General features: G+C 42.3%; 2 protein-coding genes and 1 long non-coding RNA gene across 9 annotated transcripts; 1 reads left to right on the top strand and 2 right to left on the bottom strand.

The window, feature by feature from the left end:
* Positions 1–46,222: 46,222 nt before the first annotated feature.
* Positions 46,223–54,281, top strand: CCN6 (cellular communication network factor 6). The gene is made up of 5 exons (XM_062632494.1): positions 46,223–46,833; positions 50,020–50,296; positions 50,706–50,948; positions 53,269–53,462; positions 53,798–54,281. The coding sequence occupies exons 1-5, from the start codon at positions 46,771–46,773 to the stop codon at positions 54,077–54,079; spliced, it is 1,059 nt and encodes a 352-aa protein (XP_062488478.1). The 5' UTR covers positions 46,223–46,770; the 3' UTR covers positions 54,080–54,281.
* LOC134170772 (uncharacterized) lies at positions 47,712–53,349 on the bottom strand. The gene is made up of 3 exons (XR_009967362.1): positions 53,284–53,349; positions 50,080–50,204; positions 47,712–47,879 (listed from the first exon to the last, which is right to left on the bottom strand). It is a non-coding gene; the product is annotated as an uncharacterized LOC134170772 (long non-coding RNA).
* A 445-nt stretch (positions 54,282–54,726) lies between the features above and the next one.
* Positions 54,727–68,985, bottom strand: TUBE1 (tubulin epsilon 1). 7 transcript variants are annotated; one of them, XM_062632486.1, is made up of 12 exons: positions 68,853–68,985; positions 68,702–68,775; positions 67,460–67,512; positions 65,066–65,123; positions 64,395–64,510; positions 63,253–63,374; positions 61,789–61,976; positions 60,810–60,985; positions 60,023–60,163; positions 58,577–58,717; positions 56,995–57,169; positions 54,727–55,911 (listed from the first exon to the last, which is right to left on the bottom strand). In XM_062632486.1, the coding sequence occupies exons 1-12, from the start codon at positions 68,875–68,877 to the stop codon at positions 55,753–55,755; spliced, it is 1,428 nt and encodes a 475-aa protein (XP_062488470.1). In that variant the 5' UTR covers positions 68,878–68,985; the 3' UTR covers positions 54,727–55,752. The 7 variants fall into 7 exon arrangements, with proteins under 7 accessions (XP_062488470.1, XP_062488471.1, XP_062488475.1 ...); XM_062632487.1 differs by having other exon boundaries at positions 65,066–65,120; XM_062632491.1 differs by lacking the exon at positions 67,460–67,512 and having other exon boundaries at positions 68,853–68,885.
* Between the last annotated feature and the right edge of the window lie 2,513 nt (positions 68,986–71,498).

The following is a 71,498-nucleotide window of genomic DNA, read 5'->3' as shown; positions in this document are numbered from 1 at the left end:
ATCACATACCCCAGCTGGCACACTGTTCAGCTATTCTCTCTTTGCCATCCTTCTCACAGCATAATTTCTCTTATGAATGAGATCATTTAGGTATAAATCCCACATTTAGGAAAAGCCACTTATGTTTATTTGAAAGCATCACCAGAGAAGTGAAGGGCTTTGATATGAAATGTAGGAAGTCAGATGGGGAGGCTGATAAACTCTTGGTTTTCTGTAGATTACATGTCTGAAGAAAAGTATTTTACTGTTTACTACGTACTGTGTACTACTATGGTGAAAACTAATCAGCTGAAATTGTCTGTTTAGGTGAGATTTCCAAACAGGTGTAATAAAACTACACATTTTACAAATCATGCCACAACGTCTTGCCAAAAAGGCAGGCAGATACTAGATGTAAACAAATCCACAACAAGAACTGTTTATTTGCTTGTTTGAGTAAATCCAGCACTGGAAGTCTCCAGATCACCACTCTGAGGGGGCTCCAAAATCCAACAGTGCTAGAATTGTTCAGTCAGAATAAGTTTAAACCATTAAGGTCAACCTCTGAAATTGCAGTGGAAGATGGTATAGGTCTGGTGACAGCTTTATTTTACATTGTGCTGTGATGCTGCTAAACCATGACTGCAAACCAAAGGTCTGCTTTCTGGTGTGATCTTGCCAACTTAGAATGAAATGAATTTAGATGGACACCAACAAAAGGATTCAATTTAGAGATCACTGTTTCTTAAGGATGAATTGCTTTCCTGGTCTGCACGCATACTTCGGACTAAGCCTGTGTAATCCCAAGAGTCCAATGTTTATCAGATTTCTTCTGCTATCTTTTGGTTTTGGAAATGAAGAGGTTTACTTTTGGAAACTTTTATACCATGAAGTCTATGTTCTTGCTTTCGGTACTGAAAATTTCTATTTATTTTAAATGCATACTTCTTTACTAGCACTACCAGCAATACCTGAAATTATTGGACTTGAGATGAGTTAAAAAAAAAATCTCCCTTTACATTCTGTGTTTGTTTCTCAGCTGGGGACTGAAATGCAGTTTTTTAGTTTGGGTGGTTCTGATTTAGGTTCCTAGTGCTGCCTTGTTTGTGCTGTGGCTATTGCATGGTAACATAATATTTATTCACCTAAACCCAGCTGCTTTTACTGGAACAGACCCCCCCCTCTCCAACAAACCTTTCAAAACATTCTTATTTATTTCAAGTTCTGGTTAAAAAAAAAAAAAGAAAAAGAAAAGAAAAAAAAGCTGACAGTAGCTTTTTAAATGTAATGGTAACGGTCCAGCTAATTGCTAAAAGTACTTTACTGATGAGAGGAAAACTTGTACTGCAGGCAGACACTTAGAGACTAACCCACATGAGGGCTGTGGGTCCATGAACTTTGCCCTCCTGCTGTGAATTGGCAGCAGGGCTGGGAGCATGATGGACTGGCTGTGCCTGTGCCCAGCACCCCCTGCACACTGGGGACATGCTGATGGAGCAGAAGGGGTGTGTAGTCCCCCATCAGGGCAGTACATTGGCCTCCCTCAGACTGGTGGCAGAGTCCTGGGCTGCTGGTACATTAGGATCTCCTCCCCTGTCATATGCCACATTTACGACCTTCTTTGCCATCCTTCATGGTGGAGCTTTCCCTCTTCCCTCTTCCGCTTTTCTGCTCTGTTCTGAGGAGAGCAATGTGGAACATATTGAAGCCAGATAATTCAGTGTTCAAGTGGAAAAACTTTGTCCAGCTGTGTACTGAGAGTTTCTGTACACCAGAAGTGAATAAGTACACTATAGTACTTCCCTGAGTCTTTTTAATATTTATTTAATTTTTAGTATTTATTTCAATGTCACTGCTGCTGGCAGCTTCCTCGTGGGGATGCCCCATCCCCTGGTTTGCTATCTGGGCTCTCCAATCAAGGTATTTGGGAAAGCTTTACTCAATGTGCAGCTGTTCTGCATGGACCTGAGACGCTGATGCTGCTGGAGAGGCATATGGGACCAGGGTGACAGTGTGTACCACTGGCTCTGTGCCGGGAACTTTGGTGTCCCCAGCATGCAGATGGATGCTGCCCTCAGCCCTCATCCTCCTGGGAGCGCAGAGGTGCCCAAACACACCTTGGCAAAGCCTGCAGGCTTTGAATCACTTCTCACACCCATCCTTTGCATCATGGCACATTCAAGCCCACCCACTGCTCCCGCTGGACCAGGACAAAGCCAGACTTTGCCTGGTGAGGCAGCCACTGTTGCCAAACCAGGGACAGCACAGCCTATCCCCTCTGCAGGCTGAGGCTTTGCCTGCATTCATCCCTGGCTGCTTCACAGCCATTTGTTCTTCTTGTGAAATCTCTTTTAGCTGAAATAGCTCTCCCCACTCTCTGACAGTTACCCCCACCCAGTGTGTATTTATAGAGAGCAGTCACAATCCTGCTGAGCTAGACAGAGGCTGTACAAACCTTGCTACTCTACTGTCATCTACACTTTGATAGACTGTGTCTAATAAAAATTCAGTCCCTCGGCTCCAAGTCTAGAGCTCATATCAATATGCAAAACCAAATGCAAACATGGGAGAGGTCTTGCTGGCTGACACAGGTGATCAGAGGATGGTGTTGCCCTTCTGCTCATCTATTTCCTGTCTTGGATTTCATTTTTGACCTTATTGCAAGTCTTGACTCTGGACTTACGACTTTCTTTTTCTGTGGCATCCATTGTATAGGGACAGAATATGTTATTAACCAAATTCAGCAATTTTTTCCACTCTGTCTGGACTCTGCAGCTCTGGGGTGTCACCTCTCCTGCTGATTGCTTTGAAGCTACTTTTTACCATCTCAAAAGTGTTGCTAAATTTTGAGACATTGTCTTGTTAGGAAAGACAGAAAGATGTTGCTGTTCAATTTTCCTTCCATTCCTCCACTCAATTATTGCTCAGCACAACTCATTATAACATGCAATCATTCTCTTTCTGACCAGCATGGATTCCAGCCAGTTGATTTCCCATCAAGTGCAATTTTTGCTATTGCTTCACTTCTTTTTTTTTTTATTATTTGTTTAAAGAGTATTTAGCACATATAAAATCTGTAAAATAATCAGTACAATTTCCCAGCCTATTTCTGTAGCTTCTTTATTGGTATCTAGCAATATTTATGTAATGTTAACTTTGAATACATGTATTTTATAGCCTGAGATTTTGGCAGTTACTTTCCACATCTGGTTCATCAGCTCATTGTTAATTTTTGGACAGCTGCTTCTCTGTCACATTTTAAACACTGATTTTGGTTAGGGATGCACCAGCCAATTTATTTAAAGTTAAGAACAGATCAGAGCCACCATTCCTCACACAGACTCAAGAGTGGAACAGCCAAAACCATGGGAACAGGATAGATCTTTTGCCCTGTGGCTGCAGAGAAAGTTTCATTTAGGGGATTCACTCTGTTTCTCTTCAGATCTCAGTCAGATAAATGATTCCTTCAATCTGGCTGGCATCTTTTTCTTGGCTGAAAGCAGACAGACAGCTCAATTTAATTGGACAGAGAGGTTAGCCTGCTTTCCCCTTTCAAGTAAAACAGGTTTATATGTTTTTGTGGGGCTGGCTGAACAAACAACAGGTGTATCTAAAAAAAGACCTCTGGAAAATCCCTACAATTGATGCAGTGGGAAATGAAAGGGTGAGTGTGCTCGAGCCACCCCCCTTTTGCTGGGGTAGAGAGCAGGGAAGGGGAGGATGGGGACAGTGCCAGCAGACTGGGGGAAGCCTGGGGACAGAGAGTGGGTCCTGAAAGTTTAGGCAAACTTTACAGAAACTGGGACTTCATGTGCTTGTCCATATTCGGCCTCAACTCTCTGTCTTGTGGAAATTTCTAGGGTTCTGTGAAGAGCCCACTTTAAATATAGAAGGGCATTTGCATGCTTGTTATAAAGATCAGTGTGAACAGGGAGGTGGCCATCTAAAAATGGGATATGATGACTTTTCACGTAGTTGCTAAATGAAAATGTGACAACACAGTGCAAGGTGTTGAATTACTCAGTTGTCATTGAGGATAGTCCCATTTAAAAAATGCAGCCTATACCTCTTCACATTACTGCCCATACTAGGTCTGCTACTGGTGTAACGGTCCCAGCCACCAAAAAGTACTGAACTTTTCTCTTTTAATCTTTCAAGAGGAGCTTGAAATTGGATCAGATTTCATTCTCAGCCACTGATCTCTAAATGTACTACATCCTTTTTCCACTTGGGCTACTCAATGGGAGGAAGGGCAGACTGAGCATTCCCCACTCAGGGCTGTGGGGTGAGCAGCAAAGTGTGAGGAGGGAGACTGCCCTCCTCATCTGCTCCTTATGCATCCATGTAAAGAAACAGGATTGTCATGACTTTAAGGCAGCCAACTGGCCTGGTTTGTGGGTGAACCAAAATACCACAGGCTTTTTCGTATCAAGGAAAACCCCAACCCAACCTAAATCAAAAGCTCCTCTAGTCTTAGCTCTCCATAATGGGAAACTTACTTGGCAGCAGTTGCCCTGGTGGTGACTTGTACTGGTACACACTGGGAGAGACCCTTTAACAATGTGGTACTGGGCAGGGAACAGAATGGGCAGCTCTGGCCCTGCCTGTCTGCCTGCCTTTCTCCCTTGGTGACTCCTTGCCTCTTTTTGTGAGGTCTGTTAAATGATGCGAAGCTCTCTTCTGTGATGCTCTGAGATGTTTTCTATTCCATTGTAAACACGTCTGGAAAAAGCCCTATATGAACAACTGCTGTTCCAAAACATGTTGCACCAACTCAGCATGTGTGCTTCTCTTCTGGAAAGCAACTCACACTTTTATCAAAAAAAGTGCTGGGAATCCATAAATCTAGGCTGAGACCATGCTGCGTCTGGTCCCCTTGCCCCTGCTTTCTGCCCTGTTGCCTGAGGTGCCACCCCACTCCCACCTGCCCCACCGTTCCCCTCTGCCTAGGGTGGAGGGGGGTTGTCTGTCTCACACCCCTTTGCCTAGGCTCCTGACAGTGCCAAGTGAGCTGGTATCTAGTAAGTTTATTTAATGAGAACAGAAAACAACATATAATGAGCAATGAGACCAAGAGGCATCCCCACATGGCCAGGTGTGGCTGGTGACTTCCAGGGGCCGCAGGGAGCCGTGATGTGGGCTGACACCACTGAAAGGGCTGGTTCCTGCTGCTACCTAGTCTTACTCCTCTGCTGCGGGCTTCCTCCTCAAGAGCACAAAAAAGGGTTACCTTTTTTTTGTGATTGTTTTCAGGTGGATTTGATCCCTAAAAGATTTTTTCTCCTCCTAGTGACACAACAAAGTACCACCCAGCCAAGTGCATCTTCACAAAGGATTTTCTGCAATGGATGACCTTCTATCTTACAAGAGATGGCCTCTGTGAAATAACTAATTCACAGTCATTTTTGGTGTGCTCTGTGTGTGGTGTTTTTTTGCTTTAATTAGTTTTAACTTATGCTAACAGTTCTCTGGAAAGCGTCATTAAAGCTCACCAGGAAAGCTGTAGTAACCTTGTGTGATTCTCTCGATAGAGCTGCTCCTGGGAGGGATCCACAGTCCCATGGCTCAGCCCAGCCCATCTCTGGTTTCTCTCTCTCTGAGTCACAGGGCTGTGTCACTGGGAAGGTCATGGGACTGCAGAGCATACCAGTGGTTGGATTTGGGGTTTCCTTCTTCATAACCTCAGCTGACACCTATTCTCCCTCAGCAGCTTCCTGCAGGTTTTTATAAAATCCAAGCCATATGCAGCGTTGATGAACCATCCATTCAATACTGAGGTTCCTGGGAAGCATCCCTTCAGTGTGGATATCACCAAGTTTGGTACCCATAGATCTGTTTCCATAGTAACTGATGTGCTTCAATGAGATGGGGGAAATCAGAGGAATATGAAAGGCACAGACTAACACTGGAAGGGAATAAGTGGAACTAACAGCATGCACAGTGGCTTGGAGCACACCACAGATTTTATGATGTGTGTTTTAAGACTTGCATGGTTTGTGAACTGTTCCTTTCCTCATGAGACATGCAGTTATGCCAAAAGCTTGGCGGTGCAAAGTAAAATGGTACCTCACACCACTGCACACATACAAACCCAGTGTCAGCTTATATTTATTCACACACTCATGAGCACATGGAGGCAAGAGGAAAATGAGGTTTTATTGGCTATTTCAAAGACAATTGTCATACCAGTATTTTATGGCCTGTGGAGAAGCAAACGTGCATTCGTCTGACCCTCCTTCCTCATCCCTACTGTGACAATGGAAGCCTTCAAACAGTGGAAAGGAACAGGAGTCTGGCAGAGCATCTTTCCAGCTTCTCATCTATTCCATGCTGTCACAAATGCCACCATCAGTGGGTATAAAATAATGTTGCTGCTAACACATTCTTATATGTGCTGAATAGAGTCACTACTACTGATCCATTTCTGCTTGAACTGTGAGATCTCATGAACTGGACAGAAGTGTATATTTTCCTTCAGCCATGTGGTATAACTCAAGGAACATGCATGTTGGTTAAAAAATATATCTGAAGTCCATTTATGATGTGAATCTAAAATCTTGCACATCACAGATCGTATGGCATGACATATATTCCTCTGGAAAGCAAATGTTCAGAATGCTACTTCTGCACAAATAATCATTCGGAAATCAGGAATGATCAGTTCAAAAAGGCACAGGAAACTCTGCACTGGAATGTTTGTACCAGTGGTGTACTAGTTTGTCTGACAGCATGCATATTGAGATGTCTTGTCCTAGGACCCAGTAAACTCAGAGACAAAAACATGTAAAGCAAGATTCATATCACCCAAGTTTAGCTGGGTGAAGATAGTTGTCTGAGTTAGTCCTCTAGGCTCCATCTTTAATTAGTAGATAGTAACAGATGTCTCCTCTTGGTGACTCACTTCATCTATTTTAGGTTGCCCATTAGAGATTCCTGTTTCTGTCCCTTTATTAAGGAGGAAGGCTAATGAATGATTGCACTTTAAATTTAAAGAGCCAAAGGCTGGTGAGGTGAAGCCCTCCCTGAGATATACATCCAGTGAAGGTCAGAAGGCCAGAACTACAGAGAAAGAGGAAGTTTGGCTCTCTAGTTGTTCTCCCCATCCATAAAAAGGGGTAGCATGTGTTTATCATCCCTGAGGTGCAGCATGGGTGGTGTTCGGATAGTTACACATTTCACCCTCCAGATACACCCACTCTATTAGAGATGGCCCCTGCCCAGGGCTAGCCTATTCAGTCGGCTAGACTGGTTGTGGGCACTGGCCAGGACAGCTCTGTGGGGTGTGGGTCTGGATTGTGCTACCCCATTGATGGTTTGAGAGTGTGGAAAAACCCCGGGAGAGGAGCCATGACACAGCATTGCTTAGTTTACTGGTGGAGGTGTAGCCAGGGCGCAGAAAACAGGACCCTGTTACACTGAAAGGCACAGCGACTGGTGTGAGATTATGTCTGGTTGATAAGGAAATGACTAAGAAATTTGCTCTAAGTTGGGCAGCGTTCTGAGAGAGGGCTGTGACAGAGTTATAAAGGAAAACCCACATGGGCAGTGAGATCTGGGGCACACACAGAACACAGCTATTCTGGGCCTGCTGAGGCTAACAGCCAGACCCACCATTTCCTGGCAATATGCTCAGGAGCACTTCTTGCCTCCACAGCTAAAACAGGTAGGAGCAGCCGAGCTGGGAACATCACACAGCGCAGCCCCATCTGCATGGTCCTTCTCCTTCTGCCTGGAGCAATGTTCAGGAGGAAGAACCAAATCCCCCAGAGATTTGGCAAGACAAGGAGGAGCTAAACACCCTCTGGGGCTGTATATGAACTAAGTGCTTTCCACATGCTCCCTGTGGTCTTTTCCAGGCTGGTCCATGTTTACAGGGCATAAGGGTGAGCAGCCGAGCAGGAGTTATCATCTCTCAGCACCCTTGAGCCCTGCAGCACCGAAGGGAAAGAAAGAAGGTAGCTGCCAAGAGGTGAGTGCCTCGAGGATGCATGAGGTGCACAAGGAGGGGGCAGCCTGGCTGGTATTTTTTCCTGATGGTGAAGAAAACCAGAACGCAGCCCACAGAGTGCTGCTACCTTGCAGCAGCTTGGGCTTTAATGCATTTTGCCCTGTGATAAAGAAATTACACAGATTACAAGTGGGCATGGAACATATGATTCATCCAGCCGCCAGAGCACCGGTCTCTCCATTCATCAAGCCTGAAACATGCAGCTCATGCTGCTCCAGCAGTGGCTGAGGTGAAGCAAAGGTTGCAGGCCCCGCCATGTCTCTGGAGAGCTGTCTGACAGGCTCCATCTCCTCCCGACTTGTCTTCCTTCGACAGGATCCTGTACGTGCTAATACGACACGGGGGATAAAGTTTGGGAAAGCCAGGCGGTTGCGGGATACCTACAGGTGCTCCCGGTGCTGGCGAGCCGGCCTGCCGTGCTGTGTGAGCTCCCTCTGCTGCCTGCGGCCTCCCCAGTGCCCCTGGAAGCCATCAGCATCCTCCTCCTCCTCTCGTCTCGGCCTGCCATTTTCTCCCAGTGCTGTGGTGCAGCACGAGCACCTGCAGTAATGCCTAAACCCAGACTTGCTGCCTCTCTGACGAAAATAAGGTACTGTGGTTTATGTATTAAAGTGCTATGCAGAACAGATAAAGTGTAGCGGGCGTCCAAGGGAAACTATAACTTGCTTTATTTGTGTAAATGAAAGTAACACCCCATTTGCAAAGGTGTGAAAGTTTCCTCTAGTAACATGGCTGTGGTTAAGCTTGTATTCAAAAGAAGTATTCTCAAGTTACCTGATTTGCTTCTGAAATGTGCATAATTGAAAGTATTACTTGTTTTATTGAAGATGCAGGAGCCACATCCAGAGAATTTGTGTAACTCCACTTGTAGCTCAGGTATATCCACACACATCAGCTGATTGAGTGCTAGGCAAATGGACAGTTCTTACCCACAAGCACTTTTGCTTTACAATAGCCACATGAATTTGGAGACTGCAGCAAAAATGCCATGAGGTTTTGCATCCCTCTCAGAGTTTTAACTGGTGTGAGAGAGCCAGATAAGAGCTGAGAAACTGTAGTAGAAGCTCTAATATTTGACTGGCGATTTCATTCATATCTGATTCATTACTTGATTTTGTTGTCATAGAAGCATCAGGATCTATCAAGGACTCAGCTTTTAGGTTTCAATTAAAACACCATTATTTCACATGATACCATAAGAAATAAGTAGCTCCTTGTTCAGGTGTGAAGGAACAGACAGCACATAATCATGTTAGGGCAAATTAATTTTGTACCTGCTTGTCAGCCAAGATACCGATATTCACAGTGTTCCCCAGCACAATGTAACATTGCTGTACTAAGCTTCAGTGAGGGTGGATTAACCCAAGGCAGGTTTACCCTGACTTTGAACAAGTCTGAGAGCTTAATCTGCCCCCACACCTCAAATATTTGTCTAGCAAAACCATATGGAAATGTAAGTTTTTATTGCCATTTCCCTCCAACCGTCTCACCCAAGCCATGTGCTATCTACCCTTTGTTAGGAGCAATTAGCTCCACAAGTAGGCCAATGACCTCTGGGGCAGTCCTGACCTCTGTCAATGCCATGGCCAAGCGATGAAGCCTGAACTGCTGCAGATGGTGTGAACTAACACGGGAGCTGGGCACTGAAAGATGTGTGCCTATGTATGTCCTACTTTGCTTGTGTTGCAATGACAGGTGGTAGCCAGCATCAGAGAGGTGATGATAAACAGTGTGGAAACAGATGATAAACATTTTGATAAGCACATGTGCTTTGTGAATATTGCACACAGCAGGTGCAGCATCCCAGCAGATCTGCAGCAGCTCCTAAAGTCACTACTTCTGGATTCATGCTCAACCATGTGCCCATGCCCTGAGTCCCAGAAAAGTGAGTGAGTGATGCTGAAAAGCTGAAATCTGGTGGTTTATATGCCTGTCTTTAGAAGACAGAACTCTCATTTCTAGCTTTACCTCTGCCTCTTGTATGCTTTTGGAAGAATTCGTAAAAGCACATTTTTCAGAAAAATGCATTGCAAACTTCCTTTTTTTTACAGCTTCTATGAGTATCTGTGAATTAACTCCTAGAAGCTGGTCTGTGAGAAGGTATTTTAACTTGTGTTTGATGGTGAGACTTGGGAGAGCTTCCTAACCTAATCAGAGCAATGTCTGGACACTGGTAATTCCCTTTTTGTTCCCCATGATCTGTTTTTTATCAGAAGGAATCCTTCAGGTTGGAAGGGAGGGAGTGTTTGCTCCACTCAGTTCTCCATCATCTAGATCAACTCCAGCTTAGCCTCGCTGTGATAAAGATAAAATACAGAGCCCTGCCCAACACTATCCAATCCCCTCAACTAGCACAGGAAAACTGCTCATAAGAAAGGAGAGAAAGAGCCCTAGAGACATTAAATATTTTAGAGTTACACAGTCTGGTTGGGGTGTTTAAATGCATGCAGGGATTAACACTTTAACACTGTCCACCCAAACTCAAAATGCTAGCCTAATAAAGTCTGCAAAAGTTTATGCAAATAATGAAAGATTAAAGAAAGATTATGGGAAATAGAGACCTTGAATAAGTAAAAGACTTTATAACTTCTTACAGTTATTTTGACCTTTCAGTATGTTTTCGTAAGTTTTATTATGAGGCAATATTATGTTTGGAAAGGAGATATCTGACCTGTGAGGTAGTGTTCAGTGGGAAAGGTTGCATAAGAAATAAAGAACCAGCTAAGTCCCTCTTCTACACTGGGTATGGTAAATTTAATAATATTTAATTCATTTGGCTTCCAAACTCATGTTCCTCTCCATGGCCCAGCATATACACACATGCAGAGCAGCCATGAGGTTGTAAATTTGTGCAGTTGAGAAGGGAGAACAAATGATCAAATCCTTTTTTTTAAAGCAGACAAAGCAGAAGGTTTAGAATACAATGACTGACACTCTTGTCAGGCAAGACCACTAGGCCAGATGATGTTTTAGGCCTCTGAGCTTGAATCTTTTTCTGTGTTTGGTCAAAGTACTACCGTTGCCCTTGCAAGTAGCATCTGCTGACTGTGCTTCTTGGCTGTAGCTTTGTGTTTGGTTTTCTCCATGGTCGTGAGGCCCATTAGAAGAACATCTGGTGGTCTCTTCCCTCAATGGCAGCATCTCAGAAGGTGCCTTCAGTGTTACTCTACACTAGTAAGAGCAATCTTTAGGCCCTTGCTTGTAGGCTGGTGTTCTTCATGGGCACCCAACCTGCACTGCTCTGGGGGTATCCCTTTGAGCCCTTCTGTTGTGTTTCCTTTTGAACCAAAACTAAATGAAAAACTAAAATGGAATGCTGCCCTCCAACCTTCAAAATTTCTCAGACTTATGTTGCAGCTTGTTGTCCAGAAGTTCATTGTAAGTGTGATCTTGGGATGATAAGTCCCCTGATACTCACTGGCACTGCCTTAGTGGATACTCTGTGTCAGAAGGTAGCTGACTTCCTGTCTTCAAGCAGATCCCTTGCCTATTGCTGTTAGACCCTTTATGGGATATCATGAATCATCTTCAATTCATAGCAAGTCTGCACACAAATACTACTGCTATTTCCTCCTTTTGTACTTGGAGACAAGGGAGTTTAGGCATGGAAGTACACTTGTCTGTGTTTCGCAAGTCTTCATTGGAAATCTCTGGGCTTATTTTTTTTGAGCAGTCATTTCTCTTTTAGAATCATAGAATCAAAGAATAGTTAGGGTTGGAAAGGACCTTAAGATCATCCAGTTCCAACCCCCCTGCCATGGGCAGGGACATCTCACACTAAACCATGCCACCCAAGGCTCTGCCCAACCTGGCCTTGAACACCACCAGGGATGGAGTATTCACAACTTCTTTAGGCAACACATTCCAGTGCCTCACCACCCTTACAGTAAAAAACTTCCTCCTTATATCCAATCTAAACTTCCCCTGTTTAAGTTTTAACCCGTTACCCCTTGTTCTATCACTACAGTCCCTAATGAAGAGTCCCTCTCCAGCATCCATGTAGGCCCCCTTCAGATACTGGAAAGCTGCTATGAGGTTTTCACACATCCTTCTCTTCTCCAGACTGAACAGCCCCAATTTTCCCAGCCTCTCTTCATACAGGAGGTGCTCCAGTCCCCTGATCATCCTCATGACCCTCCTCTGGACTTGCTTCAACCGTTCCATGTCCTTTTTATGTTGAGGACACCAAAACTGTACTCAGTACTCCAGGTGAGGTCTCACAAGAGCAGAGTAGAGGGGCAGGATCACCTCCTTTGACCTGCTGGTCATGCTCCCTTTGATGTAGCCCAGGATATGGTTGGCTTTCTGGTCTGAGAGGGCACACTGCCGGCTCATGTTCATTTTCTCATTGACCAGCACCCCCAAGTCCTTCTCCACAGGGCTGTTCTGAATCTCTTCTCTGCCCAACCTGCAGCTGTGCCTGGGATTGCTGCGAACCAGGTGTAGGACCTTGCACTTGGCATGGTTAAACTTCATGAGGTTGGCATCAGCCCACCTCACAAGCGTGTCAAGGTCCCTCTGGATGGCATTCCTTCCCTCCAGCGTATCAACCGAACCACACAGCTTGGTGTCATCAGCAAACTTGCTGAGGGCGCACTCAATCCCACCGTCCATGTCAGCGACAAAGATGTTGAACAAGATCGGTCCCAACACCGATCCCTGAGGGACACCACTCGTTACTGGTCTCCAGCCAGACATTGAGCCATTGACCACAACTCTTTGTGTGCGGCCATCCAGCCAGTTCTTTATCCACCGAGTGGTCCATCCATCAAATTGATGTCTCTTCAATTTAGAGACAAGGATGTCGTGTGGGACAGTGTTGAACACTTTGCACAAGTCCAGGTAGATGACGTCAACTGCTCTACCCCTGTCCATCAGTTCTGTAGCCCCATCATAGAAGGCCACCAAATTGGTCAGGCAGGATTTCCCCTTAGTGAAGCCATGCTGGCTGTCACCAACCACCTTGTTGATTTTCATGTGCCTTAGCATGCCTTCCAGGAGAATCTGCTCCAAGATTTTGCCAGGCACAGAGGTGAGACTGACTGGTCTGTAATTCCCCGCGTCATCCATTTTCCCCTTCCTGAAAATGGGGGTTATATTTCCCTTTTTCCAGTCATCGGGAACTTCACCCGGCTGCCATGATTTTTCAAATATGATGGACAGTGGCTTAGCAACTTCATTTGCCAGCTCCTTCAGGACCTGCGGATGGATTTCATCAGGTCCCATGGACGTGTGCACATTCAGGTTCTTAAGATGGTCTCGAACCAGATCCTCTCCTACAGTGGGCACAAGGTCTTCGTTCTCACAGTCCCTGCATCTGCCTTCCAAGACTTGGGTGGTGTGGTCAGAGCCTTTGCCAGTGAAGACTGGGCCAAAGAAGTCATTAAGAACCTCAGCCTTCTCCAATAATATTTTATAATATTATTACTAGTCTTTGGAATCTAAATATTTTTTAGTTAAAGATTCTGTTATCAAAGGCATGGTACTTTATTGCATCTTCAAAAAAATGATTAATTTGCTTCTCTTATTGCTGTATTTATTTCCTAAGGGTCATGTTCCTTGACTGGTAGTAAATGGTTACATTACTTGTGGTTTCAGAACAGGTGCTGCTGGTTACCTAAAGGCTACTTCTTGTGGCCTAAAACTTAATGAAGAAAGAAGAAAGAAATACAAGCACTTTATGAGCAAATAGTGTAGCTGCTGGTGGACATGTTACTATCAACTGCATCAAGTTCTTCCAGTTATATTCCTCTTGCACTTTGTCAACCTCAAAATAATATTTGGTAGACAAATTTTTTGTCTGGGCATATGCTGAATTTTCAAATTGATCTTTAAGATCCTGCACTGGCACCTTGAAAATCTTCATTTTCGTCTTGGTTGCACACAGATTAGAGATAAACAGTATTCTTGCTAGGTGTGCAGTGTGCTTCTGCCAAACACTTTTATAGCCTGCAGCTATGGCAAATCTTTCTTTTTGTCCCGTTTGAGCACAGTTTTGTCTCTTTAGGTCCTTATTCAAACAGAGTGCTCTCCAGTAATACTGATGCTCCAATTGCCACTTGAGCAACCTCTTCTGGGAATACGGTGACATGGCAATATTACAGTTCATCTTTGAAAGTGATGGTGTCCCTTATGCATTGCAAGCTCTTACCCTGGTGTCCACCCCAGAGTCAGTCCTCATTCCCTTCTCTGCTCTTCTGAGCCGCTGTTATTTCTGATTATCGTGTTAAAATCTTTATAGGTGACCAACCTTATTATGTTTTTTAATAGTTTGTTGAGAGGGAAAGGATGCTTTAAAGTACTTTGTTTTATCTGGATTGTGTCTGGTGCCTCTGTGTCCCACAAATGTCCCTATGCTGCATATGTGCTTGCACAGTTTGTTGTGCCCTGGTTTTATGTTGCACTTCCTATTGCCTGTGAGTAGCACTAATAGCTTTCCTTGTACTTTTTTCTAAAGCCCTTTCTTTCTTAATCTTACCAGGGCTGATGATGTCACTCCCCTCTGTTCCTCTATTTTGGCATATACATTTTGCTTGCACAGCTGTTAGGACAACGAATATTCTTTAGAGATGACATCTTTCAAACCAAACTGGAAAACAGTTGTCTGTCAACTCCTTGGCCAGTCTGAATAGCAGTGGTGGGTACAGTAATATTCAGTATGCAGCTGCTGAGGAAAAGTTTTTCTGCAGAAGTGTTTTCCTGAGAAACAAATGAATCAAAGTAGTTCAAGCTCTGTGCTTCTCTGGACTTGTCAGGAGAGATCTGTACTTTGTGGGGGGTTTCTTCACCTTTTTACCCAAAGCATTTCAGAAAAAGAGTTTAGATTTAGATTAGTTTAATTTTAGATTGCAGACTGTTTATTTCCTTTAGGTGCTATAAAGATCAGCCCCATTAGCTCCTTCCATTGCGCTCATTTCTCTAGAGATTCCCATTTAAAGTCAGTAGGTAACATTTCTTAAATGGCTTGATCAACCAGTTGTCCTTAAGTCACATACACAGAGAATGGTGATACTGTTAGATTAGATACAGGCTTTGGAGCTATTGGGTTAACTCCCACCATCCTATTGGGAAACTTGGGTGACCCATTACATGTTGTTTTTCTTTATCCTCTGTACTTGGTACTTAGTACTCCCTTGTTGCCCCTAATACTTGCAATATACTCGTGGGCAAAGAACACATACCCTGCCAGTGCGTGCAGCCTGCTGCAGGAGGGGGAGGTAGTCCTGGGACACTGCTGTCAGGCTTCCCTTCTCTGTCCATACTGCCTGGAAGGGCAGAGGGCTCACTCCAAACATGTAATGTCATTTCCCTTCCTTGTGTCATACGTATTGTCAGACTTGAAATGGGGGGTATGCTTACCCTACCCAAGCCTCTGCGAATTTCTTGGTGATATTCTAATTATGATGAGAGCCCTTCTTTTCTTTCAAGAGGTGACTTTTTATATCTGAGTGTGACACCAGGCTTTAGTGCCAGCTAGACTTCTTCAAACACATTTACAATCTTAAGCACTTTATAATACAATAAAGAGTAACTCCAGTTATTGGTGCCAGCAGTGTCACAGTGCTGTGACAGAGCCCACAAAAGTGGGCAGCACAGGAGGGAGGAGGCACATGTGTGCCAGAGGGCTAAGGGTCTACCAGAGTGAGATGGGGCACAATGAAGCTCCTCTGTGGCATGAATGTCTGGCTGTGGACAGAGGGTGAGGCAATGTCCTGCCAGCGTGGTATGGCACAGCGGGTGCTGTCCCCATAAATCCTGCATCACTATGGCCATGGAGTGGCAGTTTATGTCTTCCTTATGTCTGTGAAACGTGATCTGGGTACTGAAAGCCTTAGCAAAAAAACCAAATCTCTGTTTGCATCACATCTCCTGTGAGTGGAAGAGTCCATCATGTCTTATTATAAATTGAGTACCTTTGCATATTTATGTTTTCCTTTGTTTTCTACTATGAGCACATAAAGGCATTGAGAATGCCAAAGTAGAAGCTAATTACAAGATCGTTACTCCAGTCAGAACATCTTGCAAATAAATTAAAAAACTTCTCTGCTATCCTCTGAGGCAGAGAGACTTCATTAATATCACCCTTTGCAAATAGCTTGTGGTTGTTTTGACATGTTTTCCATATGCGAAATACAGCAATATGCTTACAATCAATACACTTTCATTTAGTCAGGGACAAATAGGACGAGAAAGGAGGAATAGCAGGTGAGATCCAGATTAAAAGCTTTAGGAGGATGAGTGATGTTTCCTGTGTAATGTGGGTCATCTCCATACCTCCAATTCTTCACAAATAGTTGGGAAACCTTCCCTTTGCAGTCTCAGAGGCTTGGGAGCTTCCACAGCCTCAGTGTGTGATAACTACCAGTCATTGAATATAAAGAGATTTGAAAATGGTTTATATACGTCCCTCTGAGAAAACTTAATGCTCAAAGGACCTCTTTAGTCATCTCAGATCTTTCCAAGGGCTTTGTACTAGCCATCTTTTCCATATCCTGTGAAGATGTCTCATTAGAATGGTGGTCGGCACATACTGCTTAAAGGGGCAGCACATTGGGAGCACATGAACCTCTTGGATATTTTTATACCATGGAGACAGATCAGCCCCCTGAACAGCCCTATATCATGGTGGAATCAAAAGTGGGTTAGAGCTTCCTGTCCCAAAAGCATAAGAATGCTCCAAATGACTGAGAATTAGCTCTGTGGTTTCTGGATCTGTCTGTGCAGTCTGGTATTAGTCTCCAAGAACTTTCCAAAATTACCCTTGGAAAACAACTAGGAAAGGGTTATAAGGAGGCTTTAACTTTCTCAAAAGTCTTCCTGGGAAAAAAAAAAAGCCCAAACCATTCAAAAATGGAGTTCTGCACACAAACCTCCACAATCACCAATACATCATGCTAAATGTTTATAGTGATCCGTTTAGCATCCAAAAATTCATCATACGCCTCCACCCCAGCCCCAAGGAGCATTCAGCCAAGTGACATGATGAAATTTCATGTGTACAGTTCTGATCCTACTCCTTGACATCACTTGAAAGCAACAAAAACCTTCATCCATACAAATACCATGTGAGAGCATGACCTCTCCTGGGGAGAAATGCAGCATGATCAGACTTCACTGCTGGAGAACTTGGATAAAGCAGAAATCCTGGCCTGAAAAGGACCTCAGGGATTGTTAAGGTCAGGCCTGTATGCTTGCAGGAAGCCATGGCACAAGTTTCATCCCAGCTCTATCTTAAAGCTAACTAGGAGGTTTGTACTTCCTCCATTCCGGTTTAAATCTGACATTAAAATTATTGCTTACATTCACACCCACGTATCTTCATGCAATACTGGTAAATTCAGGATGAAGCAACACGTTATGACTCATTTATTCTTTCATACATAAGCTTAAAATTTCTGTAAATGCAAATGGCAGATAGGTGCCCAACAAAAGTATAATATAAAATGCAGAGTTGAAGTACAGTGTATCTGGCTTTGGGGCTTCCAAACCATTCCTGTGCAGGGTGAATTTTTATGAATTAGAAGAATGAATGAAGGTACCAACTACTTAGCCTGCCTTTGTTTTATGATTAAACTTAACAAACATTCCTATTGTGGTCTTCTGACAAATGCTCTGCCCTCCCCAGGTGTCACGTGCATGTTGCCAAAAAGCTTTCCAGAGAACAGTATGCAAAATCTGCTTCAGATCTCAGGGTCCTGGGTACCTTCCAATAAAGAACAGGAATAGGGGCATATGCTGAATATGTGTATGCACACAAGTTTAGACCGCAGAAGGAAGAATGAGTAGCGTGTGTAGATTTGGAGCATGTATAGCAGCCCAGCTTAGAAATTGAGTCAGTTTCTGGACTTATTGCATGTAACAGCATCAATACCCAACCTTAATCTTGTCTTCACTATTTCTTATGATGTCACATTAGAAAGGTCAGTGTAAGCCATAATTTATAAAAGCACTTGAAAGAAAGCCCCTTTTGAAAATAATTTACAGTCTGAAACACTGATTTTGAAACTTCTCCTTGTGACCTTGTTTTCTCATGGCCCCAAGTGGAGGTGCCACTGGCATGAGTGCTTCCAAGCCCGTTCCCTCCCAAAGAGAGGGAACCACTGACCTAGAAATACCGTCTGGCCAGCAGCTCTGAGGCAACCCCTTTGCTTATTATTTATTTGTATCATGGGGAGGCCTGGAGGGATGCTGGAGGATTAGGTACCAGCAGGGTGCCTGGCAGTCGATGACAAAGTGGGAGGGATGTGGCACACTGGCTGCAACAGGCCAGCTGGCTCACAATCACGAGGTTTGGGTAGAGAGTGCTGCAGGGGGGTAGAGAGTGCTGAGGGAACATCAGAGAGGGCAATGCTGGCTTACTGATGGGACTGTTGTGAAGACTTCCTTTCACAGAAGATATACAGCAGGGCAGGAAGCACTTATGTATTTGCTAGAAAATCTTTGCAATTATTGTGCAACACTGGGGGAACTATGCTATGACAGGTATTCCTCCGAATTAGCAACATATTACAGTCTGCTTACTTTGTGCAAGGCCTGGAAAAAGGTTGGTCGACTTTTCTTTTGCACCTCTCTGCGTTTTAATGGCATCACAACAAGGTTGTTTTCAATTACAAAAAAGTGTCAGGAAGGTGATGGATATGACCAGAGACATTTTGGTAGTAATCAATCTTACTACTACACAGAAAACACTCCCAGAACTCATAGTTCCAGATTGCTTCTTCCCCAAATTTGCCCTAGCACACTGCAGACTTTATATAACAAATGCTGTTTTAAATAAAAATTATTAGACTGAAAGAAAATACAATATTTTCAAATTAAGTTTTCTTGGGCAGAGAGAGACTCATAGCAACAAGATTAATGTTGGAAACAGTCTTGACTTACAGTTTCTGGTGTATAAAAATTGGAAATGGATACTCAAGTAGAGGTAGGAAACCCAGGAAATGAAATGCTGAAAAAGCTGTGGGAGAAATAACACTCAGGCAAAGGTTGAACGGAACCCGAAACTGTAATGTGAAGTAGCTTTGAAAAGTTGACCATAAGTTTCAGTTACAAATGTAAAGCCTAAAAGGTCTAAAAGCCAACTGAATATCAGAAGGAAAAAATCGTTTTGAACAGTGTTGCCACTGGAGATGTAAAGAAATTCTCTTAGCTGGGGGAAATAGGCAAAAAAAAATAAAAATGGAAGACTACTTAGGGGTAAGAAAGATAGAAGCTACAAAAGAAATATATAAAGCTGGGTGTCATGGAGAATGTTTTGACAGAAATCTGTACTGGGATGAGGTGATCTTTGTGGAAACTGATTAGACATTAAGTGGCTTCGGTAGTGGTGATGGACTGGTCTCTTACTGTGTGATATCTGACCAAGATGAAACATGGGAGAACATATAAGAAGTTAGCATGGAGATGGGCCAGGATTGTGACATGGGGTGAGCTGATGTCATACCTGCGCACCACAAAAATACCTTCCCCTATCATGTCGCTGCTTGGTGTGCATTTGACACAAGAAAATGAAAGAAATTGTGAAAATGAAGTAAATGGGATAAAATAATGCCAGAAGGGCATGAAATACTGGAAATAAGGCTGAATAAGGAGAAACAGCTGACAAAATATATTGTTGACCGCTGTGACAAAAAAATTCCCTGGACAGGATATGCCACATGAAGATGTGCAAAATCATCAGGAATCATGATTCTGATAAAGGAAAGAAAACAGGAAACATGTCACGAATCATCAGCAAGCAGGCCCTGGACAGATTACATGGCTTGATCCTGAATGAAATTAATAATTTACCGGGGTTGGGAAGAAGATATTTAAATAGCATCATCACATTGTGACACAAGCTTAGAGAAGACAGGCTGAAAATTCAGGTTTATCACGTCTGCTCAGCAGTAACATGCGAGAGAGAGAAGTTAGCACAGCCAGAGCGTGGGATGCCTCATTAAATAAAGAGTCCCAGACACTAATTAAGAGTATACAGAAACAGATACAAAATGTGAGCATGCTTGGAGACTTAGGAAGCCTCAGGATAAGTTGCTTGGCATACGGTTAGCAGTGACGAATTCTCTACAGGCAGCTATTTCATCGGCATCACACCTGTAATCCTCAACTAATTACACACTGATTTGCATCTCTGATTTGTATTGGAGTGACCTGTGTCCATTTATTACTGGCACTGTTCAGCAGAACTTGGATGTGGGAGACAAAGGCAGCATGGGATCTTGGTCAAGATGAGCCAACTCCGTAGTACCTCCTGCAGAAAAAAAAACAAAAGGGAAAAAAAGGAGAGTGGGATGTGTGGTTGGCAAGAGGACCAGTGTGTCAGGAATGCCACAGGCTGACATAATTTTCCAGTTGCAATTAAGCTAACTGAAACTAATGAAAGTGAACTGGTGTTTCAAAATAAAGGGTCCCTCACCTCTGCCTCTCCAAACATCTGAAGATCTCTCAATTTTTATCTATAGCTGAACAGTCTTTATTCAGTGATTCTTTACACTTGATGAAGTACAGTATAATTCAGTTAGCTGTGTTTTTCATTATGAGTCACCTTATAATAAGGCGGCGAACAAACCCTGCCTTACCTGCTAGCGAGCTCTCTCCTTTATTATAGCAGTGACCTCTAGTGTACAGCTCTCAATATCCAGACCTGGCATTTCCAGTTTACAGAGCAAGGCCATGTTCCATCTTATGGGAAGGAAGTAGCCTTACAAAATGACCTTTATGTTTATCTTGGATTCCTTTCAAAGAAAATTAAAATGCTCTCTTAAGACTTTGATAGTCAATAGGAGAGCAGCAGCAATGTGTTGGACCTGTGGCCAACAGCCTTTGTGCTGCTCTAAAGCATTCTCATTTTGGTGGGGCACACGGAGGAATTTTGCAGCCTGTAGCACTGCCTGCACTGTCATTTTATATTTTGACAAGGTTTATTATTTTCAAATGAATAAATCTTTGTTAGAAAGCTAAATGTCAGGCACATTTTAGTGCAGGACATACTAATCTAGTGCCTAGTAGGTAAAGTCAACTGGGATTTCTTCAAATGAAATGTGCTAATTACTTGTAAGATGAGCTATGTTTAATTTGTTTCTGCTGTAGATATTCCAGGGGAATTACTAGGAGACACAGTAACTATCCTTCTGTAGCTCTGAGCTCTCTTTGATAGAGGCCAATACAGGACATTTCACTACTTGTATTCCTGTAGGAATATTGTGGTTTCATCATGTGATGCTTCTTCTTGATACTACTTTCCAAGTCAGTGAGGATGGAGGTTGTCCTATCCTACAGTAGCTGCCTGAAGGGAGGTGTCACACGCAGTAGCTGCCTGAAGGGAGGCTAGTTACCTGCCAGTGCAGAGGGGCAGTTCAGAGATTTGGCTCTGAGGTCTCCTTCTATGGACCACTGAGGGCTCCCAGACAGCAGGATCTTTACCCCCTCTACCTAGATCACCCAGAAGACCTGTAGCCATCATATTGTAATCTCCCCTGCTGGCAGAACTGGATGGTGCTTGGAGAGGAGCTTGCCAATGGCAAGTGATAGGCCTCAGAGATCTCTCCAGGCCTCTCTCTTAGCCATAGCAGGGATGGAATACAGGGCTTTGGCCATGGGAGTAGGTGTGTAGCCATGTGGCTTTCATGCCCACAAAGCCAGCCAAGGATTTGCCCCTGAAAGTGGGGTCCCATCATCAAGGTGTGATGGTATATCACAGCTTCTGGTGATACAGCAGGACACCTCTGGCCTCCTACAGCTAAATTTCCCTGATTGCATTTCATATTCAAGGGCTGCTGATAATTACCACTAGTAATTTAGCTTAACAACATAAATGACCATGTCAAGAAAAATAAATAAAAAATAATTACTGTAGTACAGTCTGCCCGTGTTAACAGGTATTTCCATTCAATAGTCACACATGTTTCAACATAATTGGTAAAAAGAAACCATAATCCATCTGAGGAGGTGAATGGTGGCTGGTTGGGTCTATGCACTGTTATAAATAAGCTAACCTCGCTTGTAAATGGCTTTCTAGTAGGTGAAGTTACAGAAATTCATGGAGCAAAGGGTCAGGAGCTTGAAGGAAAGTGAAGTAAACACATTTCAATACAGTTGGCTTCCTGCTGCAAAACATCCAGCCTTACAGCTGAAGTGTTCCAAAAATAGACAAGCTTGCTCATTAGCCTTATGAGCATTTAAATAGGAGAGGGATCGTTACCCAAATTATATCCCTTAAAAGGGACTTCCACACTGGGGTAAACTTAAAAAAGAACATTTACGCAAAAAGCAATTTTCTTTGCCTGCCATCTTCTGTATTCCCCTAACTCTCATTGGAATAAAAAACTTCCTCTCTCTCCAGCCTGATTCTCTTTTTTTTCTTAATCCAGCTGTGAAATCATGAAGCTCAGTGTTTATGACAATAGTTTGCTACCATGGAAACAGTTATGTCGTCATAAATTTAGCCTTATGATATGACTTCCCTGGCTGCAGGAGCAAGTCTAAGAGGAATGATACGTTAGAAATGAGACCTTGTTTAACCAGAAATGTCTATTTTAAATCCTTTTGCATAACACACCCAGCAGCTCTGTAATAAGGGGACCTTCGATACGAACTGTGTACCTAATTACATGCTGCTTTATTATGCCGTTTGAATTGCATTGAATGTCACCTTTAAGTGCAAGCTCTCTTTTATTGTCGAACATTTTGAATTCCCAGCATCCTAACACGGCACTGTGGTGATTTCTTCAACTTCAGATCATTGCCCTTCTGTGCAGTTTAGTGTGCCCTGTGGCTTTGTTTTCTTCTTTTCAAATTGAAGAAAAATTTTTAAAAAGGAAAAGAAAAATCTGTTATTGTGCAGATGTTGAAGAGAATCCATTTGGGTTCTGAGACATCTCCTGCTGCCACAATGTACATGCAGTCCTCTCATTATCACTGTACAGATGAAGGGTCTTTTATGCATTGGTACAGCCAGACATTTAAAATCTGATGGGCGTTTGTCATGCCTTGCCACAGTATCCTCTGCCTTCAAGTGAGATAACCTAAACATGTACACATGTGCACGTCTGGTTTCTAATATGCAAGGTACTGTCTAAATATGAAATCTAAACAGAAAGATGAAAGACAAGAGCAGCATGACCCTCACTATAGAGAAGCAGATATAGAATTTGACAGCCAAAGCCATATACAGTCTAATCCTCCTGTGTCCTTGCTCACTGAGCCTGTAAGATGTTTCCCTGCAGACCTTTTGCTTTGCGATGAATGAACCCATCTGCTTTTGTCATGCAAGCCCAGCAGCTTCAGGGAGCTGCAGAGCATTGGGGGGTTCCAAGGGGCTTCCTGCTCCCCAGCCTTTGCAAAAGGGAGATGTGGGAGGAGGCTACTGAATAGCATAACCTTCCCTCTGAATAATTTTAAAGAAATTTACATAAAATTCACATTACAACATTTTTTGGGGGGAATAAATAAGCCTTGAAGTTAGGAAAAGGATTAAAAATTTCTCCTCAGCATTTTGAAACAGCAACCCACTGTTTCTGCAAGAAATGGGTTCTAGCTCCAACAGCAGGCAGAGGGGCCCACTGGGGGTGTCACATTATCAGAAAGTCCCTCTGCACCTCTTTGTGCTGACTGATGAACTGCTTTGGATCTCCACTCAAAAGAAATTCACATTATTTTCAGTATAATATTTGTGATATAAACCAAAGATAAAATTAAAGCTTCTGTAATCAAGATGAATAACATTTTAAAATGGCTATCAGAAATAAGTAAATCTCACTGAAGACAGCTGAGTTAAAAACCCTGGTTAAAATAATTACACTGAACATTATGTGGGAAGTGTTATCAGAGGGGCAATGGGGCTAGGCTCCAGCAGGTACAAGGGGATGGGAGCTGGCTAACACCAGCTGGTGACAGGCTCCCTGTGGCTGCAGGAGCTGGCAAGGCTGCACTACTGTATGTAACCAGCATGGATGTTTGCCCATGCTAGATTCAACCACTAGCACCAACCTGCTTCGACTACACAGTGTGTCCCCATCTATTTCCACCAATTATGGCAATTCTTCACATTTTCTTAAAAATACATATAGATTATCTGTGATTTCTCTTCTTTTCCCCTGCTTGTTCTTTTGTCCTCAATAAATGGATAGGGCAGTGGTTTGTGCTATTGTAGAAATACTCTCGCTGACCTCTTTGGACATCTTCCTACCCCTCTTTAATATTTTTAGTTTCAACTTTTTCAATTTCAGACTTAAAAAACCTTTTAATTTCTTTTTTCAATTTCCTCCACCATTTTTCTTGTCAGTTCTGACAGAAGGATGCCCCTAGATGAATGCTGTGTTCACACCAAGACCTACCATTGCCAGTCTAGCTCAGGAAAAGCTCCAACTTGGTTTCACTTCAGCAATGTTCTTGCTTGGAATGCACTTGCCTTTGTGCCAATCCATCCTGTACATCCCAAGATACATTTTCCTTTTAGGCTGTGCTGTGCAAAAGCAACATCTCTACTTTCTGTGTTAAGGCATCTGACGCTTCCCTTAGATAGGAAGCATTTCACATTTGTCTTTCTAAATCTTAGTTAGGATGCACTCTATTTCTGAAATTTTCTAGTCCATGCTGTATTTTAATTCCTTCAAATCACTACTCAATTTTCTATCACCAAGAGACTCCACTGTATACATTTTCATATGCTACTTTCAGATTGTATGAAGGATTGAGTAGAGATGAACTTGAGGCTTTTATAAGATCCATCTAGGCCCATCTCATCATCTCCACTCATTGCAATACTGTCTTGACTTCAAAAGTTGTCCTCTCTGATGATTGCAGTGGAATGTTTACCTCAAGAAGGGCTCTTAGCCCTACATAGTCTTCATGTGTCAGACTGCCCCAGTCTTCTGTGTCTAGAGTATTCCCACACCCCTCCTTCAGCCTCTCACACCCATTTTGGGGTGGCTTGTCAGCTGCTGGGGTCTCCTTTTAAAATGCCACTTTCTTCCCCTCCAGTGCTAAGCAAAACATGAAAAGCTCAGACCTTTTGGTTGCTGGCTGTGGCTTGCAGAATGCAGGGTGTTGAAAGGAAGCAGTGGTGGGAAACATTTCAGTTTAAGAAGTAATGTGGGTGTGGTCCATTACTGAAAGAAAACTGGTTAGAAAATGAAATTGGAAGTGAAAACCTGTTTTTAACAGGGATCTGAAAACCTGGCTCTGGACAGGCCCTCTCTGAAATGACTTAGAGCCTTAACTACTTCCTGGGGCTTGCATTTTCCATAAGGGAGAACATCTGATAGCAGAGCAAGAGGTTTGTTCTTTCTGAGTACGCACAGAGAAAGCCTTATTGTTGTTATGGGAGAAAACAGAGGACACTTGCTACTCTGCACATAGCACAGATGTCTGGCTATTCTCCATGTCATGCAAGATCTTTTGGGCATGCAGGGAAAAGGAGAACTCAGATGGTGAGAGATGCAGTACAGAAGAGACAGCATCTCACCCAGGCAGACATTGTATTTGATGAAGAACTGCCGGGAGAGAGATATGCATAAAGAGGCGATGCATGTAGTTACTATATACACTGAGTTTATCACAAAAATATTCATTTTTGGTTCTACAATCAGGATTCTCTGTGCTTGTTTTTTAGGTTGAATTGTTCACTCTGAAAATAGAGTAAAATAGAAAGTCTGCTTACTGTTGAGCGTTTTGAGCTTGGGAGACGAGTTGGGCAGGAGTTGAATGAAAACATAAACACAGAGAACAATGATACCGCTATGCCTACTGGCCCTCTGCTTCACCACTAGCAAGCTAAACTTTTGAAGTACATCACTAGCTCAACCTCCTCAATGGGGAGAGAGCCTGTCCTACAATAAGCTGAGGACTTCAGACTGGCAGGCTCATATTTATACCAAGTACTCATCATGTTTAGCTACGTATTTCCCTGCTCCTCCTACTGACCTTTGGATAAGTAATGTAAACAAGTGCATTTTACCACTTTCTATTTGATGAAATTTAAATTGCATAAGTAGGAGTATCTGTGCAGAGCCTCTGCTTTCTGTCTATAGTCTTTCTTGAAGAGTGTAAGTTAAGATGCTCATAGAGGTGACTGAAATGAGATAACTTTCTGTATGGGTTGAAAAAAATCTTGATGCTAATCTATCTAATCAGCCATCTGTCAGTAAGACATGTTAAAATAGGTGGTTGTCTCTGAGGTAGATGTATTTGGTGGACAGTTTGACAGACATTTTCACTTACCAGAAATCAATGACAATTTGATAGACAAGATTTTCTGGTCTCTAATGCAGCTTTGGGTGTTACCCTCCCAGAATATGATCTCAGTCCTTTAAAGAAATCTGTAATTTTCTGTAACAAAGGGTTATCAACAAGTTACATGAAGTCACAAGTGGCCTGTTGACTAATTTACTTATTAACATAGTTTGTTAATAAGCAATCTAAGGTCTTGGTGGTCAGTGGGTAGACTAAGATACTGCAACAGGTTGAGAAATAGCAGCAAAAAGCAAATTTATGACTAAGGAGATGTAAACCCAAGGAAATAAATTATCATGTGGTTAGGCTTTGTCTTTGGATGAGGTGTGACTGGTTTCATGTGTCTAACTTCTAGCACCTCACTAGGACCACAGCCCAAATATTTCAGCATTTGGGAAAAAAAAAAAAAAAGAAAGAAAAGGCAGACAGCATAGGATTTGCACACTTAAACCCATGACATTTCAAATGGCTATTCTGACCTGGCCTTGGTGAGGATGCTCACAAGAGGGAGATCTGCACCATGCTAAAAAGCAGATCTCTGTGCAGCTCCAAGGTGAGATCACTAAGAGGGGGATTGGGGAGCACCTGTGCTGTTTGCATTGGACCCCACAATGCTGGTGCCTACTGCTGCCCTAGGCACCTCATGTTCCTCTTCCAGCTGAAGGGCAGTAGACACTTCTTGTATGTGAGTCATCTGGCTTGCTTAGACTGCTATCCAAAAGGTACTTATTTTCCCCTGAGGACAAAGAGGGTAGATATCCTAGATGTGTTTTTGGAGCAGACATCTGCCTCGTTTGCAAATAAAAACCTGCAAACAGCTGCTTCTGATCCAGTAAATTACATCCCTGAGCCTTCCTGGTGAAGTAAAGCCATAGCAGGCAGCAGCTGGTGGTCACTGCAGTACATGCTGATAAAACCCCACAGCAGGGACAGAGGGAAGCGTTCAGCAGCTGCTGCTGTGGGTCACTGCTGCCACACAGACATCAGCAGAGCATTTAGCTACAAACCATTTCTCCCCATTACCAGACACTTAGCAGCTTGGCATCATTGCTGAGAGCATCACTAAGTCTTTGAGGAGCTTTGCTCTCAGGCCTCTGGGCAGTGGCTGGCTGCACTCAGCTGTGTGCTGGAGAGCTGGCTGTGGGGAGCTGCTTGACAAAAGCTGTGCCTGCAGCAGCCTATGCTGCTCCCAATCAACAGGTGATCCTCTGAAATGCACCAGACCTCACCCTGCCATGCTTTGGAGGGCCATTTCCAATGAAGCACAGCCATTGAGCCCTCTTTCTGCCTGGCATGAGAGACCTGGCTGCTGGCACCACAGGTACCTGAAACCCAGGGTTCCTGGCAGTGCTGATGCCTCTGTGAGAGGAGCCTAGCCTCTTGAAGGGACATTTTCAAGAGCTTCTTTAAGCGGTCTCCTCATAGCATTGTGAAGGACAGATGGTGATATCCCTGGGGCTAGGCTCTGGCTTCCTCTTCCACAGCCTCAGTGCACAGAGGGACCGGTTGCAGGTGGTGGTGGCTGCTGGTGCCATCCTCAGGGGACCTGGGTTGCTCTCACCAGCCCTGGACAGGTGGGATTTGGACAGCCCTGAGATCATTTGCTTTTTATGCTGAGGATGACTGGAGGGTCTGGTTTGCCCTGCAGTGAGAGAAATGCAAAAGTGGTCTGAAAGCTGGGTGCTGAGGATGGCCAGATAAGAGCAGCATCATTCAATTTTCACAGAGGCTATTGCATCAAGATTTTTAGTTTGAACAGGAAAACTTCATGTGGCAAAAATGCAACCTTCCTGACAGCCATTATCACTTTCTGCCTCTGGACAGGCACTGAGTTTGGCCTTGGGGCTGTAGAAGGAGACCCCAGCAACCAACTATGCAATTATTGTGTACATTTGTGATAGCATCCTCTTCTTTTCATTTTGGGGTTTGGTGTTTTGTTTTTTTTTTTTGTTTGTTCTTTTCTTCTTTCTTTTCTTTGTTCACCTGTGCAACACATCCATAGTTGTGCTGTGTATATGTATACACATGGAAATCTTCTCTTTCTGGTACAGTTACCTTCCTTTTGAAATGCATCTTTTACTGCTAACAGCTAGTTTTTAGCTGTGCATGAAAGCAATGACACTCAAACCTCTTTCTTTCCCTCTACATACACTGAATCTGTCAAGAGGCTCAACAGCAGGAGCATCTGCATTACTGGCAATCCAAGGTAAATTCAGGCAGGAGAAGGAGCCTCAAGTTGAAGCGCATTTCTTATCTCCACATCCCTGTGATTCAGGTTTCCATAATGCTGAAATGTCTGATATCAGTCACATTCAGGAGGGAAGCGTTGCCCTTTTGGCTGCTGCTGTATAAAATGTCCTGTGCTTGGGAAGGAGTGTGCTGCTGCTAGGGTGATACTAAAGCCAATGTACACATACTGTGGTGGCCCTGAGTGATAGATGCCTCTCAGGTGAGTGCTACTGCAGCACTCCTTATTTATTTTACCTCAATCTTCTTTATGAGGGGAGAATAATGTCCTTGTTTGTCAGCTGCTGGCTGTAAAATGGAGCTGTTGTAGTCTTTAACCTTCTAGCAGAGTTCATTTCTGGGGCAATTTCAGTATGTGTGCATGCAGTCTGTGCACAGCGTTCCTTACAACTCTCCCAGCAGAGCCTTGCAGATAGTACTCCAATATTGCTCATTTTTTACAAAGACAAAAGCTGTGACTGGGGAAACTCTCACTGCACCATCAGGAGAACTTCAGCAGAGAAATACCAGGGCATCTAAAATCCATTAAGGTGGGTAGCTATCAAGCATTATGCTGGAGAAATGCAATATCCTTCAGTCTTCAAGGAAATGTTTACCTTCAAAGACATTTTTCCTAAGCAAATATTTAATTTAGCCATCAGGGAATTCTTTTAAATTCACATATGGGCACCAGTAGGGGCACACACTGCAGCTATGGTAAGGGGGTTCTGCCTTGGTTTCTACAAAATACAAGCTAGCAAAGGGAGCTGTGGTCACTCAGAGCCTGCACCTTGCAGACTTCAGGTCCTTGGGCTCAACGTGGTTTGTAGACTGGTCACATGCAGCTTTCCAGTCAGCCTGCAATGTTAGTGGTGTACTGGAGGTAGGGAATGTTGGGAGGATTCGGCTCATCAGAAATAGTTTCTTGAGGGGAAGGGAGAAGATGGAGATATGCTGTAGAACTTCATTGTCTAAAATTGGATTTTCCCTTAGGTCTAACTAAAAATAAATTAGCTAATAGTATATTCAATTAATTTTGCCAAATTTGAGCAATTCTTTTAATTAGAAGGGAAGAACTTAATCTCACAGAAAACAGACAATTTCAAAAGGCTGGCACAAGAGTATGCCACCAGAGTATGTCCCTATGAATTGCTGTGAGATGCGGAACACACAGACTTACACAGAAAATATAATTACATGCAAGTAGCAGAGACAGCAGTGAAGTGTGAGCTATTTAACCTTGAGGAAGTGGCATGGGCTGTGGGGAGGACAGGTATTGTGAAGCTTTTCATTTCTTTTAATGAAAGAGATTGGCAAGCTAGAATATTATGATAAAATCAGAATTTCATTTTATTGCTAAGACTAGGCACATTAATCGAGTGTCCTTACACATGTCCTGGTGAATGGAAGAGGAATTGCAGCTTTCATGGTCATGTTTCTGAAAAGCATATTTGTCTGTAGCTTATCAAATGCAAGAAGTTTACTGACTAAACTGGGGGAGAACAGAAAGGGAGGGACCTGGTGTGAGCATGGCTTTACTGAAGGTACAGGACAATGGCACTAGTGGCAGTTGGAGATGTCAGGGCATGTAAAGGCAATTTCATGAAAGTTTTAACCTATTTTACAAACTCATTTTTCCTGTACTATGCATTTATTTCCATTTTCTGTCTTCTGTCCAGTTGCACAATAAAACAAGGCAACTTAGTATTTACTCTACTTTTATAAAGACAGGAGTCAAAGTTTCCCAGTTGACTCCAGCTGGATAGACAGAAAATTGCCTCATTGTGAGTGTTCCCTGATATAGTCAAATTCTGAAATGCTAAGTATATAAATACGTAAAGTACTTCAGACACCACACTAATGGGAAGGAGAGGAGAAGAGGAGAGGAGCAGAGGAGGAAAGGAATCCAGCACTTGGTTCTTCAGGAGTTTTCATAAAACCAGAGAGCATTTCCAAGGATTTTGAAACCATGTTTCTCCACAGGCTTGTATGAAAAATCATGTGTGATCCCAAGTCCAGAAAATTATCAGGAGTCTTGTGATCCTTGGTGGTTTTTTCTTAATGTCTGGGTTTGTATGACTAAATAATTCCTTGACAAGCTTGGCTTTCATTTTTGGAAAAAGTCTGTAGCCCTTTGGCTGCAGAGCCGACCTCAGGGACCAGAAGTCTAGAGACTGAGTAAACAGAAAAATAATAAAACATGCTCATTTTTTTTAAATCATGTGCTTTTCTAGACAACTTTATGAGTTTTGAGGTTTCTGGCATGATTGCTGAGGATGTTAATTTGGCAGTATTGATCTTAGGAGGATGCTGCATTTCCTTCACTGCCTGCCAATGTGGGACTGCTCCTTCTGCTGGGGGCGAATTGTGGAGGTGATACTCCAAAGAATCGTGGCCTTGTGGCCTAAACCTGTAGGTTTTCCAGGCAGGTTGTGGAATTTTATTGTCCTTTAGTGGTAGAGAGCTAGTGTGCTGCTACCCCAGATGAAAAGCTGGGTTGGGGCATCTAACCCGGCTGCCCCTTCATTTTGAACATGGGTCATCTCTTGGCCCAGTGTTGTCATGGACTGAATTTTGGCCAGTTTTTCAAATGTAAATTTATATATTTTTTTCTGTGTATTTTCCTGCAACATTTTGCTGTTTGGTGTAATTTCTGACATGCAGACACCCTTGCTGTCTGGCCCTTGGGGATAAGACTGACAGAGAGCCCTCCCTAAAACACCTGCAGAGATAACTAGGAACCAGTGCTGGAGCTGCTTTCAGGTCCAAGAGAAATCTGGGGGTTTGGGTTTTCCTGGGACTTCACCAGACACTGTGTCTTGGGTTCAGCAGTAGCAGTCATATTTCTCCTCCGTGGTAGCTGGTGCAGTGCTGTGTTTTGACTTCCAGCCTGGGAACAGTGCTGGTGATACCGATGTTTTCGGTTGTTGCTAAGTGATGTTTACCCTGACCAAGGACTTTGTGAGGCTCATGCTCTGCCAGGGAGGAGGGGAAGCTGTGAGGAAGTAGAGATGGGGCGCCTGACCCAGGCTAGCCAGGGAGGTATTCCATACCACGGCACGTCATGCCCGGGGTGGGGGGTAACTGGGAGTTACCGGGAAGGACACGGGCTTCGGGGTGGGTCTTGTTTCTTGGCCGGTGGTATTGTGTTCTCTTCCCTTGTTATTTTCCCTTATCATTGTTGTCATTGGTAGTAGCAGCAGTGATTTGTGTTGTACATTGGTTGCTGGACTGCTCTTGTCTCAACCCGTGGGAGTTGCACTCTTTCGATCCTCCTCCCCGTTCCCCCGGGAGCAGGGAAGGGGGGGGGGCTCGATTGCTGTCAGCCCGGCACCACTCACTGGGAGTGAGCGAACAAGCTGTCTGGCTAGGGTTTAAACCACGACACACTGCCCTGTCATCAGGCATGGAGGAGAGCCCTGTTCGCTCTGCCTGGCACGGGAGAGGGTAACACTGCTGGCAGTAGAGGTCTGATAAAGCCAGAGCATGGTCTTTACCTGCACCACCAAGTTTGAACATATACTAGATAAAAGAAGTTGTATTACTGGGGCTTTTCAGTATTTATAGGATCTGATATAAGAGTAAAGGCAGAGGGAGAAAAGGCAGAAAGCATGGCTAGGTATTGTATGTATACCAGAAATATCTCCTAAGACTTAAAACTGGTGTGTTGTTTTTTTTTTTGAAACCAGTGATAGTCACAGTATAGACAACTCTGTAGCTTCAGTGGCACTTTACAGCTGCATTTAGATTATATGCATTTCTATTCTTAGCCAGATTAACACATTGTTGTCTATACCTTTTCCCAGACTGCTATGGTCAGATGAACGGCCTGTTTTACTAACCTCTTTCCACTCTGAAAAGCATCCATTCATTACTAATATTTCTTATCTCCCAACAAATTTGGAGCTTATACCTTCTTCTTTACTTGCTCAGCCTCTGAAATATCTCTGGGGCAAATATCATAATAATTCCCTGCTTCCCTCTGACAGTACAAAGTAGGCTGATAAATCAAGGGCAGCATGTACTTCTCTTCTATAAATTGCCCAGTTGCTTGCTTCCCACTGGCTGCCTGAGGCCCTGGCTTGTGTCACAGGCATCCTCTGCATGGCCACCCCACCACATCCTGCCTGTCCCAGACTCTGCTCTCCTCTGTCACTGCATCTCTGCCTTTTCCCAGTGTGAGACACAGCTGTAGGCTGGCTGGAGACAGGCACAGAAAGGACAACCCATCATACAGTGGTAATAGTCTCTGTGCTGTTACACTCCCACCAATTACTCTTCAAAAAAGCACATTTTCACCCTTCATGCTTGACAGTATGAACTGACAGTTGCTTAGGCAGCAGCTAAACAGCTTAGGAACAAAGTATTCAAAAAAAAGATTTCTTCCACTGCAGGGAATGCAGGAGTGCACTGTCCATGTCAGCTGTCCTGTCCTTTGTGAGGCAAGGCAAGTAGCAGTCTGCCTGCAAATCCTACTGCAAACTTTCCTGGCCAAGCCATGGAAAATGGATTAATACTGCCCATGTGATGCACAACCCAGCCTTACGGGGCAATGGGAAACATGTCCCTCTGGGAGTTCTGAAAACCAAGCCATGATGTGTTACGGTGGGAAGGGCAGTGTTTACCCAGGTGCATCAGTGCTGCTTTTTAGTCTCCTGCCTGCTGATGGTCATTGTGCAGCACCATGCAGAGCAGAGTCAAAGTCTCTTCACAGAAAAGTCTCTTTGCAAAAGCTTTCCCTTGTCATGACCCAAATTCTCAGCCTCCATTAGGTGACACTATAAAAAAGAATCTTCAGTGGTTGCTTCTCTGAGCTGTAGCCATCCAAGAAGATCACAACAAAGCCACTTTCATGTTTCCTGTGGGTTTTTCCTGATCATCAGAATTTAATCTCCTCCACTGTGCCCTCTTTGGCACTTCCAAAATGGCATTGATAATCCAAGCAGTGAGAAATGTTGGAGCTGCTGGGCTTGCTGCTGAGTGTGGGGTAATGGCTCTCTCCTGTCTCCTGCCAGCTAGCCCACTTTCTGCAGAAGTAACAATTTCTGTAATGCGTAAGATCCTGGCAGGACACAAAGGGGACAGTGAAACATGCCCTCTGGTTTACCTTAAAAACAGTCATTCTGAAAAATCCTGATCTAGGAAGCAGTGACCAGCTCCTTTGCAAGTGCTGTCTCTGGCCTTGGCCAGCCCATGTCAGGGCTCACTGGGGTGACGATGGGTTCAGAGGCAGTTGGGCCATCCCCCAGGATGCAAGATAGTCAAGTGGTTGAACTTCATATTCAGGCAGGCAGGGGATATATGTTAGACTTGTTTACAGAGGGGAAAAGGATTATAGAATCATAGAATCATAGAATTGTTAGGGTTGTAAAGGACCTTAAGATCATCTAGTTCCAACCCCCTGCCGTGGGCAGGGACACCCTACGCTAAATCATATCACCCAAGGCCTCGTCCTCGTGAGCATTCACAACCTCCCTGGGCAACCTATTCCAGTGCCTCACCACCCTAACAGGAAAGAATTTCCTTCTTACATCCAACCTAAACTTCCCTTGTTTAAGTTTTAACCTGTTACCCCTTGTCCTGTTACTACAGTCTCTAATGAAGAGTCCCTCTCCAGCATCCCTATAGCCCCCCTTCAGATACTGGAAGGCTGCTATGAGGTCTCCACACAGCCTTCTCTTCTGCAGGCTGCACAGCTCCAACTTCCTCAGCCTGTCTTCATACGGGAGGTGCTCCAGTCCCCTGATCATCCTCGTGGCCCTCCTCTGGACTTGTTCCAACAGTTCCATGTCCTTTTTGTGTTGAGGACACCATAACTGCACACAATACTCCAGGTGAGGTCTCACAAGAGCAGAGTAGAGGGGCAGGATCACCTCCTTCGACCTGCTGGTCACGCTCCCTTTGATGCAGCGCAGGATATGGTTGGCTTTCTGGGCTGCGAGGGCACACTGCCGGCTCATGTTCATTTTCTCATTGACCAGCACCCCCAAGTCCTTCTCCACAGGGCTGCTCTGAATCTCTTCTCTGCCCAACCTGTAGCTGTGCCTGTGATTGCTCCGACCCAGGTGTAGGACCTTGCACTTGTCATGGTTAAACTTCATGAGGTTGGCATCAGCCCACCTCACAAGTGTGTCAAGGTCCCTCTGGATGGCATTCCTTCCCTCCAGGGTATCAACCGAACCACACAGCTTGGTGTCATCGGCAAACTTGCTGAGGGCGCACTCAATCCCACTGTCCATGTCAGCGACAAAGATGTTAAACAAGACCGGTCCCAACACCGATCCCTGAGGGACACCACTCGTTACTGGTCTCCAGCCGGACATTGAGCCATTGACCACAACTCTTTGTGTGCGGCCATCCAGCCAGTTCTTTATCCACCGAGTGGTTCATCCATCAAATTGATGTCTCTTCAATTTAGAGACAAGGATGTTGTGTGGGACAGTGTCGAACGCTTTGCACAAGTCCAGGTAGATGACATCAACTGCTCCACCCCTGTCCATCAGTTCTGTAGCCTCAAATCCAGACTGGACACTGCATGTAGAAATGCTGTAGGTCAACAGGAGGCTTCTGCACTCAGCTCTGTATCTATCTTGCTCAAAATAAAACTCTAGGTGAGGTTGAGCATAAGGATGTGGGAGTTTCAGAGATTTTAAGTTATGAGTCAAGCATCAGGTAATAAATTGAGAGGAATTCCCTTGATCCTTCCCTGTTTTCATCATTGTACAGCTGGATACATATAGCGTGAGCAACTTGATGGAGCCAAGGGTGTTTGCATCCCTCTGGATCATCAGGTCTTGATGGGACTTGGTCCGAGCATTTAAGAAGAGCTCCTGCATTCCTTTCCCATAGTGACAGAAGTTACTGGTCATAAATGGCTTTCAATGCTGCTGAGTGCCTCAGCTTTGATATTGTCTAATCAAGATTGAACTCCTCTGCTACTCTTACTATCTTTCTCTAATTTTCTGTGCTCACCAGGTCAGGCTCCAGCCCTGCAAATACTTAGGCACAATCCTTTATGGATGTCAAACAGCATCTCTTCACAACTGCTCTGGGCAGATGAAAGGATGTCCTGAAGTCTTTGAAGAACTGAGGTCAAAGGCCCTGGAGGGAAGACGCTCTCAGCTGTCTTTGTAATTCCAGTCAAACATTAGTCACTCCTATGGCATGATGAAAATACTAGCAACTTGTGTTCAGTATTGGCTTTTTGCCTGCATTGTGTGGTTTTTTCCTAAACTTTTTATAGCAGCGCTGATATTCAGGAGAACTGCAACAAAAGCTGTTTACTTCCAAAGTGCAGTAATTCCTCCTGTCAGAAGGAACATAATGAAGGAGCATAAAGGCAGGTAGTTTCAATAGCAGTGATTACTAGTTCAAAAGCCATCCATGGAAGGCAAGGTGAGAACTGCAGCACTGCTGTGCTGAGAACTGCTCCAGCCACTGGCAGCAGCACAACTGCGTCCTTATTTCTGGGGCTTGCTCTGATTTCATATCAGGCTTACACAGGTCTCTGATCCCAAGAGGCCTCTCATGCCACAGGCTCAGGCTGATTCTTTAAGAGAGAGTGAAAAGCCAGGTTTTCGAGCCCAGATGTTTTGAAGAAGTATCCATTAGATGCTCTGAATGGTTTGTCACCTTTGGAAAGACAAGCAAGAATGTCCTGCTGGGCCAAATTTCAGTGCTGCCATGGCAACTCTGCACGACCCCAGGTAAACATTTTAAAGGTGTACTTGGGATTTCCTTTTCATTTCAGTGTGCAGACCTGGTAACTGCCTGAAGATTGTAAAACATAGAATAAAGAGATTTTTAATGATAGCATTTTAACAATTTAATGCATAGTAGGAGACAGTCATGTAGGCAAACTTTTCACTTTCAGTGTGCACTAGAAGACAAAAGGAATAGTGACTGTGAAGGGTGCCAACCTCACTGCCTGTGTAAGACTATGTGGGTTGTGCACAGAGTTGAGGTGTTATGATCCATACATGACCTGTGTAACTCAGATGGTGTGGCCACCCTGCCTGAACTGGTGTGTCTTTTTATCCTCCCCTCCAGCCTCCTCTATGGCTCAGCAAAGTTCATGCTGCCCATACATGAGTATGAGCAATGTGGATGCTAATTGAGACTTTGCTGAGATTTTAATTGACAGTTGAGCTTTAACCCTCCATACTAGTGTGTTTACCTCCTCTGAGCTACATCTATGAGAGTGTATTTGCTCATGGCGAAGGTCTGGAGTGCATGGTCTGTGGTTCACTTAATGTCACCTTCTCACTACTGTTATAACTCAGGCTGGACATCAGGCAACATTGCTTATTCACACATGTTTCCCTCAGGCTGTCTCCTGGCACATTGCGACCTTGCCCTGAATCAGATACATGACTCAGGGAAACATTTTTTGCCTGGGTTCCCCATTATTTTTGTCAGGCTCCAGCTGCAGCTGGAACAGGATCAAGTTCTCTGAGAGGTTTTGAATGAGTCTGTTGTGGGGATAAACTTCTGGGGGGTGTGAAAACCTCTGAAGTGTAGACTAGGATATGAGCTTTTTCCTGTTGTTTTTCTTATAGTGTAGAAAACCCATAACATTATCTACCGTGATTTCCTTTAGCTGCTTGCTGGCTTTCAGAGAGGAAATTTGCCAGTGTTTTCATACAGCAATAGGAGCTGCAGCGTGAAACTGGACAAAACTCTTGGAAGAACACTGCAATCTCTCCTCTGTAAACGCACTGTTATAAAAATTCTACTTCCAACAGCATACTTCAGGGAGCATCTTCAGCCATTGTCTGCTGTCAAAACAGCATCTTGAATAAGCTGTTTCTAGATGCTGCCTTTCATATTTTCATAAGAAAAAAGATTCAGTTTAACTAAACTCACCTGGGTCCCTCAACAAAACCACTTGGGGCTTCCTTGTTAAATGTAGCTTAAGTATACAAAAACAGAAGCCAGAGTGCTTGTTTTTTTATTCAGAGTGAATGAGTCATGAGCATATACAAAATCACCAGAGGCTTGAATCAGAATGATGGCAATGAATACCCTCCATGCTCAGAGGCTCTCTGGTAAGCCCCTTCATTTCTTTACTGAAGCCTTCTTCATATTAAAAGGAAGGAGATGGTGGTGGGTGGTGTGCTGGGCACAGCTGTGGAGTGAGTGCTTGTTGGGGAGCTGTGGCTGGTTTCTCCTGTGAATTGACACTGAGCACTGCCAAAGGAGCATCTGCTCCCATTGCCCCTGACGTGGAGCAAGGATCCAAAAGGACTTCTCAATGTCACCCAGATCATGGGCTCACGCAACTGCCTATGCCAACCCCATGACAGTCTGCACCATGCCTATGGCTCTGCTGTGGCACCAGCCCCAGAAACAAAGGCCAGAAGGGACTGTGAAATCAACTGAGGATGTGTAAGCATGAAGTTTTACACTGCATCTGGTCACCTGAGCTTCGGACATCACTGTTTGTGTTTCATTCTTTCTGGTTCTGCCAGAGAGATGCCTATACACAAAAGGCATACTTCTCTGACCAGATGTCATCACAAACTCTCTCACTGGTCACCAGAGAGAAAAAGGTACAGAGGTACTCCAAGGATATGATTCATCTCCTCTTGAGAATGAAGTATCCATTTGAAGAAATAAACTGCACCATAGAAGCATCTGTTGCTCTCCAGAGACAGAAGGGGTTCCTGGCTGACATGTAGCTGTCCCAGTTGGAGGACATGTACCGGAATCTCACACCAAAAAGGCAGACTTGCCACTTCCCTCCATATATTGTGTTACAGTTCATCCTCTGTTAAATATTTGTGTCTAATAAGAATTTTTATGGCTTGAGATGCCCATTGCTGTGTCTTCTTATCTCTGTCTTTGTTAGGTTAAAGGGTCTTCCACTGCTGGTTTTCTAGTACTCCGGTCTTCTACTGAAAGATCTCTCTGCAGCCTGGACAAACATATGTGACAAATGATCTGTTAGCCTTAGACAAAAAAAAACCCAAAAACCATCTTTCTCCCTTAAAAAGCCTTTCCATATGGGAAGGTGGGATCCTTCCATCTAGAAGTGGTTTGCCATCACTGAATCTGGTTTACACATTTGGTGAGACAGGATCTGAAGCAGGAGAGCAACCATGGGCCCAGGCTGTCTGGATGGGGCCTCAGATTAACTGGACTCCCCAGATAGGAGGGTCACTGCTGGTTTCTGAGCTCCTTTAGGAAAGCAAACACATATTTGACTGAAAGAAAAACCCAAGCAACTGCTGTCAGGTTTGTTTTCTTCTTCTGATATTAAACAGGCATTAAATTTAAAAACGATCCAACAGATGGCAGGGCCATACCTAAAGCAAGACTGAGCACTTTGGTGAATTTAAGGTGGTCTGCATGAGAGTTTAAAGTATAAGGATTGAAGGGTCTCCTCATTATTGAGGTTATGTAAAAGACCCCCTAATATCTTTCTTGCTTTTAATGATATTGAAAAAGTTTTCTTCTCTTTTCCTAATTTCTTCTTAGCTTTGCAGTGTGGGACCATGACTCATTTATCCAGAGGCCTCCTGGGTATCTGCCCAGGTACCAGGTATTCTTGCTCTGACAAGTGGTCAGCAGCAGATTCAAGACAAGATGCCAGGTGCAGTGAATGTGCCCCTCAGCCCTAGCCAGGTGTTGTGGTATAAGCCCAACAGGTAACTCAGGACCATGCAGCCACCTGCTCACTCCAGGAAGGATGGGGAGGAGAATCCAAAGAATGTAACTCCCACGAGTTGAGATAATAACAGCCCAGTAACTAAGGTATAACACAAATCACTGCTGCTACCACCAATAATAATGACAAGGGAAATAACAAGGGGAGAGAATATAAAACTAAAAGGGGAAAAAAAAACAATAAACACAAATGTGCACAATACAATTGCTCACCATGCACAGACCAATACCTGGCCTGACCAAAGCAACGATCTGCCCTTAGGGGTAACTGACCCCAGTTTATACACTGGGCATGACGTGCTGTGGTATGGAATACCTCTTTGGCTAGTTTGGGTCAGGTGTCCTGTCTCTGCTTCCTCCCAGCTTCCCCTCCTCCCTGGCAGAGCATGAAACTCATAAAGTCCTTGGTCAGAGTAAACATTACTGAGCAGCAACTAAAAACATCAGTGTTATCAGTGTTGTTCCCAGGCTGAAAGTCAAAACCACAGCAGTGCACCAGCTGCTAAGAAGGGGAAAAATGACTGTTACAGCCAAACCCAGGACACCGGGGCAGGAGACCAGAGCAGTGATGAGAGTACACCAGCTCTAAAGCTAGTCCTGTGAATGGTCTGGCTCCATCAGCACTAAAAGTTTTGTTTGTCTCCCTTTCCCCATTGAAATTTCCCTGGTTTTGCTTTCTGCCACTGCATCGTCCCACCAGCAGTGAGCACCACGGCTCCCACTGTGTGGGGAGCCAGAATTCTAACATGGAAAAAAAAAAAATAGTGAGGGGACATCTCTGAGGCCGAATGTTCACAGAAACAATCCAGAAACTTCTGTAGCTGCCAATAGGTCATGATTCATGTATAGAAAATGCAAATGAAATAATCCTTTCTGCAAAACAGAACTGAGAGCCATGGATCTTGGACACGTTATTCACTTGTTTATGTTTGAGCTCTCCCGTGGGCTTTTCCGGATCAGAGATGACTGAGCCAGGCACATTCGTTCACTAGGAGACTTCTGCCTTAACCCCTTCCTGCTTTTTTTTTTTCCCTTCCCTTCCCTTCCCTTCCCTTCCCTTCCCTTCCCTTCCCTTCCCTTCCCTTCCCTTCCCTTCCCTTCCCTTCCCTTCCCTTCCCTTCCCTTCCCTTCCCTTCCCTTCCCTTCCCTTCCCTTCCCTTCCCTTCCCTTCCCTTCCCTTCCCTTCCCTTCCCTTCCCCCCACATGGCAAATGAGGTTTGGGCAGCCCACCAGCCAAGTTCTCCTCACTTTTGCCTGATGTTTGTGGATATGTGGCTTGGGCACAAGCGTTGGGATGAAATAGATGGATACAGTCATGCAGCGGAGGTGGTTGTTTTCCCCTGATGATTTACAGGAAATTCTGCTGTAGGCATGTCAAAGGAAGGGAACTATGCAACTGAATTGCTGGGGAGGTCAACCCAGCACAACCTGGCAACATTTTCTTGCGAGCCAGGCAACCTTGCAAGCCCTCTGGAGACTCTGAGTTGATGTGGGGACTTGCTTGGATGTTTTGTAGATTTTGATGCTTTTTCTACAGAGGAAACTGAACAGAAACCAAATATGACTGTTTAAACTGAAATGCCCATAGGTTTTGCACTCTTTTGTACACACATGCTGAGTTTACATTCCTAAGTAGAAAAATAAAGGCATTTCATGCTATTCTCCATACCCTTGCAACAAAAAGGTATGGATTTTTTTCTCCTGGGTACTTTATTACTTTTTAGAGCCTGAAAGACACAGGCTGAGGGCTTGTGCAAGAGCTCTTTTATGCCTTTTACAAAATCTACCTTTACAAAAGTCTGAAGACAGGTTGCCACCATCTTTTGAACCCTGAACCAGGTGGGCACACTAGAACAGATCTAATGTGCCCACCCAGTGTTTGTACTTTGGAGTCTCCACCACCAGTTCCCCAGCCTCCGCTATTTTTAATGGACCCATCCAATGAAAGATCAAATTGGTTTCAGTCCTGAAACTTGGAGAAGCTCCCTTGTACTTGGGAGGAGAGAGGTGGAGGTTACCTTCTTTGTACATGAGATGGAAGAAGTGGTGGTGACTGCACAAGTGGGAAGGAGAGGGGAAGGGACAGCCTCCCTTCTCATCACCTGCCATGCGAAATAAGCACCAGATCCATCCAGTGCCCTACAATTCACAGGTGTCTCTGGGTTTGTGGAGACTATCATACACTTTCCCTGTAGACCAAAGAACTGAGTTTGCCTTTTGGATGACTTTGTGCCAAAATAAATCTGGAGTTAGCAGTGGGAATACACAATATTTAGCTGGGATAACCTTTTAACTGTTATTAAGTCAGTCCTGAGAATAAAATAAAATAATAATAATAATAAAATAATCTCCAGATGATGGTTTGTGAAAAAAAATACAAACCTTTTTCTGTGTCTCTTCCATGCCCTCCCCTCAAGGGAGGTTTGGGTAGGACATTGGCTGGGACCTTATTTTCATTTCCATTGGGAATGTATTTTAGCTGGCACACAAACCACACGCAAATAGCCCAGGAGTTTGGGAAGCTGCTTTACTATTTCCTCCTATAACTAACAATGGAAACCCTTTGAGAACTGTACGAACCTCTGTGGAAGTTCACAAGTCTCCTGACATACGGGATTAGCCGCTGTGCCCAAATATTTATCCTGATGGCGCTTCTCCCTGAGGAGCAGCTGGCTGCCTGCTCTACAAAGTGCTGGCCAGCTGTGGGCAGAAAGGTAGTGGGGAGGCTGGAGCTGCTGGCTCCACCACAGAGCTGCGTGATGAGGAGAAAAGCTGCTTTGCAAATATGATTTAGGTTGATCTGAGTTTATTCTGTCACAGTGAATTCAGCATCAAATGAAAAAGAGAAAGCAGAGCAGCTGCCTTGTATGCAGAATTGGCCAGTTCCAGCGTGTAATAGGTTAGCTCAGTGCACTTACACTTCTTTGTCTGGCTTGGTGAGTCTCTGATTTGTCTTCATTTTTATTCCTGTCTCTGCCTTCACTCTTCCTGGCCAATATTTAATAGTCTGTTTCTCTCTGGATTGATTGCATGGAGTCTGCCTCACAGAGCTGGGCAGAGCACAGGCTGATCCTGTTCAGTGTGTACAGATATTTCGAAATTATCTGCTAATACGAAAAATGAAAGCTCAGCCTCTCTTGCTGACAGATATTGAACTTAAACAATTCTGAGAGTTAATTGTTTCACATGGTTGATGCTCACAGAAACATGAAAAATTTCAGAGATTCATCTTTAGGAATACAGGCACTTTATGGCATCTTTTCTCTGTTTAAAGCCCCTTAAAAGAAAATAGGATGTAGACAAACTACCTGCATAAGTCAGTTTTGAAAACAGGACCTAGACTTCTTAAATTGGCATGTAAATATCTTCATAAATCAGGTAGCAGGTTATGGCTCTGTGAAGCTTTGTAAATTATTTTGAATGTAGACAAGAGCTAAAATAGAAACAGCAGTATGCTCTAGGAAACATATTGTAGCTGCCCTGCACAAAGCATTTCTATCCCTCCAATAGTGATCTCAGTGTCACACATGGCTGTGCTGAAGTGGGTATGAGCGGCGAGTTTCTGTGCCCCTGGCAGTATCCCTGTCATCTTGGAGAGATTCCTTACTCAGATGCATTGCAGAATGTGGTGGTGCTCAAGGAAGAGAGGTATGGAGCCTTTTCAAATGCAACTCGTATCTGAAACTCAATTTGAAGAGAAGCAAAAGTGGCCCAAGTTTATCAAACATGAGCAGCTGACCAGCCAGGAAGGGAAGCACCTCACAAGAGCTCATCAGTGGTGGGCAGGCAGCTAGTCTGCAAAGACGATTGCAGTGCCTGGCCTCAGTGACCCAGCTGGGAACTTCATTGCACTTTAGAGCATGGCTAAACCCGGGACTTGGGGCACACTCTGCTGCTCAGGAGCAAACTCTGCTGCTCCCCGCAGGGAGATGTCTGTGCGGTGGTGTGGCAAAGCTGCTGTCAATAGCAAGCATACCTCCTAGTGAAGCACACTGGTATTTTTGGAGCATGGCTGTTTTGAAGGAGGCAGCTCCTTTCCAAAGCTCAAGTGAGCCAAGGGCAATACATTGCCATATAATGGGCCTATTTCTTTTTATTTGTCTGTTTATTTATTTTTGAGCAATGAGACACAGACAGAAGGTTCAGCTGACTGAATTAGAGGAATCTCTTTGTAATAGGACAAGGTGTTAAAACCTTCCTGCTGAAAGCCAGCTGAGGCCCCAGCTTTGGTCTATGCCTGGGGTTGACAGCAAGTTAATAGGAATGACTGAACCCAACACTGGCTTTGCTGGCTCTTGTTGCAATAACTCCACCAAGCCCAGTAGGGAGTACTGAAAATCTGGCCCATTACAAATTTCAATAATGAATATTCCTGTCATTTTGTCTAAGATAGGGTATCCTGTTAGAACGCATGGTTATATTAATTTTGGGGTTTATATCCCGCACTTTACCATCTCTTAAAATTTACGTTAGGATTTAAATGGCGTATTTCACAGACAGGAAGGTGATTTTTTGGCACCAAAGAAATGTGTGTGGTACATAGAGATCATTGAATATACAACCAAACTACATTTCTGTTCAGGGTAGTATTAGAACTGCACTAGATAACAGAACAGGTTTAGTCCAGGAAATGAACGGTGCTTTATGTAATCAAATCTGCAGGAGAGATTTGGCAAGAAGGATGCATACAGACAAATTATTGCTGAGTCTGGACATGGTATTAAGAGCATTAATTTTTAAGTTGTGGGGGATCACTAAAGATCTGCATGAGAGGAAAAGCGTACACAGCCTCCATTTATTTAAATCAGACCAAATACTAGCAGAGACACAGACTCTAAAACTAAGTCAAGGTATTAGTGCATTGTTTATGCGAAGGAGTTAGTGTTGCTGTTTTTGTGGTCTTACGGCTCTTTCTTAAATACACTCAGAGCTCAGTATTGCAGGTTCTGCAAGCTCGAGGTGGCCTCAGTTTATGTGTTTATTAGGGAGAGGCAATGAAGGCACGTTGTTACTTTGGAGAGCTGAGTCCTACTAGTGGGAGAGCTGCTTCTACCAGCAGGCCCTTCCTGGGCTGAAAAAACATGCTGGCTCCTTTGCACACATGAGCCACATAAAACCCCGTTTTAATGTGTTATATCAGCAGAATGTCTTCCTCAGGGAGGAGCCTTCCTTCTACCCCTTTCAAACCCAACAGTTTCTGTCAATCAGCTTAGTTATACTCAACCCCATTTCAAAGTCTCACTCTCCAGTACTGAAGATACCATGCTTTCCAGGTGATTCCAACAAAATACACCATATAAAATAAATGGATAATCCTACAGGGACACATCTTTCCTGTTTCCCAAGACTGGGGACCATTATCCGCAGCAGACCAGGCTTTGCCAGCTCACACAGAACATTCCCAGGCCTGCACTGGCCCCATGTTTTTTTCTGCAATGCAAAGAAGTACAATGTTATTTCAAATGAATGCTGTGTGTTCCCCTGCAGCTCCAGGGAGAGGAGGATGGATGTGCTAGTCCTCTGACCTTTCTCATCCAGGCTGGAGAGCAAAAAAGGTGTCTTTGTGTCTGCAAGAGAAAACGGTATGTAGGATCTCCTCAGACAGCCTGCATTGCTCATTACTATCACACTGAAAGGCTACAGAAGAGGTTTGGCATTCTCCATCCACCCTTGGAGGATTTCCAGACCCAAATAGACAGGGCCCTGAGTAACCTAGTCTGATCTCAGAGCTGTCCCTGCTTAGCAGGGGTTGGACTAGAGACCTCCTGGGTCTCTTCCAACCTCAACTACTCTCTGGTCCTATAAAACAAGCTGTGTTTTGAAAGTATACAGAAGAGATTTTTGAGAAACCTAGGTGCTATGTTCATAAGCTTTTAATGGGAACACAAAGCTTGAATCAGACCTCGTATGCACTGTTGCCCACTCAAGAGTAACATTACTGAAATGAACTGATATGTAGCATCCATTTAGTACCTAGGTACTGCTTGGACCTCATATTGAATTATGTGGCAAAATGGTTGTGCTAAAGAAGAACATTTTTTCGGTGATTTACAGCTGACTCCTTTTCCTGGTTTCAGCTGGGATAGAGTTCTTCCCAGTAGTGGGTACAGTGCTGTGTTTTGGTTTTAGTCTGAGAACAATGCTGATAGCACACCGGTGTTTTAGTTGTTGCTTAGTAATGCTTACCCTGATTAAGGACTTTTCAGTCGCTCATGCTCCTCATGCTGGTGAGGAGGGGCACAGAAGCTGGGAGGGAGCAGAGACAGGGCACCTGACCTGAACTAGCTGGAGGCATATTCTGTACCACAGAACATCATGCTCAGCATATAAACTGAGGGGACTTGGCTTGAAGGGATGGATTGCTCCCTGGGGATGGGCATCAGACAGTGCATGGTGAGCAGTTGTATTGTGCATCATTTCTCTGTCTTGGCATTTATTTCACACTGTCTCTCTTTTTGTTAGCTCCCTTGTCATTACAATTGTTATAATAATAATTATTATTATAATATTATATTTTAGTCGAATTATTCAACCGTTCCTATCTCAACAGATGGGTTTTACCTTTTTCCGATTCTCCTCCCCAACCCACATGGAGAGGTGTGAGCAAGTGGCTGCATGGTCCTTAGTTGCTCGCTGGTGTTAAACCATGACACTGCTCAAGAGTTTGGAAGGACAGTTCAGGATTCATTCATAACTGGAGAGGGTATATGGCAGTCTGAGTTGGGGAACAAAACAGAATTGCTCGGACTGGATTTGATTCCATACACCTATCAGAACATCTGTCCACACACAGCCGCTGTGTGAGCATGGTCATTAGAAGCCTCTCCTACGAACTCTGGACTTCATAGGAGGGGGCTGAGTGAGGACAAACATAAAGGAGGATCATTCACCAGGGCACTGCCAATGCCACTGTTGCAGGGATGGAGCTTTGGAGCTTTTATCTTATCCTGGAGACCCTCACCTGTAAACCTAAAAATCAGGCATGTCACCTTGATAGTATTAAGGAGGAGGTATTCTGGAGATATGAAAGCTCTTGTGTTTAGGTGGGGTAAACATACTTTTATAATTTGGGTTTTCTCATTAGGATTCCATGGAGAGAAGCAGTGCAGAGTATGTACTAGTGTTATTTCACACGGTAGCATCTCTTTCCATATTTAGAGAGCATGTTCTGATGGTGTTAATTTTTATGCTGTGCTTCTTCTAGGCACAATACACTAGAAATTTTGTGAAACTCACTCTTCCCAGCCTCAAAAAATACATGTATTTGCGGCTCTGCCCTTCAGATTTCAGAAATTCCTGCAATACGGACTTAAAGTCAAGTTAAAAATAACACTACATTTTCACCAGCAAGACTGAAAATCAGATGTCACCCCACCCGACCTCAATTAAGTCAGGCAGAATCTGCTGAAGCAGCTGGATGGGATCAAGCAGGGTGTGAAAATCTGTGTTCTAGCACTGGGGAGAGAAAAGATCAGTTGGAAATTTCAGTGTGAAGCTGGTTCCGTATGAAGTGGAGAATTTCAAGTGTGAATGCGTGTATGTGTTCATGCATGTGCTGGGGAAAGTAGGGTTGGCAAGGGAGACAGAGGAGAGCTTTGTGTTCAGTGCTTCCTCTGACACAGCTCAGCCTGTTCCCTATCTCCCAGTTTCACTTCTGAATGTGCAGGAACATGCGGTGGCTCCTTTTTCCCACCATCTTCATCATCCCTTGTACCCAGCAGGTAAGTTCATTAAAAAGAAGAAAAAGATTTCTCCCTTCTTCACTCTGTCCCAGTTTTAAGCTTTTGTTTGCTTAATGACAAAATAAATTTCAGAGAAGCAAAGTCCTCTTAAAGAATAAGGAGCCATTCGCTATGCCTGAGTACATTTCATTTGCAGCTTATTTACTGGATCAGTCCTGATTTTGGTATTTTTTTTTTTTTCTCTAATCTCTATGTTAATATGAGTCAGTGAAAAAAAAACGCGTTAGGGAAGCTTAAATTGCCAGCAACCTTGATTTTTATTTTTGTCCATGCTTATATTCCATAGAAATGTATATATACATGGATATATGTATATGTACATGTAAGGGGTGGTCTGACTTCAGGCTGGGTTTTAAAATGAGAAAGGCACCTGGACTCTGAAAGACCTGAGCTTTGTCTCTTATGAGAACCCGTTAAAGGATAGCTTGTGCTGAAGGTATTTGTGACAAAGGCCAATTTTGTTATTTACTTCATTTTGAAAACCCACTTTACTTGCTGGTGACTGTGTATTTTTCCTTTATGAACAAGATGAATGTCAAATGGAGAATTTTCAGATGAGTGTCTCCCTCCGCTAACTTTGCATATTTAAAGCCAGACTAAGATAACCAAACAATAGCAATAAAACATTGTCTGCCTTTGCTATTTGCTTATTTGTGCCATCCAGACCTTGTTCAATCTTTAAAATGTAAGAAAACAAACAACAACACCTGAAGGGTTCCCGCACAATGATCTCATTTTCCACTCTGCCATAGGGTCAGGAAAAGCTTGCAGTGTGCTTGTGGGGTGTGGATAGCTTTGGTATAGAAACTTTGGGAAGCAAGAATTAGAAAAATATTTGCTGTGAACTTGACAAACTTTAAATTTTCATTGTAACTTAATAGATTTGGGATTTTTTTTCAGGAAGATTTTCCTGGTAGGCTGAGCTCCTCAGTAATTCTACAGTTATAAGTGTCAGGTATTTGCCTGATGGTGATTTTCTCTCTGTGAAACTTTGTAGTCTCACACCTTTCAGTTGACATCTTTCCCTACGGAAAGGAGAGAAAAATCACCGGCTTAAGTAGAATCTTGTAGGTTTAAAGCATGTTTTAATTTGCAGTACAAATTAAACATATGGGTTGAAGCACACAGATTATTTCCTGCTACACATGCCTATTTTGAAAAGCAGTATCTGGTTTAAGCCACATAACCTCATATAGCTGGCACATGGCCAAATTCCTAACAATAATCCTCTGCTTAAAAAGAAGAAAAGCAGCAAGAAAGTGTTTCCTAAAACAACCATACAATTTTGAACACTGCTAAATATATAGGAATACCTGTGTGTCTTATTTCCGGAACAAGTCTTGGAGAAGCTTTACACTCCAACGCAAATGTTCATCAAATTAACGTTATGGTTTACAGAAAAAATCTTAGATGCCTAAAAAAAGTATACCTAAGTTAGTTGTTTCTTTATTATTGCTGCTTTCAGGTAAAAAATATTAGAAGAAATCTTCTGCATGCTGAATGGAATACCACATGACATTAATATTCATTTATTATATGAATTGCCTCTGTGAATTAATATCTATCTTAAAAATCATTCAGCCAAAAGAACTTGAAAGCTACTATTTTGGAGCTTCATTAGTAGCTGTGAATTAAGATATCGTAAGTATAGTTGTAAATGACCATGAAAAATGGAAATTAGGGGTAGAAAAAAGCCTTTTAAAAGGTCATTTACTGCTGCACACAATTAAGCGATATCAATTATGCTGTGAGAGCTTTCATGGGATGTGACATATGAAATGCTGAATTCTGCAGATACTTCCAGTTTCAAAGCTGAACTGAAAGAAAACCCAGCCAAAAGATCCCTTCCCCAGCTTTCCCTTAGCGTCTGTGCTGGAGGTGGTTTCTACATCAGTTGAACCCTGCAGTTCAGGGGAACAGAGAGAAACTGAGAGGTGGCCTTCATGTGCCCACAAAAAGTATAGGCTATATATGTATATATATTACTTGTTTTCTGCAAGCTCAATGGTGATACTGGCGCCTGATGAGGAGCTGGATCTTGTTTGTCACTCTTGCCCTGTGGACTGTCAGAGCTGCTTGTAGAGAGCAGCTCCCAAGCCTTACATTGTGCTGGCAGCCAAGTGCTGTGTGTGCCCCAACTTAACTATGGATCCAGTCATCCGTGATGAATAACTATATCACAATCTGCATTTCTGCTGAAATCAGCAGCATGGAAAGATTTAACGCTAACATCTGAACTGTTATGTTTTAGATGCTGCTTTTCAAAAAAGCAGATAGAATATAGCTATCTCAAAGAGAGCCTTTCACACTCTATGCTGACTTAATCTTCCCCCATGCCTCAAAAAAATAAAGCTATCAAGAATTACTTAGGCTTCCTTTTCTTAAAAAAGAAGAGGAATCTCCCCCATAAATTCTGAAACAGAATATGGAAAACAGTAAATTCAAGCTAGATCCCGGCTTCCTACTGCTGTTAAAACTCTTTTTTAGAGATACATCTTCACCCTTTAAGCCTTGGATTCAGTTTAACACTTACTCATGCAAATACTCTTAGAAAATGACCCATTAAGCTCAGTGTAACTACTAGCCTCCCTTATTGGGAGCCAATTTTTGGATCTAGCACAAGAGGATTTGTAAATCCCACCATGTTCTTTCCCAAACAGCTACTCAGATTTTGGAGTGAAAGGAACTCTCAAAAGAGGTTTACTATTTTATAAGGCTTTTGCCATCAGCAGTGGACACAGGGCAGTTGCTGGCTATCAGACAGTGGGAGGAATCAAAAGTTAATTAATTTGACAGGACATTTGTGGGAAAGAATATTTAAAGTAAATCCACCATCTACTTGAAAATACTTTTTTTCCCCTACTTTAGCTCTACTACGGGTTTTGCTCTCTTGGAGGCAAAGGAAAGGCTGATGAATTGTGTTTTACACCAGCAATAGGTAAGGCTCACTGGCAGAATGTCACCTCAATGAATGACAGACGATCAACGGAACTGGTCCTCTGTCTCCTACCTAAACCTCACAGCTTCTCACTTTTGGATCCTGTGAGATGAGAAACGTTAAGTGCCTTCATGCAGTGTCACAGTTTTATCCATCCCAACTTTGTTTTATGCCATCTCACCTATGTATAATGCATTGGCCTCTCAAAATATCCCACCGTGTGTAAGTTTTTCCACAGCTCACCAGTGAAGCCTGGAGAGAAACCTTCAGAAACTGGTGAAACCCACCAGCGCAAGGAAGTTTGCCACTGGCCATGCAGATGCCCTCCGGTGCCAACCTGCACTCCTGGAATAAGCTTGGTGAAGGACGGTTGTGGCTGCTGTAAGATCTGTGCCAAGCAGTCAGGAGAGACCTGCAATGAAGCAGATGTCTGTGATCCCCACAAAGGCCTCTACTGCAACTACTCGGAAGACAAGCCTAGGTATGAAACAGGCGTGTGTGCATGTAAGTTGTTCTTCCATGTTCCCTTCTTGAAATCCAGGAGGGTGGGACCACACAGGTGCTTTTGGAGGAAAACTGTACTTGCTGGCCCTGCACAGCTCTGTGCTAGGCAATTTATCCTCATTTAATCCTTTGACTGCTCAGTCAAGGGATCTGAGAGTAGGGCTGGGACTGTCTTTAGGCATACCGATATATGCATTAGTGAAATCAGTTCATTGTGCACAAGCCTGTTATTTGCAGTCATGTTGATGACTGATTCAAAGCTAGGTGTCTGTAAGTTATCACAGGGCACAAATAAAGAAATATGTGCTTGTGCTGGGAAGAACATGTGGGTGCAGTAAAGGCTTTCCCACTCTGTAATCAGGAACCACGTGCTCCTCCTGTGTTAGTAACTGTTGTTTACCATTTGCAGATCTGATAGCTGTGGGATGTGAGATCAATGGAGTTTATTATTTTAACGGCCAGACCTTCCAACCTAACCCACTTTATAAGTGCCTGTGCATCAGTGGTGCAATTGGATGTACACCTGTATTCATACCAAGATTAGCAGCAAGTCCCTGCGGCAGGGTCACGGGCAGAAAGAAGCCCGGACAACCCATCTGTGGCCCAGGACAGCACAAGCAGCTTCAAGCAACAAACTACAGACTGATGTCAGGTGTGCCTGGCTACACTGGTAAATGTTTCTGTCCATAAGCCTTGTTGCATTTAGTGTCCCTGGCTCAAGCAGCCAGGCGGGCAGCACACTGGCACTTCCCCAGTTCTTGCTGAAGGCCATTGCCAGGATGACTTGTCTGTCCCAATTACCCCTCTTACTCTTAGGTCACAGACTCTTTTCTCTAAACCCAATGAATATGCAAAGCAAAAAAGCCTTTTGGCTTCTGTCACCAGTGAATTGGCCAAAGCTACCTCCAGCCCATCTTTCTGCAGAAGTTTACTACTCATCAGATCAGACCAATTAGGGCTGCTGGTGGACAGCCATTTCACAGCCTAGGACCTGTCTCGCTTTCTCCTGCTTTGTCCCGGTTTTCACATACATACACTAATGTGTTGGAGGCCTCTTTCAATAGAAAGCAGAAAATTGTAAAAAGTGCCTTAGTGGCTTTCCTGAATTCACAAGATTTGAGGTTGCTGCAAGGACAATGCTCTCCTCAATTTCCTCTTGATTCAGTCTGACCAAAAGCTTACAAGAGCTTACTCATAAAGTTCTGCCAGGGTCAGCTGATACTCTCTTTAACCTCATTCTCACTCTTCTGCTAACACTGTAGCTCTCCTTTTCACTTTAAGGAAGCAGCATTGCCAGGAGCATCTATCCTGGCCCATGCCTGGCCACAGCTGCCTGTGCTTGCGCTGTCTCCTTCCCTGTGCATGTGCAAGTTTCCACAGTGAAACTCAGCTCTGTTACAACTGCTGTGGGTACCAGAAAGCTGAGCCATTTACTTGGTGGCAGCTTGAACTGTGGGGAAATTAGGCCTGAATCATCATCATGAATCAATAAAATAAAAGGATTGCAAAGCTGATCAGAAAACCTTCATAAAAGGCAGCTGAGTAAACAGGTAGAGGCATCTAAGTCAATCCGCAGATACACAGACCCACTTACAAAATCCAAAGTTCAGTTTTGAAAACTTCTGTTAGCAGTACTTATGCAAGTTAGCAAAAAACAAAAAGCAGCTCATCTTTACTTCAAAATTATGATACAACACCTATAATTCATATCAAAGCCTTTTTACAGAAATCTACTTAATGCTGTGTACAAACACACACTTCATGAGGCAACTGACTTCAAATGACTTCATTTCTAGAGAGCATCTCTAATCAGATCAAAGAGAAAACACAGAGCTTTGAAAACAATGGCAACCAAACCATCTGACCCCATGCAATATATTAATTGGGTTTGTGGGGAGCTGTATTTCAGATATCTGGAGAACAGGACTGAGGCATTTACTTTGTAGTGCTTCAAAAGCTGCATCCCAGCCTGTAGTAACTCCTTCATTGGCTGCAACACTGCACCACTGCACCTCACAGCGTTTGTTCTAGAATTTGAATGAGCTGTGCAACACAATCTTGAGAAAACCCATCCAGCTTGCAAAGCATACTTCCTATGTGCCTTGGCAACCCAACAACCTGTCACTGCGATGGCTGTACATGCTGAAGGATGCTATTCCTTAGGTGATATAAACCCTCTGAAGAAAATCATCTTGAAAGTTTTGTTTCAAAGTGAGGTCTGCCCCTTCCCAGTGCAGCAGAAGTATCATGTCAGCTATGAGTGGCTCAATAGGCTGATACAGATTTTGAAGAGTCTTTTCCTGTTAGTGTGGCTAACGAGTGCTAAGTTTTGCTTTACTGCTCTTGCTCTGTTTTCTGGCTTTCCTGGTGAATTTGATTTACCTCCTTCAGACACACAGGGATGTGCCAAGGTCATATTTAAAAAACATGTGACAAGTATAAACGACCACTGAACTTCCCTTTATTTGTTGCAGATCTCTGAGAGACTTTTAATCTGCTTGCTGCAATGAGATCTTTAAATTGCAGTCTACTTCCCAGGTAGCATTGTAATTCTGCCCATGCTCTTGACTAAATACACAGATTCCACAGTCAGGTGGGTTTTTCAGTTCCACCGTTAACTTTTCCACCACAGTTTTTTTAAGTATACTCCTCCTCCAGCCCTAATCCATCAGGAAATAGACTTTTTGGTGGTGTCTGTAAGCAACTAGAGAATTTTATCCCTCAATAAAAAAAAGCTAAAGCCCTCACAGTATCTACAAAGAAACCAACACTGATGTTTTCAGCACTCCTTTTCAAGCTATGCTTGGCTTTAATTTTCAATGTCTCTTCCATTCTGGACATTTCATAAAGATTCCACAAATAACTCTCTCCATGTAACATTTCTATCATGTTAAACTGAAGGGTCAAACAACATGTGCAATTTCACAATCCTGGGGTGGTTCTGCTACATATATAATGTATTGCTGTCTTAGCTTACAGAAGCTTACCATTAGTGTTGAAGAAAAAGTGCCTGGTGCAGGCAACTCCCTGGACACCGTGTTCCAGGACCTGTGGCATAGGCATATCCAGCAGAGTGACCAATGAAAACAGCAAGTGTGAAATGAAAAAAGAGAAGAGGTTATGCTTCATCCAGCCTTGTCTGACCAATACATTGAAGACAATAAAGGTATTTTCTAATATAAAATGGCTTCCTAATAGAACATGAAAATATTGGAAGTAATGGAGTCATGGATGTATTTGTAACTACTAATATAAAGTGACTTTTTTATTAAGGGTTTTGAAAGAACTCTTCTGTTTTCTGCCTTCAGTCTTCAGGTTTCAATAGTAAACTACAGATGTGTAATTTCAAACAAAGTGTTACATTGGCCTGAAATATAGGTGCTGCTAGTGCTGTCTTGGTGCTCAGAAAATATTTTCTATGTAAATGTTGCCATTTTTTTTCTTATGTTTTGTTTTTAATGTTTAAAACCTCACAGGCTTTTCTTTATTTTTATATTAAAGATTCCAAAAGGGAAAACATGTCAACCAACATTCCAGCTTCCTACAGCAGAGAAATTAGTTTTCTCTGGATGCTCAACTACTCAAAGCTACAAACTAACTTTCTGTGGGGTGTGCTTGGACAAGCGGTGCTGCATACCTAATAAGTCCAAAATGATCACTGTACAGTTTGAGTGTCCCAGCGAAGGCTTCTTTAGGTGGAAGATGATGTGGATAACATCATGTGTATGTCAGAGGATTTGCAGTGCTCCAGGAGATATATTTTCTGAACTCAAACTTGTATGACAAGTTACACCATTGACTGTAACCCGCTGGGAGTCCAACAGCACATTCACACCCAGAAGAGTTAGCATAGTCCCCTGCCACACCAACATTCATAGTGAAACTACATATGGGAATACTCATTCATTAAATATCATCATCAAGCACCTAAATAAAAGTAAGAGCGCATCTTTTTAAATGGAATTGGTTTTGTAAGTGGAAGTACGTTCTTGAGAAGGATGTATGTAACACTAGTACTACCAAAACAATAACTTTTGGCAATTGCAAAAGGCACAGCAAGACAGCTTCATACCCCACCATAAGAAGTTGTTGCTCACAAAGACAAATACATGCAAATTCATAGATGCTCTGACCTATTAGAAAAAAACCCACCACTCTGTAATACTTCATCTATCATTCCCGATTCTCAAATTAACATTTTCTACTGTGTATCTGCAATACTAAAATACATCAATGCTGTCTCAAACAGGGGAAGTCATTTTAGGCTCAGACAGATTTATCTGCTGCATAAAACATTCTCTAGTGCTCTGAATTTAAACAACACACTGGTAAAGGAACAAGTAAGCGGGCATCTGCAGATAACAGATACAACATTTCAAGGAAATGACTACTTTTAGGCTGTTTTCTTAAAAGAAAATGCTCTCAACAAATGTTATCACAATGTTTTATTGAATACTTCTGGACTTACACATTGAAAATTGTGCTTATTTATACACCTCCTCCAACTCTGCTAGAAGGACTTCAAGCTTTAAGAAATCATTGTATTGATCCAGTCTGACTTGTAAGAGTTCACTAGTCTTGATGTTCTAAAACAGCCAAGGCTGGCAAGCAACTGGAAACAGCTGTATATCCTATTTTGTAAAATTTCTTACTGCAATATAAAAATCTACTTACCCTGGTAATTATAACTATTAAACCATCTATTTTACTTGCATTATTTTAAGCATATAAATTTTGTTCTCCAAACAGTCATTATAACTTCATTATAAGTGCATGTTTCAGTCAGAGGTATATCATTATCAAGTGCAACTCAGCATTCATTAATATGAATCATTGATGTTAATTAATACTCCAAGTATAATACTTGAAACAAAAACTTTGTCAAAATTTGATATTGCAGATTTTGATATCAACTCAGAATGCTCTAATACAACTAAGTGCAACATGGAAGCAAAAATGTTACAACTATGAACATAGAGCATTCTGAAATTATGACTATCCTGCAAAGTTTAAGAAGCCAGTTTCATTACAGACTTGCTTTCACCTTTGAAGAGATGATGCAGGCTTCTCTTCGTAGTTGCTTGTTATAAAACAAATCAGCAACAGTGATCCTTCCTTGAAGCAAGACCTGCCTTTAGTTTACTGTAAGATGAAAATCTGATAAAAGGACATTTTTGGCTGCTATAACCTCTCCTTCTCCCCTTTACAGCATATGGTATGTCAATTCACAGTTAGGAAGATGGCTCTTACTGATATGTTTACCATAATTAGATGCCTTCAAATCTTTCTTACAGTCTGGGCCTGTCACTTACTATGATGCCTCTCAGAGCCAAGGAAGCCATTGTTCCAGTCTCACTTTGGAATTACAATAGCTCGACATGTTTCAATTCAATTCCATGCTTCAAAGGTTAGATGCTTCAGGGATTGCTTTTTTCTTTAAATCAGTCCTTCCTTCTTCAGACAACTATCTTTAGTCTTGATGGATCTGTTCTAGGCCCACCCTTTGTGGCATCCAGTTCATTGTACTCTTCTATTAGATCAGACAAAGATGATATGGCTTCAGAAAAACAGTTTTGTTCCATCCCATCTACATGCAGATAATGGTGAAGGTGAGCCTATGAGAATAAATTAATAATAATAATAAAAAAAAAAAAAATCAGCGTTTTCCTTTTTCTTGGCACCAATCCTTTTGGCTCAATAAGTACCATTTAGCCCACACTGAAGAGGAGCGTGCAAAGACTGTAGGACATAGATTTAAAGACTTCTGACATTCCTTGTTTAAATACTTAGCAACTTTAGTAATAATCCCCTCTGAAATCACAGTCGATATTACTGATTTTTTTATATGTCCATCTTTTCATATTGTGTTTTTGGGTTCGCCTGACCAAACTGTGTATTGGTTTTATGTGGCCAGGTTTTAGTAGTGAGGGGGAGTGCAGGGCTGCAGGGGTGGCTTTTGTGAGAAAATAACCAGGATCTGCCCCCATGCGAGACAGAGCCAGATCCAGTTGGCTCCAGTATGGATGTGCCACTGACCAAAGCTGAACCCAGCAGCAATGCTGATACTGCCTCTGTGATAACATATTTAAGGAGGGTAAAAAATGCTGCACAACAGCTGTGAGAGAGGGGAGTTAGAAAAATGTGAGAAACAGCCCTGCAGACACCAAGATCAGGGAGGAAGGAGCAAGAGTGAAACTGAGGCTGGGAAAGAAGGACATGGAGTGGGGTGAAGATGTTCTCAGTTTTATTTCTTACTATCCTAGTCTGTTATTAATTGGCAGTAAATTAATATTCCCAAAGACAGATCTGTTTTGCCCATGACAAACTGGTGAGTGATCTCCCTATCCTTATCTTGACTCATAAGCTTTTCATCCATACTTTCTACCCCTGTCCTGCTGAAGAGAACAGCTTGGTAGGCACCTGCAGCCAGCCAAAGTCAATCCACCACAAGCTGGTAGGCAGATCTGTCAGATACTGACTCACTGCTGAAGAAAATAAGTATATAGCCTGGTAGGTAGAGATCAATAAGGAGGTTACACTTTTTGAGCAGCAGCCATTGGAATGATTCCTTGAGAGGTAACAAAACAAAAATCTTGGGCTGTTACTTTTAAGCAGTTCCTTTGCAATACTAAGATTTGCTTCAATAAAGCAAGATGCTCATGATTAGTGGCTACAGATGTTATAATGATGAGTTGTACCTTTTTCTTGTAGAGCTTCATAAATCTGTCTTTGAGTTCAATGAAAGTTGGTTTTACACAGGTGTTGTTTGCTAAAGCTAGAAGAGAATGGGAATGGCCCACAGGAGGTACTGAACACAAACCAGTTTTCCAGCCCTCTTGATTCCAGGAGACAAAGTGCAGGGAAGGCTTCAACCTGCAATACAAAAATGTAGATAACGAAGGACTGTAAAGGGCACAAACAAGTTTCCTTTGCTAACAGTCTGAAAAGGTAAACACTTAAACTTTCAGAACTAACCAAGCCAGTTGTAACTATCATTTTGAACACAATGTTTTAGACTTCAGACTAAAACAGTGTCCATTTTAAATTACAAACACCAGTTTTGTTTATTTAACATATCAGGGTTTGAAAAATAAAGTTACAAACACCTATTTCTATAAAAGGGACTGCAAGCAATCTGAGACTTACAAGAGGGGGAGATTAATATTGTGTGGGGACAATCGGTCCACGTGTAGTTTAGGAATAAGTAAAATGCTTTATATTCTCAGAAATTTTCCCCATGTACCTGTTTGCCTGTAAACTCCATTCTGTATGCAAAGCTTCCCCCTGCCTTTCCTTTTATAACTACGTAGATCAATAGTGTAAAAGGTAGAAGCAGAGTGCTAACAACAGTTAACTCAAGTATGATTCCTGATGATGCAAGTATCAATGACACAGAGGAGCCTTCCGTTCAGTAAAAGCAAACTTCTACTACGGAACTTACTCTTCAAATATTTTACTTGCAGAAGACCTCAGGAAGGTTGGGCTTTGCTTTCTTTTGCATTTTTGAGAAAGGAAAAGCACAGGAACATCTAGTCAGCTCCCTTTATTTGTACACCCAAGAACACTGTCACTTACTCTAACTCATTATGTAAATTAATTACAGTTTCTTCCCTTCTGAAAAGATGAAAGCTATTTTCGAGTAAACTAATTTGGTATTTGTCCTGGGTTCAGCAGTAGCAGTTATCTTCCTCCTTCTTCGTAGCTGGTGCAGTGCTGTGTTTTTGACTTTCAACCTGGGAACTGTGCTGATAACACTGATGTTTTTAGTTGTTGCTCAGTAATGTTTACTCTTACCAAGGACTTTGTGAGTCTCATGCTCTGCCAGGAGGAAGCAGAGACAGGACACCTTACGCAAATTAGCCAAAGACGTATTCCATACCACACCACGTCATGTCCACTATATGAACTGGGGGTAGTTACCCGGAAGGGCTAGGTCACTGCTTGGGTCAGGCTGGGTATCAGTTGGCAGGTGGCAAGTGGTTGTATTCTCTTCCCTTGTTATTTCCCTTATCATTATTATCATTGGTAGCAGCAGTGATTTGTGTTATACCTTAGTTACTGGGCTGTTCTTATCTCAACCTGTGGGAGTTACATTCTTTCGATTCTCCCGAGCGGGGGAAGGAAGGTGGGGGAGTGAGCAAGGGCTGCATGGCCGAGTTGCTGACTGGGCTTAAACCACAACAGTACTGAAATTCTTAAAATGAAAATTGAGAATGTTCTGGACAACTGACAACAGCTTCAAAACCAAACCCCATGACTACTTTCTGTGGTATTACAAACCTTTCAATATTTCTGCGAAGGTCTGAAACCTGCACATTTCCTCGAACAAGAAGTGCACAGGCAAGGTAGAGGCTGTGCTTTGGATCTGCTTGAATTAGTTGATGATCTCTGCTGAAAGCATCTGAAAACATCTGGTCCAACCTAGGTGAAAACAGTTATGTACTCTTACTAAAGCTGGGTACAAGAGTTCTTCAGAATGCCCCCCCCCTTCAGGGTTTAAAAGTTCATAAAATTCTAGAGATAAAAATACATTTAACCTGGGACCATGAATGACAGGAAAAAGATTCAAACCCTTTTATGCACATAACGTTGGCAATATAATTTTTAAAAACACACCAGATCCATCTTCCCCCCTCTTCTCCCTCATGTTACAAGCCACCGTTCAGTCCAAAGTCAAAAAGCCAGAGAAGTGAACAGACTAAGAGATCTTTATTATGGCAATTTTGGGTCAATGGTCACAAAGTATTAAAAAATATGTAAAGGGACGTAACTACTTCAGGCTCAGGTTACATGAAAATTTAAGTAGACAATCTCACTGCTTGCGAAGGATCTCACAAGAAACACCGAAGTGCTGCTGACCCTGACAGAACTGCTATACATCATTATTTAAAAGGATCAATGAATTCGACAACTGCATTCATTTTAATTAATATCCAAGTTACTCTTTCCATTTGTTCCAAATTCTCTGCATCCATTACCTCTATTTCTTTCCAATGACCCCTGCCAGAACCTTCCTATTAAAAATAACTAGAGACAAAAATATTCCTCTTTCCACCTCACCCTAACACGTGATTGACTGAGGACCTCCCCGTAGTCTGCTACCTTCCCTGCAGCACTGCATTATCTCCTCAGGGTATGGTTTCAAGAGACCAAACTGATTGTCACAACCTGTTATCACAGAAAAGGAGTGGTCCTGCCCTCTTCTTCACTTTGCATACTTCCACCACTTACCCCAGCTGCCTGTCACTATTTGGACCTTTTGCTGACTGAACTTAATTCACTAAACCAAATAAAATCTATTTTAACTGGTTATTTTTCTGCCATGACATGGCATAAATAAAATCACAAAATGCGACAATTGTCAGGTTAGTGTTACAATGAGCTGTTAAATGGCCTCACTGTATCTCCAGACTGAAGTAGGGTGCCATTACTTACCAAGTAGTCTAGTTTAATTGCTTATTTGTCTTCACAGGATTTTGTGAGTCAGGTGCAGACTGTTACTTAGAACCCATATCACAAAGTCTTTTGATTAATACATTTTCCAACAGAAACATTTCCCAGCAGAGATAACAAAAGTAGATTTCAGGTTTACTGGCTCAACCATTCCAGAGAAAAGGGACAAAGGATGTTCCTAATATTAGCAGGACTGATTTGAAAATGCAGTAGATTTAAAACTGCTAGAAGTTCTAACCTTCCTTAGTTTCACTATAGATTTTTTTTTCTTACCTTCTAGAAGGTACATTAACATCAGCCAATGTATACAGAGGAGTCAAACTTGAAACCAAGTAATGAAGTCGAGGAAATGGAACCAAATTCATGCTGATTTCATTAAGATCCATGTTAAGGGAACCTTCAAACCTAGCAGAGCTGAAAAATTAACAGACTCTTATGAAACTGTTGCAAACTAAGGGAATTACTTTTAGAATGTGAGCATTCATTACATCTATGTTTTCAACTGTTCTATACAACAGCTGAACAACACAGCATTCAAGAAACCCTTCATGTACTAAGCTTTCACATTTGGCAGTAACAGTGCTATGTCTTATTTACACATCTCATTACAGAACAATAAATCATCAAGATTGAGACCTTGTTTCCTGATTGCAGTTTTTAGCACCGTTTTTCAGTATGTGGCCATAGCTGCCCAACACCAGTTTTAGTAGTGCATTTCACCAGGAGTTTCTTGCAGCAATAGGCAGTGTAGGAGCAACAGTGATCTGACAGTATTTATAAAATAACTGGCCTAGAAAGCCAAATCTCCCTAGGCTCTGTTAAGTATTAATGGAAGACGGTATCCTTCTGCATATAAACCTTCTTTACTTCAGTTCTAAGACTACCACAGGTAGGGCAACACCACTGCAATGCGATTACTTTCAAATACTTAAACATTTAGTAATTCTTAAAAAGAGAAGACATAGCAAATGGAAAACAATTAGTATTCTTTGAGTTGATTTGCAGCACACACGGCCTCCAGAAATAATACTTTTACAGAGGAATAAGCTGTAACTTTTACCTTGTTAAGTTCAGCAGCAAGTTGGCTAGAATGTTATTCATTGCATCAAATGGCTTTTCTTGTACAGTTTTTGCACTCCCTGCACTTGATGTTACCAAGCTGTTTTGCTTCACAGTTGACCCCAGCTTCCCAGAATTTGCCATCTGATTAATTTTATTAACTATATCAAACAGAGACTTTGAGAGAAAAAGCACACAAGAAGTCTTCAGCACAAAGCTTTCAAATTCAGTACTCCAATTTTTAATTTCAATTAGTTTTAAAGAGAAAGCTAAGACACAGTTCTGTCAGTTCAAAGATTATACCTTTGGTACATGTAAGTTCAACTTTTGACCAATTCCAACTGATTGATGTGTTTCTAAAAGTTTGTTCCTGAGTCAAACATCTATACAGCTTGACTCAGAAGTTTTTTATTCAACTACTCAAAATCCTCATTTTCTAAGATTACATTTTAAGTTTTCATAATTCTTGTGAAAGCAAAAATATATTCCCTAAATATATTTCCCTTTCTTTTGCCTTTTCCACAAGCAAACAAGACAGCCACTGAAGTCAGATACAAATGAGTCTAGTGGTTTGTTTATTCAGGTATGCCTATGATGCTCACATCACTAGTCAGTAAAGTCTGTTGGAATTTGGAGTGATGAATTATTTACCTTGCAGGACTCCACTAATACTATGCAAAAAATTGATTGCTAAAAGATTGTAAGACTCTCCACCTCTGCAAATAGAGGCTTTTCACTGCTTACCTTGAAATAGACATGAGAAAATTCACTCTATTTTGAAGGTGAAGAGCAATTTTTTAGTGATAACAATTGTTAATTTCAAAATCCTGTGAATGAGTTAGGGTTTCAATTACTACTTAAAAAAAATGAAGTTATGCTTTTTAAGACATGGTACTCAAATTAATACACAGAAGGAAGAAACACTTCCTACATGAAGTCTAATAAAAAAAGATATCGATAGAAATAGAATATTATCTTACTTCATTCTCTATTGGTAGCACACAGTCTGCATGTTCATTAAGCTCCTTCATAGCCAGAACACTGTTATATGGAGAAGTAATAACGTCATCCTCACCAGAGGGATAAACTGAAGTAACAAATCTATATACTTCTGGGAATTCATCCTCAAGCAACTTTAGTACAAAAGTTCCAAGACCAGATCCTGTCCCTAATTATGAATGAAGACAGAACAAGAGAAGATAAAAGGTTCCCCATGTCACCTTAAGACTTATGTTGGAAACTTTTACAACTTTTCAGTAATGCATATTAATGAATATTTTCTGAAGCATTTGGCTGACAGTGGAGGATCAAACAAAAGTTTTTCTCAGACAGGAAAGTAATTAAATGATAAAAGTATTTCCTACAGTATACCTGAAGGATGAAGTATACAATCTCAGATTTCTGCAAATCAGAAGGCTCGGTGTAACCAACAGTTTTTCTGACCTACTAGTATTTTGATTTCTTATTTTAAAATCTTTAATTTGAATTTTGAAATAAAACATTAAAAATCTTGAACTGCCCCAAACAATTATTTACTTTCCTTTTGGGATTTCTTTATAAAAAGTTTTCTCACTCTCCAATCAAAACAGAACCACCTCTTTACCTCAGCACACCTTTTTTCCTCAGTAGCACATAGCACCGAATTTAAATCGGAGAACTGAACTTTAGCTTTTCTGTCTTGGACAGCTAACATTCTCAGCAGCAGACAATTTCATCAATGAACAAGACAGCAAGTTTCTGCAATAACAGAAATAAGGTCTGCAGGGTCTCTCAAATTAAGCAAATGGCCACAAAAAAGGCGCTTGCTTCATATTTAAAGCAATTTTCTGTTCTTTTTTCCACATCATAACCAGTTATAATACAGGCTCCCCCTATGTTTCTGGGGCAGGAAGGCTTAGTGGCAATACATTAATGACAAAATTGTCACTACAAGGGATTCCTCCCTTCTGATTTATTAACAAACTAGCTGGACTGGTTTCAAGAGGGTTTTTTTCCAAGAGGTTTTTTTTTTCCTCAGAAAAGTCAAGTTTTTCTAATATTAAACAACATTAGAAGACTCCTTCAAAGCATTTTAGAAAACTCCCACCATTAAAAACATCTTCATTACAACAACGATGTCAGTGTTCCAAGGTTACTGTCCCTTCCTCTGATCAGTAATACCTCAGTATTTCCTTGTTTGGTACCCGCCTTGATCCACTCATTTCCTTGTGTTTAAAATTTCAGTTGTATTTTTGTTCTGTGTAGGACTTACCTTACTCATGATTTGGGTCCTCAGTGCTCTAACAAACCAAGTAATAATTACAGGTCTACTTAATTGGACAGTACTAATTTTTTCTTCTGCATTCTGAATGACAGACTACTACACTGATCTTTTCAAGAGCCAGGTTTTTCTTTTTCCATCTGTGGCTGGTGTAATTACATTAATGATAAATAAAATTACTTACCACCTCCCATTGAATGAATTATAAAAAAACACTGCAGACATTCGCAGTGTTCTGCAGCTTTCCTCAGCTTTTCCACAATGTTTTCCCGATACTGACAGCCATAAAGCTTATGACCTACAGCCCTGAGGACATAAAAAGTACTTTCAAAAAAAAATAAATTCCTCAATAAATCTTTCAATTTTTAATTTTAATTCCTCCTATTTGTCATTTTAGAGTTGAGAGTCCAGAGCTGGGTGCAACACTTAATTTATGCAAGTTGCTAAGATGTGGCTAAATCATGTAATTACAGGAGTCAGGATATGGGTTTAATTTTGAGGATGCAAGCAGCAGTAAATTCACAGCTGTGGAGTCTGCAGTATTATTTTGTACTGTTAAGGAAATAAACTCACACATTGGATGATGAAATTATAATATGAAACCAAAGTTATACACTGCTTAACAATAAGGATATCCCTATGTAATGTGTATAGTGACTTCCCTTTGAGCACTGAGTCAGTTGCTACCAGCAATAAAATCCCCTCCTTAACAGCTCATTTTCAACACACTTGCCTACCAGGTGGTGAAGTTACAGGATGCTTTATTCTCTGTATTGCACTCTCTCTTGGTACATTTGCTGATGATTTGCTTTCCAGTCTTTAGTGCACGGAATATTATTAGAAGCACATCAAGGTCTCAGGGAAAATTTGGAATTCATTATCTTAATCAATCTTTTCTTGAATTTCTCTTTTTGGTAATGCAATTTATATGCACAAAGCCAGACTCTCTGGTGCTTAGAAATCAGAAGCGTATTTGTTCATATATCTCATTTCCATACTAGTTGTACAGTGTCAAACTAGATTATGGTTTCAACTAAGCAATGAAAGTAGCTGAACACCAAAGAAATAAAAATAAAAAGCATGTTCTCTTGAAAAAGAAAATCAAAAAAAAGAGAAAAAAAAATAGATAAAATGATCTATCAGCATAATTATCCTTCTGTAAAAGGGTTTTCAAAGCCCTCCTCCAGGCAACAGTGACTCCAAAGTTTACTGGTAATATGCTACAGCTCCCCAGGTGCAGAACAAACCAAAAAGATACTGTTATCCTTTCCCTTTTCAAATGCCATCTAATTAGTTGCTAAGAAATGTGTCTGAAAAGGTTCTCACCAGTTGTTTCCTGACCCAGAAACATCTGTGATAAGCTGTGTGCTGTCAAACACGTCCCTCAATGGTCCCTGCAGAATTTCATTTACCACGCCCTCCTCCATGTCAATTAACAGTGCCTTTGAGAAAGGGAAGAATTAAAATTGTAAGTAAGCAAACCACCCTTTGAAATAATCACACAAAGAAATATAAAATTATTTACAATATAAAAGGCATGCTGTTTCTAGTCTGCTCAAGAGAAACATTTTTTTTTAGTTGTTAACTAGGAGACAAGCTAGATTCACCCTGGCTGATTTGCCAGAAATCGTTCAAGAGGATGTTTTGGGTAATGCAATTTTGTTAAAATTTCATAATGCTTTGCCCCAATAAAGAAAGCATTTTTCTGTTTCAGGTTTTCTTGCTTCTCAGACACTTAAAGTGGCTCAGAGAGACCCACTCCTTAGAAAAGGAAAATAAAAACTTTGCTGGTAATATCTACAATCATTTTATTGAAATTACGATTTTACTCATCAAGACTAGAAGCAAACTACATTACTCCACTGTACCATAAAAGATACTATTATAAATGTTACTATTCAAAGTAGTATTAAAAACCATATGCAATTATGAAAATTTCTACATAGCTGGAAGCAAATATACAGTGTAAAAAGAGTGACTTTTATGGATTGCCTTACTCGTGCTTTCAAAGAGCAGATTTTTCCTTTGTAAATATCGGGACCATCACCACCACTTCTGGAAAAAAAATAAAGCCAAACAAAACAGCAAGCTTAGAATCATAATAGAAAATAAGCCAATATGTATATTAGAATAAAATTTTCTCCTTAATCTTTTGCATTCAGAAGACTGCCACAATGTAAACAAAAACACCCCAAAAATGATGGCAAGAAAGACCTCGTAATTCCTGTGCAATGACAGGACATGATCTCTATGAGAAAGACCCTAAGCAGTACTTCAGGAAGCTGAAAGCATGGAAAATTTACCCTCAGATTCAGCCTCTGCTCTGTGGCAATTCTACAAGCATTGCCAAAACTTGAAAGGATTATTTTTCCTCTTGCATGTAGTATGTATATCTGCGTCATCTAATGGAACACAGCATACCAAGTAGCACCACTGGCTTTTCAATGGGGGTAGTGCAGCACTGCACTACTTACTGCTCAAGCTGTGAAGGCTGTATAACTGCACTAGCATGGAACTGTGTGTTTGACTGACTTTGCCATTAAGATTTACCAGTTCAGAAATCATGCTGTTTTGACACAGCTTAATTTTCCTTTTTTTCCAGGATGAGTTGTAGTGAGCCAGCCCAGGGGACTATGCATTGTGTACAATCACATTTTTCCACAATGAATGCTGGTGCTTCTGCACTCAAAGGATGAGGTACTTCCGTCTGGCCAAACTATATTTAACACAGGGGAAAAAAAGGCAGGGATACTAGAAAATGGATCTAATTTCCCCCTCATTTATTTACCATATTTGGTGGCTGATGAAGCCAAAATTTATTCTTCATTCATTCTTCATTTACTGTATTTTACATTCAACCACAATAATATTCCAAAATCGTAAGCTAAAATTCACAACAAAGCCAAACGTTCTGACCACGCTCAGTCCCATCAGAACTAAAGATTATGGGGCTGCACTGGGTTACTCAAGGATCTTCCACCTTCTCACTCAAAGAAGCAATCCAGGTATCTCTCATTAGCTGAGCAGCTCACAACAGTTCCAGTACTCATGTGATTCAATTAGCCTACACTACTCCCCATATGAATCCACTAGCACCAGTAAATCCAGCCAAGGAAATTCTATTTCTCCTCAGGCACTAACAAAATTCAAAGAAAAAAAACAAAACCAAAACCAAACAGCCCAATTCAACACTGCTTTCTCTTACTACTGTCTTTGTGGTCTAGCCCATACGTTCAGTCATTCTGAATCATTTTGATTCAGTTGCTGAAAGTAATCCCTGTGCTCTCTAGAATCCCTTAAGCTCAATTTTACATGTATTTCTGCATATAAAACCATACACATACATAAGCATATTTCTAATGTTACACAGGTTAATAGTAACCGTAACAGAAAAGTCTGCCTGGTTCTGCCAGTTTTGCTCATAGCTGTTTCTGACAGGATAACCTGCCTGGATTAATTATTTTAAACAGTGGTATGGCCATAGCATAGAAAACTGAAGTTTGCCAATTTTACAAGTCTTTCCATTTTACAGACAGAAAATGGATGATTCTATTGCAGCCAACCTTTCAACTGTAAACTTGGTGGTTTCATCTGGCACATACACAGATGTTGTTTACAACCAAATTTTCATGGACTTAAAAAAAAAAAAAATCCTCTAAGAAATGCCCACAGGGAATGGCAACTATAAACTCCAATGCACTTGCATGTTCTTTCAGAGGTAAAATTTGATACAAAACAGTAAGTATTACAATGCCACTTTAGTTACACTTGCATGTTGTATTTCAACTTTGCCACATGATAGAAGAAAACAGAGGCTGGTCAAATGCTTTTTAATTAAATAAAACAAAACAACAATATCCAAGTGCACAACTGTTTCATTCTTGCAAACTGCACAGATTTTTATAACTGGTCAGATAAGAGATGACTGGATGCTCTTACAGTACATATTGGTTAACCTTAAAAAAAAAACCAAAACATCACAGCCACCACTCCTTGTGTAACAAACTAGTCAGACAAAAGAGGTCTGAAAAATGACATGACCTTTCATGACTGCCTTACATACAATTACTCCTGCAGCTCTTCAAGAAATTACGCTAAGCTGGTATTCAGAGGGCTTGCAGTGTGATCTTGATTTGTAATGGCAAAAGCTATCACATCTTGACTGTCCACTTTTGGGACAGCAAGAAAGGAAGACAAACCCTTTCAACACCTTTCTGAAGTAAATACAGTTAAAATGGAAAGGTAAAGATAGTGTTTTGAGGAGAATACAAAAAAGTTAAATCCTCTTCTAGAACGAAATATGACTTGAAACAAAACTGTAGCTTAGGTTAAAAGAAGATATAGAATTATTGATTTTCTGTATTAAACTCGTGAGCTTCTTGATAACTTACCTTGTATCTACATTCCTAAAGAAACTGCTTAATGCTTCATCATAAATTCCTTTCTAAAAGGAAACAACACAAGACAATGCATCAGAAATTCTCAGTGCTTTTTCACAGAATAACTTAATTTGGAAGGGAACTCTGAAGGTCACCTGTAAAACCTCCCCACTCAAAACAGACATCTATACTGAATTCAACTAGCTCTAGTCAGCTCTAAAAAGAGCATTTCATTGAAGCATGAGCTTGATATTAAAACTCTCAAGAAGATGTAACTGGGAAACTAATTTTTCAGCACCAGCTAAAACTACTACTCTTCCTTAATTTCAAAAATTTAGGATTTTACTGACAATCCCAATACAATTAATTTGCATAGCTGCTGTTTAGCAGACTCAGTTCATCATGGTCTCCATGTTCATGATACCATCGATGTCCATGAAGTCCTGTGGAAAGCATATCACACTGTTATCAGTGATTCCTAAACTCCCTGCTAAGTGGTGGTATGGAAATTACTCACCCCACCATAAAACTAAAGAGATCTGGCAAGTTTAAGCACTATTATTTTACAGACTGGTTACCATACTTCTAAAGATGTGATGAGGCAGAATTTGGAAGTCACTGTTCCCTGCAACAGTAAAACCAAGATAGTCTGCCTATGCATATAAACTTCACCCATTGCTTTTCGCAGCTGCTTCAACTGAAGGTATTGAAAAGGACTGCTCACTGTTACCGGCTAAAATACGGTGTTTATCAGGAAGCAGTATGTTTATAGTCGTAACAAGAAGAGTGCATTTGTGTTTGGGGTACTCACAACAATCCTGGGCCATCCTTATGATGCTATTGTGGTCAGCACAACTGTACAGCAAGTCACTGCATAGGTTACATTAGCATAGAAAAAACAAAGTTGGGCTTTGGTGAGCTGCTGTTTTGCTTTACTGCCAAGTGGCAAAAGACTTCCATTAAACAACCCTCTGTTTTCATTAACTGCTTCAAATCCCGTCATGGGCTTTTCAAGGGGGTAAGGCTAGAGAAGTTGATCTGAATTAAGAGATAATCAGTTAAAAGGCTTAAAAACCTGTAATGAAGCGGCCTTCAAATAAACACAGCGCTCTACAGCCACAGCGAAGGGCCCAGGACGAAGTGAGGGGTACCGTGGCTTGCCCGCAGAAACCAGGGCAGGCGGCTCACCCCGGCCAACGCGCCGCTCCCCTCAGCCCAGCGCCGGCCGGAAGCGCGGGGCAGCGGCGCCGTTACCTTGTTGACGTTAGCGTGCTCCCGCAGCGCCAGGTCCCAGAAGCGGCAGCCCACCTGGTTCCCGCACTGGCCCACTGCAAAGGGGAAAGACGCGGGTCAGGCAGGGGTTGGGGAAAGGAGACCATGGGCTCCGGGTGCCGTGACCGCTTACCCTGCACCACCACCGACTGGGTCATGACGAGGCAGGCTGCCCCCGCCTGCTCGTTCGAACTCGGCGCCCGGAAGCCGCGCCCCCTTAATGGCCGCGTCGGAGGGCGGGACGTTGCGGCGGGCGGGTTTTTCCAACTGCGGGGATCTCCTCACTGTTGCCCGCATTCGTTCTGCGGCAGAATGTCCCATCTGCTACTTCAGCCTACCTGTCGCGAATGGAACGTTCCGTTAGGGAGTAAGGGGGTGTGTGGGGCTGTGTCTTGCGTGCGGCGTGGCGGGTGTGTGGGCTTACCTGGGGCAGCTAGTCCGATGGAGCGGCGTGTGGGTGTTGGTTCTGATGGTCACGACAGCCTCTGTAAGATGCAGAGTTTGGTGTGAGGATAAGTGTGCACTAAGAGAAGCTGAGGGTGTAGTAACGTGTCCGTCGTCTGTTGGGCGGTACGGAATAGTGGGCCTGGTGAGGTACTCAGGAACTCTGTGTGTCCTTGAGAGGGAGTCTCTCTATGGTCGTCAATATAACGGCCAAATACAGGAGACACAGCAAAGAGCTAAAATGAAGTCTTCCCCTGCGACAATAGAAATACTGCCATGCAGTACAGTTCGTTGCTTTTTGTGGCTAAGAATGTGTGATAAGGTAAGTTTTATATTCCCCCAAGATGTTCTTCTGAGCGATGGTGTGAGACGTGCCAAGTGACATGAAAATGCATGCTAAAAATGTAAGGAAAAAAACGGTCATGTGGAAATGCAGCAATGATGTATCTTCCCACCAGGCTTGCAAATTATGTTTTTCTTTAAGCTCAGTTTTGTAGTTCTTGTGCAAATAATTTTCCACAGCGCAATTAGGCAGTGCTTTTTGCCTGTATGTTGAACATAGCAACTTTGCGACTAAAAACGAGTGACTAGAAGTGTAGAGATGCTATTGTCTTAGTATGGTAAAACTATCTACAACATAGCTGCAAAATCATAGAATCGTTTAGGTTGGAAAAGACCTTTAAGATCCTGAAGACCAACTGCTAACCTAGCACTGCCAATTTCACTACTAAACCAGTAAAGAGCATGTGATGCACAAAGCAGTGGCTTGCAGAAAGCTCTTGTGGCACAGATGACATTTCTGCTTCCTGTGGGACATCAAGATTACTTCCATGCAACCCACTTCATTAGGCTTTATGGCTAAAACTATCCAACAAAATATGCCTTTTTCAAATACATTATTTCTAGTGCTGGTGTGCAAACAAAATTTGCTAAATGAAATTCTTAACAGATACAGTGAATTTCAGGTATCTTAATCCTTTATTTGCTCTGGAGGAAGCCATGGCACTTACTCTTGGTCGTGACCAAGGATCCTGTAGAGATCAGTTGAAGTTCCGAGGAAAATAAAGTAACAATGACTATTAAAAAAAAACACTTTCCTGGAAAGCTTAAGTATGTATTGCAGCAGATACGATATTGTACAGTATAATTATGTATTATAAGAAATTCAAATCAAGACTATTTTTTAAAAAACTCAGTTGGAAGAGAAGAATCTGTCTACTGGAAATCTGTATTGTTCCTAAGAAAAAGTAATGAATGACTCAAGCTTACTCAAGCTTCATGTCTGAAGCTGCCAAAGACCAATGGCTTCAGTGTTAGCAGCAGGTGGAAAGTTCAGCATGAATAGTTATACTGCCTCAGACACTTCTTTTATAAACTAATCACTAGTATAAAACTACATGGATATTAATCAGGAAAGCGGGAGTAATTTCTCATTTCTCTCTGGACAGACTAGATGTAACATGTAGCTTAATTTTGTTCTCTGTGTTTACCTGGACTGGTCTAAACCTGTGGGCTATGGTCTGTTCTAGCTGTGAGATGTGAAACTTTTCTATACTCCTTCCTTATTGTCACGTCCTTTAAGTCTTGCCTTCACTTGCCTTTTTAGCCTTACTTAGGCTAAAAGTGGTACATCATTGCTTGTAAGCATTCTAAAGCTTAATTTAAAAGCTACAGAAATCTCTTAATATTACCATATCTAACTTTTTTTTTCCTTGTGTAGTTAGCTATACTTTCTGCTTGTTCTTTCATTTAGCTGTAGTTTCTCTGCTCGGTGTCCCATTAAGATTCAGCGTAATGGGATTTGCTCCATTGAACATGAGATTGCAGCAAGGAACTCAGTGCTTTGACTTCCAGTGTGCTATTAAGAGGTCTGTGATGGCAAATGTAAAGTGATTATTCTCACTGAGCTTGGAAATGCTATGAATCAGAGATGCAATTGAGATTCATATTCATGTGGGAATATTTTTAGTTTCCAAAGGAGGTGGATATGTAATAACCAGTTTGGGTTGATGCGTGTGCTCAGAGGTTTAATAAAATGGGCAGACCAACTATGTGAAACAAATAATCACACACTGACTTTCTATTTCATTGCAGATGAAGCTGTACTTCATCTATCATAGTACAAATGCATGTTTTTAGTTAGGTCCCCTCAGAGGCTTTTTGTCTATGTTAATAATTTAATCTGTAGTCATATGCTAATGTGTGCTTCTTAACCTTACTTTCTCAAGTAGCTTTTTTGATGTTGATGCATACAGTAGTAGCGTTCCACAGCTTTGGAACATGAACTGTAGGAATAACTAAGTTATTGAAAGGAAATAAGTTGACATTGACCATT

This window comes from Pezoporus occidentalis, unplaced genomic scaffold (assembly GCF_034315485.1).
Source record: "Pezoporus occidentalis ecotype Australia unplaced genomic scaffold, CSIRO_AGI_Poc_V1 ctg39, whole genome shotgun sequence".
Classification (NCBI taxonomy): Eukaryota; Metazoa; Chordata; class Aves; order Psittaciformes; family Psittacidae; genus Pezoporus; species Pezoporus occidentalis.
This window is presented reverse-complemented; position numbering and strand designations above follow the sequence as displayed.

Coding starts and splice junctions, on each gene's coding strand:
- TUBE1 (XM_062632486.1), bottom strand. CDS start 68,877: ATGACCCAGTCGGTGGTGGTGCAGG. Junction 65,124..67,459: donor TTTAGGAATGTAGATACAAG/GTAAGTTATCAA, acceptor TTTTTTTTCCAG/AAGTGGTGGTGATGGTCCCG. Junction 55,912..56,994: donor TGAAGCTCTACAAGAAAAAG/GTACAACTCATC, acceptor TTATTCTCATAG/GCTCACCTTCACCATTATCT.
- CCN6 (XM_062632494.1), top strand. CDS start 46,771: ATGTGCAGGAACATGCGGTGGCTCCTTTTTCCCACCATCTTCATCATC. Junction 46,834..50,019: donor TCATCCCTTGTACCCAGCAG/GTAAGTTCATTA, acceptor ACCGTGTGTAAG/TTTTTCCACAGCTCACCAGT. Junction 50,297..50,705: donor TGAAACAGGCGTGTGTGCAT/GTAAGTTGTTCT, acceptor TACCATTTGCAG/ATCTGATAGCTGTGGGATGT.